Here is a 72,089-nt window from a genome sequence, read left to right on the forward strand (position 1 = left end):
AAGGTTGTGGAGGAGGAGGGGGCGAACCATCCAGCAAGCTATCAGTTGATTGCCTTTCATGCCTTTGTTTCAATTTTGTGGAGGGGAAGGAGGATAGCCGCCCAGCAAGCTATCAGTTGATTGCCTTTCATGCCTTTGTTTCAATGTTGTGCAGGGGGAAGGAGAATAGCCGCCCAGCAAGCTATCAGTTGATTGCCTTTCATGCCTCTGTGTCAACGTTGTGGAGGGGGAGGCAAGCCACCGGCGCCAAGTTAGCTATCCGTAGATTGCCTTTCATGCCTTTGTTTCAATGTTGTGGGGGGGGGAGAGAGAGAGAGAGAGAGAGAGAGAGAGAGAGAGAGAGAGAGAGAGAGAGAGAGAGAGAGAGAGAGAGAATAGCCGCCCAGCAAGCTATCAGTTGATTGCCTTTCATGCCTTTGTTTCAATGTTGTGGAGGGGGGGGGGGGGATAGCCGCCCAGCAAGCTATCAGTTGATTGCCTTTCATGCCTTTGTTTCAATGTTGCGGAGGGAGGGGGGGAGGGGAGAATAGCCGCCCAGCAAGCTATCAGTTGATGGCCTTTCATGCCTTTTTATGAGCAAAGTCTTGAATTACATTGTATATTTTCTGAGAAACACATACAAGTATTTATTATATACTTTTCGGTGATTTATTCAAATTTATCGGTGAAATAAAAATGTTATTCATTGTTTCAAACAGTGAAATAACATTTTGATATTTTTCACTGTTTTGAAATTTTAGCCCGCTCTCAATTCCAAATCAAACGGCAGCGCGCACAGGGCTGGGACACAGTTTCAACGACGTCATTCCCGGACGTAAAGTTTGCGTACAATGTTGCGCGAAAAAAAAGTCATTTGATATCCTTTTGATATATATATATATACGAGGTCTGTTTGTGGACAACATTTAAATATGGTCATGTGTTTTGATAGAGAAAATAAAATGATACAGTAAAAAATACATTTAATTCCGCACTGGTGAGGTCGGGTGTTGCCATACCATGGATTGCTGTTTAGATTCGGGTTTATATAAATAAAGTCAGGTCTCGTCTGTTTTGTATGTTAGCTGGTTTAGGTAAACAACTAACTCCAGTTAGAAGACAACATTTTATTAGTTCTTAACAGCATGGATGCTACAAGCAGAGTGCATACATGTATGAATGGTCAAGTGTATTCTGAGCAGAGAGACTGCTATTGGCTAGTGGGCGATACACCTTTACTACAGTGGGTTGGGCTTATCAGTAATTGGCAGCTAGTCCAATTATGTAACATCTCTCTTTCTTTGAAGTAGGGTTCTCACAGTCAGTACTGGAGTTCACAGCTTGTAGTAATTTGCTAAGTTCCTATGTCAATAAATGCACAGCTTGACTTATCCATTTTATGACTGCATAGTTTATATTACATGTCTTGTGGTTTTCTGCTAATGTAAGAACACTCTCTATTATATCTAAAATCTAACAAGAATTAAACATATAAACATGAAAAAGTAGTTCCTGAAAACATTATTTACATAGTCAATACAGCATGTATTTACAATGAAAGTTTCTGAGGCATTTTGACATTCCGACCCGATCTCGTTGTATAATAAACCCTATCATCAGATGTCTGATAATGGCTATCTGAAATGGTCTGTGCTTGTGAGTTGACAGGTATTTCAACTGAAGGGGAATTAAATGTTTCCTCTGATACTTGTGGCTGTACTGTATTACCTAGAGAAGATGACTTTTCTGTAGCAGGACAAGGTATTGGGCTAGGATTTAGATCAGAGGTGAATGGATTTGACTGATAAGATTGACCATTGGTGGGAAAAGGTTTCTCATTAGTTTTTAAAAGATGTTGCCTGTTTCTTCTGTATAATCCTTCGTTCTCTGTTTTGACAACATATGACCTATTGTTAACCCTTTTTTCTACTACAGCAGGTAACCAACGTTTTCCTTGCCTTACCCTTACACTTTCACCTATTTCAAGAGATCTGAGTGGCTTAGCAGACTGGTCATGATAAAACTTTGACTTTTGTTTGGAAATATGCATTTTGTCTTTAACAGTCTGCATATCATGTACTCGTGGCTTAAGCTGTTTGTCTACTAATGGCAGTGTTGACCTTAACTGTCTGCTCATTAAGAGCTGTGCAGGGGATTGACCACATTGTAATGGGGCATTGCGATACTCTAACAGTGCTAGGTATGGGTCATTTCCTGCCTGTTTTGTTTTTGTGAACAGAGACTTAATTGTCTTGACGGTAATTTCAGCAAGTCCATTACCCGAGGAGTGACCTGGGGAAGATGTTATGTGTTTGAAATCGTACTGTTCTGCAAATTTGTTGAACTCTAAAGAGTCATAGCATGGTCCATTATCAGATCGTAAAACTTCTGGGATGCCGTGACGGCTGAAGTAACCTTTCAATTTATCAATCACTGTGACTGACCTTGAGTTTGGGAGCATGCTAACCTCAAAATATCTGCTGTATGCATCCACCAGCAAGACATAATCAGAATTGTTCCAGTGGAACAGATCTGTGGCACAGATTTGCCATGGTCTATCGGGCACTTTGCTAGGTTGCAGGGGTTCCTTTTGATTTGAACACCTGTGTTCTAGGCAAATTGGGCAATTTAGCACTAGTGATTTTATCTCTGAAGACATATTTGGCCAAAACAGAACCTCGCGTGCGCGTTGTGTGCATTTTTCTACACCAAAGTGACCTTCATGAATCTTTTCCAACATTAAGGGTCTGATTTCCTTGGGAATAAGGATTTTGTTTCCTTTCAGTATAATGCCATCAACTACTGACAATTCATCCCTAAAGTTCCAAAATTCAAGAAGCGTGCTGGGGCATTGTGGTCTGTCATTTGACCATCCTTCAAGAATAACCTTTGCAAGTAATTGCATTTGAGAATCTGACTCTGTGGCAGTCCTTATCAGCTCCATTTTCTGATCACTTACAGGTAAATTTGACATGACAGCGTGTACATGCACGTCTAAACCTTCTGCAATTTCTGGGTATGTGTCAGGTAAATATTTGCGAGACAGCGTGTCTGCTAGAGGAATTTGTTTACCTGGGACAAATATCAATTCTACATCGTATTTCTGCAACTGTAACAGCAAACGTTGCCAAGTTGGGGGTGCACAATGCAAGCCTTTTTTCCAAATTGCCAACAGTGGTTTATGATCGCTCTGACATTTGATTCGTTTACCATATACGTACTGGTGAAACCTTTTGCAACCAAAGAAAATGGCATATAGCTCTTTCGTTATCTGAGCATAGTTAACCTCTGTTTTAGTGAGAGATTTCGAAGCAAAACTGACTGGTTTCTCATCTTGCATGAGAACTGCAGCAAGGCCATATTTGGAAGCATCAACCTGTAGAGTTATTTCCTTTTTGGGGTCAAAGTAAGCTAATACAGGACCTGGACTCTGAGTTATGACATTCTTGACTTTCTGAAATGCTTCCTGTTGGGGCATATCCCATACAAATTCTACATCCTTAGAAAGTAGTTGCCTTAAGGGCAGTGTGATTTCAGAGAGTTTGGGTGCAAACCTTTGAAGGTATGTGACCATTCCCAAAACAGTTTGTAGTTCTGATTTTGAATTTGGTGGTGGCATGTCCTGTATGGCCTTGACTTTTGCAGGATCCATTTTTAGTCCCTCAGAGCTGAGAATGTGACCAAAGAAGGGGATTTCGCTCTTGCCTATATCGGTCTTATCTGCATTAAGTTTTATACCCATTTCACGACATCTCGTCATGAGCATGTCAAAATTGCGGTCGTGATCTGCATGATCCTTACCAAAAACGACAATATCGTCAACAATTGTCCTAACACCTGGCAAATTTTCAAGACAATGGTCCATTTTTTCTTGGAACAAATCATTTGCGTTATTCAGGCCAAATGGTAACCGCAAGAAACGATACCTGCCAAAGGGGCTGTTGAATGTTGTCAGGTATGAAGCCTTTTCTGTGAGCTTAATTGACCAATAACCACTGCGAGCATCAAGCTTTGAGAAAATGGTTGCATTTGACAACTCTGGCAATATGTCATCAAGCGTCTTGTTTGGATAGTGTGGTCTTTTGATTGCTTCATTGAGGTCTTTTGGATCTAAGCATATCCTTAAAGAACCGTTTGCTTTTTCTACAGTGACCAAACTGTTTACCCAGTCTGTAGGTTCAGTGACTTTGCAAGTGACATTTAGATGTTCCATGCGATCAAGTTCTACCTTGAGTTTGTCTTTAATTGCGACAGGGACTTTGCGAGGTGGGTGAACTACAGGTAAGACGTTTTCATGCAAGTGAATTTCACATTCACCTGGCAACTGACCAATACCTTCGAAAACGTCTGCGTATTTCGAGAGGACTTTATCCTTTGTGAGAGGTGTGTGATTTACATTATCTTTGCTTGGGGTACTAGAATTCATTGCAAGTACAAGATTTATCAGATTCATTCTCAAACATGTCTGTAAGCCTAATATGGGGCTTGAACCTGATTTAACTATGTAAAACTCTTCATTGTAAGTTTGACCATTGTACTTACAAGGTATGGTTATGTAACCTTCCACGCATAGTGGTTTGCCATCATAAGCAGTGAGGCGTTTCTGAGCTTGTCGTAATGGACCCTTTAAGCTTAGTTTCAAGTACAGTGACTTTGGGAGGACATTAACTTGCGCACCTGTGTCAATTTTCATGTCTATTATGGATGTGCCTACTTTTACTTTGGCAAATGCTTGGTTTGACAATGAGTCATGTTCAATGCTATTTACAAAGAAATCATTCTGAGAGTAACAATCGAGATCAGATCTTATATCAAAATTGTTTACCTCATTGACCTTCTTGCTGTCATTGTCCTTCTTGCGACACATTTTTGCGAAGTGGTTCAGTCTATTGCAGTAAAGACACACTTTTCCCTTGGCAGGGCAGTAGTCTTTCCTTTGGTGTTTGTTACCACAATTGTCACATATTTGAATGTTAGTCCTTGCACTTTGTCCATATTTGGAACTCCGGGCTTCACTATGTCCATATTTGGAGTTCTGGGCTTCAGGCTGTCTGTGGAACGTCTCCCTCTGTGGCGGCTTGGTCCTGCCTGGTTTCCGACTCCCGACTGCATTTACAAATTGTCCATTTGCAGTGATATCCTTCACTTGGGACTGGCTGAGCTCATGGGTGCGAGCTAGGTCTATACACTTTGTCAGTGTGAGCTCTGATCCTTCATTGATTAGCTTTTCACGGATTTTGTTTGATTTAATCCCAAACACAATGTGATCTCGGATCATCTCGTCTTGAATCCCGACTGGGTAACCACAGTCCTTTATAAGAATTTTCAGCTGCGTGACGAACGACTCGAATGGTTCTCCATCTTCCTGTGCGCGTGACTTAAACTTGTAACGGCTGAAGATGTGATTTGACTTCGGGGCACAGTAGCTCTCAAATCCGTCATAGTAATTCTTAAGTGTCTTGTTGTCATCGTCACTTAAGTTCCATGTGGAGAAAATTTGTCTTCCTTTTTCTCCAACCCATAGCATTAAGTAATTGCACTGGGCTTCCTCAGACTTTTTGTTTAGAGGTCCTCCAAACATAAAGTTTGCGTGCTCCTTGAACTTTCTAAAAGCACTTGGCAAGTCCTTTGACTCCCAATCCATTCTAGGATTGTTTTGTGAATCCATCTTCTTAAAATGGCATAAAACACAAAGACAATTGTCCACAGAATGTAGTGAACTTCGTTAATCCGAATTATACGTCATTGTCACTTTTCTTCTGACACCATGTTTTGTATGTTAGCTGGTTTAGGTAAACAACTAACTCCAGTTAGAAGACAACATTTTATTAGTTCTTAACAGCATGGATGCTACAAGCAGAGTGCATACATGTATGAATGGTCAAGTGTATTCTGAGCAGAGAGACTGCTATTGGCTAGTGGGCGATACACCTTTACTACAGTGGGTTGGGCTTATCAGTAATTGGCAGCTAGTCCAATTATGTAACATCGTCCATTGTTACTATACGTTTCAGGGAAGCGTCACCCTGGCGTAGAAAACGGTCTAAAAGGCACTGATTTTTTTCTGCTCATCGTTGATGATTTAATAACATGATACCACTGGTCAACGCACTTTACAAACAGCCATCGTATAAATATATATATATATATATATATATATATATATATATATATATATATATATATATATATCTACTTAGGGCATTAAGGAGACCGTATATATTTTACGGCATTTAGGAGACAATTTGTATATTTTTTGTTTTATACTTTATTTTGCTTTTTTGTTGATAATTTAGTATTGAAATGATCATTTATTATGTGTACAAGATTTAGGCTTCTTAAATTTATTAACAAAAAATATACGTAATTTGCGGTCTGCTTAATAATTTGTAAGTATGTTGCAGGTTTTAAGGGGACAAGTATATATGTCGAAGGGTTTATGGAGACCAGTGTATATATTATATTATTTTTGAGGCATTAAGGGGACCATCCATATTTTATGGCATTAGGGGACAAATTATATATATCTTACTTTTGACAGTGAAGTCTCCCATAACCTTAAGAGACAACTCTGTAATAGTATTTTTTTTTTAGAATTGTGTGTAATAAATCCACAAACGATGACCAGTCGAAACGGGAGGACTGCAAATTTCTTAGGATATTCATTGGAAATCTTTTACAGACCATCTCATTCATTAAATGAAATTCAGCTTCAGTCACTTGGTATGGGTATCATTTGATAAACAAAATATATAATGGCCAGGGGCGGATCCAGGAATTGTCTTTAGAAGGGGGCGTTACTTAGGGGCGTTTGCAGGAAGATTGAGGGTTACTCAATCAAGAAATTTTTAACAATTTGTAGTCGGAAATGATGCATTATGTGCGTATTTTATTATTTTCTTCTCATATATTGACACAAAAAGTAAACTTGGACGATTTAAAGGGAGCGCACGCCGACTGCGCCCCCTTCTCAATCCGCTAGTGAATAGTGACTTAATATTTGATATATTATGGTTAAATTGAACTTTCAGTTGAATTATATAGAAACTGTAAATGCTAAATACAAGTTCTGTGCTTGTAAAAACAATAAAAGTTTCGTCTGCACACGAATGTGTCTGTTAACGCTTGAACAGTTAGCTCATGATTAAAGAACATTGTTCATTGGGTTCATTGTGACCCATGGAAGTTTTTTTTTATTAAAATCCCAACTTCCCCTTAAATTTCACTTGCCTAAAACTTTAACCTAAGTCAATCAGGGGCCATAACTTGTATTAAGGATATGGAGTTATGTAACCTCATTGGCTGATGGTCCTGAACAATTGTGTGAAGTATTAAGTCAATTGAATGAAGGGTATAGAACGCCTTAACAAATAGGCTACGGAGACGGTTTTAATACATGTACTCAATTGCAGATTCAGGGGGTGGGGGGGGATTGGTCCCAGCGCGCGCGCCATCCCCCACCCCTTTGAATCGTCCGTTTATAATACGTACTCAGTCAATATCGGGGAAAAATACATTATTACGATAAAAATGCACTATTTCGGACTATAAATTAGGGGAGTCTAACCCCCACCCCGGTCCAACATTTTAAGCCATTCAATTTCTGTTCTGAGGGAGAGGCGGATGTGGAAAGATTAAGCCCATGAGTTTCACGTACCCCTTCTTAAGTCAATTCCTGGATCTGCCACTGATATCTATAATCAGATTTGTTGTTTCATAATGTTTTAGTTCCTTTAAACAGTTTAAACCTTTTATGACATCGAAATAAACAGACGCATGTTCAGTAAAAACATACTCTGTATACAACGTTCTCGTACTCCAGAGAGATGATGCTATGCATTATATTAATCATCATCTGACTGACTTATTTCTCGTAATGCATCTGAAAACACTTACATGTATACTTATTTTACTCCTTGGTTCCGAAATTGCAGAAATAATAGTAACCAGGTTGATTTTCTTTTATACTTCAATTGCATTTTTAAAAAACGATTGAAGTATTAAAAATTAATCTTGTTAAAGTTGGAAGCAAGCACATGGGGTATAGATAGCACATAGAATAAAAAACGGATCGTTTATCCACTCGCCCACAGGGACTCATACTAAGGTGTTGAATATTTTAACCTTAATGTAAGTTATTGGTTTATCACGTAATTATGTCAATGTCACGTAACCGTCGTTACGTATCAACTTTAAAGTGTTACGTAACATAAAAGTTACGTATGAAACACTTTAAAGTAATTACCAAAAATCAATAATAGAATTCAAAATTTATTTGTATCAAAAAGTAAATACTCCATATTTGTATCAAAAAGCAAATACTCCATCATGGGATCAAAATGTAGATACACTTAGATGCTGACAGTTCGTGATAGCCGCTGGCTATTAGACCAATTAGCGTGACAGTTCATGACTATAGAATACATCCCTTCGTCTGTAATAAGATATTAGATATGCATACCTGTCACAAACTGGACGAGATCAGCAGTATATATGAACGCATGTTACCCATGTTAGTTAGATTAGATTTTGGGCGTGGACTAGACATATGGCCCGTATGATACTTTATTATATACTGATTATTATACTTAGAAAGAACGTTGAACAATAAAGACTTAGAACACTTGAACAGTTGTTGGTTGGTTACTGAACGAACTATCACGAAAGTTAAGTGAACAGTAGCGTTACGTGACACGTAAAAGTTTGGCGCCTGCTGACCAAGGATAAGAGCAAGGTTGACGTGGAACACAACGGCGAAGTACTAAACCACCTGAAACGAAAAAGGGGTGAGTGACAATTTCGGTTTTATTGGATAACATAGAGAAATGGCAGAACCAGATATTAGTAGAATTTTTCAAAATTTAGGGGAACAATTACAAAATGTTTCGGCTGTAGTAGGCACTCAGAGTATAGCACAAGTAGTACCATATTTTGACGGGGATACGAAACAATTCAAATATTGGATAAAAAATATTGAAAAATACGGCGTTCTTACGGGTCTAGATAGCGAAAGGTTAAAAATGGTAGCTTATCAGTCTAGCAAAAATGCAGTTAGTGATTTTATACAAAGATATCTAAAAAGTAACCCTGATGATAACTGGGAAACACTAAAGGGGGAATTAAAATCAAGATTTTCGGAAGTACAAGATCCACAACATGCTTTCTGTCTATTAAGGGCAATAAAACAGACACCAGGGGAAAATGTTCAAATATATGCAGAACGACTTTTAACGATGGCGGAAGAAGCTTTTGTAGGTCATAACGGCGACCTAATAGTTATTGAAAGGCAACTAATAGGGTTCTTTATTGATGGTTTGGCACATGATTTCCTAAAAATGAAAGTAATGCGAGAAAATCCAGATACTCTTCAAGCCGCGGTGCGTAGTGCAACAAATGAACAAAATCTTAGAACTAGATTTAATCTTCGAATAGGTAATGCGCCGAGTCAAAATAGCAGGCATGATATTAGCATCAATGATAGGCATGAACCTATGGAAATTGATCATTTAAGACCAAATAAATACTGCATATACTGTAGACGACCCGGTCATAACATAAAAGATTGTAAATCAAGAAAACGCGAAATAAATGCCATAGGTCAAGAATTTCAAGTTCAAAATAACCAAATTAGTGATAGGCCAAATAACGATTGGAAATCAAAGATTGAATGTTGGAATTGTGGGAAAATGGGTCATTTTCAAAGGGAATGTCGAAATGGCAGGAGACCATATTACGCCTCACGTAATCAAAAAAACTAGGAGTCTCTTATCATAAAGAAGTCGGTGATAGGAGAAAACATATGTCAACATTCACTATAGCAATTTGTGGGAATCCAAATTCATGTCTGATAAAAATAGGAAACATTTCTTTTAGAAGTTTAGTAGACACAGGTGCTGAAGTTAGTTTAATTAGTCGAAAGGCCCTTAGGTTATTACAAAACAAACCTAAACTCTCAAATAAACGCGCCCATTTACAATCAGTTAACGGCAATTCGCTACAAGTTGATGGCTCAGTACAATTAAAATTTAAAATCGGCCGAGTTCACAAAGTGCACGAATTTTATGTTGTCCCAAACATAAATAGAAATATCATTTTAGGCAGGGATTTTTTATCAAAAAATGGGGTAAGACTCTATTTTGATTTAGAATGTATGCGCATAGATGACAGTTATGTACCTTTGGAAGAAGATTTACATATTGCATCAATTGTGAGACTTCAAAAATGTACTGTCTTGAAACCACAAACAAAGTACTTATTAAATGGTAAGGTAAAATCAAATCCCAATATAGATACAAAAAAATGTTATGAGATTAAAAACATAAACAATTCATTTTTAGATTCTGAACCAGGCCTTGTAATTGTTAATTCCGTGGTTAAATTTCAAAGCAAACGTACATTTCCAATTGCAATTATAAATAACACTCATAAAACAATTAAGTTAAGGAAAGGCAGTGCTATAGGCAAAATTGAAAAATTAGAGGCTCAAGAGATTGCTTCTGTTCAAAATACTTCGGTTAAAGGTAATCCAATGACTGATGATGAAATTTTGACAGACTTACGAGTACCCAAAGATCATGCTGAAACGATCTTACCAATTATAATGCAAAATCGAAAACGTTTCGCTAAAAACGACTCCGATCTTACTCAAACTGACACCGTTACCATGACAATCGAGACAGGAGATCACCCCCCAATTAAATTACGACCATACCGCACACCTTTGAATAATAGGAAAATTATTGACAAGGCAATTGACGAAATGCTTGAGGCAAAGGTAATTAGGAAGTCACATAGTCCTTGGAGTTTCCCCATTGTAATAGTAGATAAAAAAGATGGCACTAAACGATTTTGCGTAGATTTCAGACAATTAAACAAAATTACAAAACCCACATCTTATCCTTTACCTCTCATAGATGACATATTGGCTATTTTAGGTAAAAGTTCATGGTTTAGTTCGCTTGATCTTAAATCAGGGTATTTCCAAATGAAACTTGCAGAACAAGATAAAGAAAAGACTGCTTTTACGACCGGATTCCGAGGTCTTTATGAGTTTAATTCTTGTCCTTTCGGACTCTGTGGAACTCCTGGACGATTCCAAGAATTACTTAACCAAGTATTAGAAGGCTGTGAAAGTTTTGCCATTGCGTATTTAGACGATATCTTAATATTTTCAAAAACAAAGGAAGAACATTTGGTACATCTCCAAAAAGTATTCCAACAACTTGAAAAACATAAACTCAAATTAAAACTAAAGAAATGTCAATTCATGCAAGAAGAAACGCAGTACTTAGGTTTTGTTATTGACAAATTAGGAATCAGACCAGACCCTAAGAAAGTAGAAGCAATTAGACAAATTCCAACTCCTAAATGTGTAAGAGATGTTAGGTCAGTCTTGGGAGCTGCCGGCTTTTACCGCCGATTTTGTCCAAAGTATTCCGAAATGGTTGAGCCATTGATTAACTTAACTAGGAAAACAGTCAAATTCTTTTGGTCACCAGACTGTGAACGAAGTTTTCAACTACTTAAAGACAATCTGACGAAAATTCCCTACTTATCTTATCCGGACATAAACAAGCCTTACATTTTATATACAGACGCTTCAGATAAAAATATCGGAGCATGCCTCACACAAAAATGTGAAGAAAATGAGATTGGGGATTATGCTAATGAAAAACCAATTTATCTGCTTTCACATAAATTGTCCGATACGCAAACTCGGTGGAGTACCGTGGAAAAGGAAGCATTTGCCATACATTACGCATTACAAAAATTAGACCATTATTTGCACAATGCTGAGTTTGTTATTAGGACCGACCATAAACCCTTAAAATATCTTTTAGAGTCTCCCATGCAAAACAAGAAAATTCAACTTTGGGCGTTAGGCATAGCTGGTTATAATTGTAAAATCGAATATATACCCGGAAAAACTAATATCATAGCAGATTTCTTGAGTCGCCCCCCATCGTCCGATACTATCCAAATTGACCCACCCACGGATTACGAACCGGATATAAGTGATAACACCTTTCAAATTTCCGAAAATTATGTTCCAGAGAATATTAAGCAAGTCAACGCCATTAATTCCCATTATCTAAATAAAAAACAGGTTGTTGATAAAGAATATGAGGAACAAGATTCTTTCGTAGAACCAGTGAAACAATTTGAAAGTATGTCAATGGCTAATGAACAAGATCTTGATGCCAATATTTTACAATTAAAGATGAAACTGCGACATGGTCAGCCTAGCAAAACGGAGCAGAATAAATATATTGAAATAGACCGCATTCTGTATTACTTATCAAACGCCGATGAGGAGCCAAATTTAAGATTAGTAATTCCCAGCCATTTAACACCTTTAGTCATTACGCAATATCATGATAATAACGGGCACCCGGGTAGCCAAAGGTTATTTGCAACCATTAAACAAAAATACTTTTGGCCTGGACTGTTTAAAGAATTACACGCATATGTTGAAAAATGCGTTACCTGTCAAAGTCGGAATTTAACCAAAATAAAAGCTCCCATGCAAGACCGTCTCAACATGGCACCATACCCATTCTCAGTAGTGTCTGTGGATGTCCAGGGGCCTCTACCCCAAACGCTAAGTCGGAATTGTTACATAATTTGCTTCTTAGATATGTATTCAGGCTTTGTAGAGGCTTTTCCAGCACCTGACAAAAGTTCAGATACCTTAATACACTTACTGGTAGAAGAAATCTGTTGTAGATACTCAACTCCCCTTCGTTTAATCTCCGACAATGGTAGCGAAGTAACTAGCGGTGCTTTCCAGGCCGTTCTGAAAGAATTAAACATAGATCATGTAAAAACTTCCACCTACCACCCTCAGGCGAACGGTCAAAATGAAAGATCTCATGCAACTATCAATAACATTTTATCAAAACTAGTAGAGGGTAATGTCCGACAATGGGATGTACATCTTAACATGACCTTGGCCGCAATGAGATTTTCAACATCAGAGAGCTCTAAACATTCACCCTATTTCCTTCTTTTTAATCGAGACCCGGTTCTTCCAATCGATAATCTACTTAAGCCCAGAATGAAATACCATGGAGAACAGTACTATCAAATTATGCTTAATGCGCAACATAAGGCATTTGTAGAAGTCCGCAGACAGCTTAAAAAATCTAAACGAAAACGAGCAGAGTATGCAAATAGGAATGCCAAAGACATACGCTTTAATTTAAATGACCCTGTCTATTATAAGAACTTTCAAAGACATAATAAATTGGATGCTAAATGGAAACCGTATTATCGGATAATCGAACAGAAATCACCACTAACCTACCTAATAAAAAACCAACTTGATAACTCTATTGTTAAAGTGCACGCTGAACAAATACGACATGCAAAAATTGACGAATGGCCAATTCCCAAAACAACTAATAAACGACCTATACGAAGAGCAAACTATGTTGTCCCACCAAGTGATTTATCAAGTTCTGATTCAAATGATTCTGAGCCCATTGATTCAGAACCCCATCAAGTTAATTTACCTCCTATAACAAAAAGAGTTAAGCAAGAACTTGGCACCGATTCTGATAGTGAAAATGAAATACCCCTCGCAGAACTCCAAAAGATTCTACGAAATAAATCTAAAGTCACAGAGATGCCAACAGAGGTGACAAATGATACTCTAAGCAGTTCTGATTCTGAATCTCTTATGAGCGGCATCAATCTAAATAACCCACCCGCAGATACAAATCATATTGATTCTGATAATCTGATAACCCCTGAGTCTAGCGACGATGAAGCAATGAATATTGAGGCTGTTTCAGCTCCCCCACTTAACGTCAAAAAACATAAGAAGGATTCCCTTTTGTTGAATCGTGTTAGTAACACATTTCAAAAATTTGGACTTCAAAGACTATATTTTAGCACATATCAGCATTTATTGAAGGGTTTCAGCCATCAATAGCTTAGCTTTAATACTTCGTTTGATTCGCCATACTTTATTTCGTAATAACAATCTATAAAATCCAAGTAAAAGATGCATTTTCAAAACCCTTAACGCTTCGCTTATATTCACTCAAAAACTCATGTTCGAAAGATTTAAAAAAGTATGTCAAAATCATATCCTCTTTAGCGGCTGAGTTTCTTAATATATAAATCTCTTATAAATTTGCCAAATAAAATTCAACATGGGTAAACAATTATAACAAATAACGTATTTTATATATTGCAGCGTATTTATAAAAAGATTGAATCAAATGAACATTTTCAATGTACTTTCTTTCTCGCGGAAAGTGGACATTTCATCTTACTTCAACAAGTGTGGGTATGGTTGATTCTCTTCGTGACTGAAATCAACTTTTTTTAAACACTTGGTGCATTTCAAATCTAGTCCATATAAACAGCTCCTTCAGATTCTTTGACGATTGCATTTCCATGGGAGATCACTCCGTAGGATAAACATACAAGTGTTGTTTGCCACACTGTGGTTTCAATTATGTCAGAGGCGTAGCTACCCCTCTATTCATGTGGATTCATAAATGTGCTGGGGGGTTCGGGGGCATGCCCCCTCAGAAAATTTTGAAAACCATGGTGCAATCTAGTGCATTCTGGGCGTTCCGATGTACATTATTTAGTACTGGAAAATAACCAGTTTTAGATTCATGTAGTCAAGTTCGCATACTGCAACTCTGGTTGATTTTTTTGTCAGAATCATGTGGATTCAGCCGCGTATTCACGTATAGGCGGCTATACGCCTGTATGATGTGCATATGAATGTATAATTTGGTTTAAATGATGTATCCTTGATGTAACACCTCCTTGCTGCTACACCAATAGAAACTTCATGGGATGTTAATAGTAAAAGAACTAGCACTAACGTTCCCATTTTTGTCTGGGTCATTTAAATAATAGAAAACAAATTACAAGATAAACAAATTTGTTTTGACTTCTTTAATGAATTATATAAAAACATTGTACAAAGATATCATGACACTTTTAAACAATAAGTATGGTTGTCAATTAAACAGTATGCTAGCTTTAAAGATTTAGGCAAACCATTGGAATTTTACAGCGGTCTTAAAAGGTGTATTTAAAGCTGCAATCTCACCGATTGATCGTTTTGACTACCGGTACTCTTTTATTGTTCGTCTATAAAAGGAGTATTTTTTTGCAGAAATGTCTAGACCCAATTTTAAGTGATATAAGACTGCTGAAAACAGATCTGATTGCAGTTTATCATATTTATGTTAAATAAAAATGATGTTTTATGGCTAAAAGCATTACGAACAATTTAATGTAAATGAACTTTTCGGCAGTTTTACCAAACATTTTTGATTGGTTCTATTGTGAATTATCTAATATGACTGAATTAAAGGAATGATAACCAAATCAGCCGATTTTGAGACAATTTTGTGTCTAAGCTGACAATCTGTAAGAGTGCAGCTTTAAGTGCTGACCGAAAGCTTCATCTACACATTGTTATATTGTCAATAACTGTTTAAAAGGTCTCATGTACTAAACAAGATAATAATGTTCATACAATATCTAAAATTGATTAAAATAAATAAAGTACCATTATACCTATTTCTTAATAGTGAATTTATTTTTAACTTTCAACTTTTCTATAGCATATGCAACAAAATATACCAAAAATACAAGACATGAACAATATGATTGTTCAACTTGCATTATCTTTGACCTTTTGGTATGACCATTTTCCAGTTTTGTCTATTTGTAAGTTGTGCCCTGAGGAATAAAGTATGACTGTATGAATCACAAAAAAGCAATAAAAACACTACAAATATGCCCCAACCCCTGTAATTTCTAATACAGTAGTAAAATCAAGCAATAAAAATATTTAGAGCTGCACTCTCACAGATATACTGTTATCACAATTTTTTTGTCTTGGAATGAGCAAGTTTCTGCATAATTATCTTCAACCCAATGATAAAAGATTGCTGACAAAAGATCAGATCGCAGATTTCATATTTCCGTTCGAAAATTAATGTTACTAACGGTCTAAGAAAAGTGCATAAAACATCAATGTTTTAACTTAAATAGAAAAATCTGCGATTTAATTTTTCGCAAAAATTGGATGGTTCCAATCCAAGACATAAAATGAAAAAAGTTGTCAAAACGTCCAAAGTGTGAGAGTGCAGCTTTAACGTTTGAAAGTAATTCTGTGTGCCTCGTGCCCCTAAACAGGGTTTAATTATATTATATGCCCAGTGGGCTTGTCCCTGTATATTTGATTGTATAATTGCAGTAATGGATACTGGTCTAATTATCTTCTGACAATTTTTTCAACAATTTTAAAGAAACAGAAAACACATATTAAGCTCATATACAATACATGTACAATTTAATCTCATTCATTAGGTTGAGAAAAATTCCCTAAAAATCATACATGCCATATTTTTTGGAGACCATTCCATGAGATTTGGTCAAAAGGCTTAAAATTTAGGGGGATTTGGAAAGTATTCCGGGGGATTTTATATCGAAAGTATAAGTTCACGAAATATCAATTTTTTGTATTTTATTCACATAATTATATAAAAATATTCATTCAATATTGCAATGACAACTGAACTAACATCAATTCATAATATATTATGCATATAACACTTCAATGTATTTATATAAAATGTTAAATAATAAAAAAAGTAAATTTTTACAAAAAGCACTACTAAAAAAAATGAATTTTTAGGCACTTCACAGAACTAAGTAAGCACTACTAAAAAAATTCATTTTTAGGCACTTCACAGCACTAGGTCCACATGACAATCAGGATAGCAAACACATGCACAATTAATTGCATGAATTGGTTGATTTATATAGCATGTCCTTGGAAGGAACAATTAAATGAGCTGCAAATGTTATGTTCATTAAACTTTACACTCAGCAGATTGTGAATTGTTTCTGAAGTCAATCTTGACCTTGAGTCTGTCTGAATTTTTCTCAATATGCTGAAACAACGCTCAGCTCAGCGTTTCAGTTTGATGGTGACTGTACTGATATGAATTTAGAATAATCCATCATTATCAGAAACACTACAGTATACCGTAACATTTTCACACGTCGGAAAATTGTCCAATAGTTGCGTGTTAACATCTTCATTTGTAATTTAATGTCAACACCCTTACAGGGTAAAAAACAAACAAACAATTAGTGACACCTGTACAAATTTATTGCGACCTTTCGATCGTATAACGCAGAGATCAAAGGCGCTATTATGGCACACTGTGTAACAATCAAAACATGTACCCTACTGATTGGCAGTTTGTGCAAGGCTGTATACACACCATCAATCGATAATCCAGATGCAAAATACAGCGCATCAAATTCCTTACCGTAAACACGCGGATCAAATCTCGGGTAATAAAACCAGTGACAACACGCTCGTAAGCGGAGGTTTAAAAAAAAATCTTTTTTTTTTTGGAAATTCCGGGGGATTTGCATCTCCCGCCAAGAGACCGGGTGATGGACTGAAATTCCGGGGGATTTTTTCCCCCTCCGGGGGATATGGCATGTATGCTAAAAATATTATTGTGTAAACATATACATTATACTACTAACAGGATTATCATACCTCTTTTCAACCAAAAACCCAAGGATATTTCATGGATTTGAAACAGTATCATTTTATTACACTATAAGTATCTTCTATGGCCAAGAGTGCAAGATAGGGTCATCCCGACCCGAGCGTAGGGTGTTTTGCGGAAACGAGGTTTACCGAGTTTCCGCAAAACACCCTGCGCGAGGGTCAGAATGAACCTCGGGATGAACCTATCTTACACGAGCGGCTATGGTTGATGCTTTTTCTCCCACCTGGTGTGAGACCATAGTTATTTTTACTATTTGTTTCATATAGACAGTAACCTGGCTTTTCACTTTAAAACAGTCCCAATTGAAAAACAAGTAACTGGCTGCTGTAGAACAGTCCAAGACACAAAATTTAATTACAAGAAAACATAGGGTTGACCATTGCGTTGTCTCACAAAATTGAGTAGTCATACATGACCCTGAGGTCAAGACGGACTAAGGCTACAAACAACCAATTTACATAGTTCCACAGGCAATTATTTTTCCAATTTATTCCCGGAAATCTATCAGTTTTTGCAATACAGTGTCAAATTATGTTAAGCTCTATGCAAAAAGGCCACCTGTTTCTTCTCTTTTATTCAACTTTAATAAAGTATTGATACTTGAACACAAGCACTCTTTTTTTCTGTATTCACATCCGGATCTTTAACACTAAATGAATGAGACAAGTATTAGCACCTGTGGTATCTTCACAAAAAGCAGAAACAGCCATTTCTCTCAAATGGTAAGGCGCAAACCTTTGAAGAGCCATTATTTCCTTATGCATTGGAATTATTTGACCGAGTAAAGTTTTCCTTGTAGCTTTCAATGGTGTCTATAGAACAGCACAACAAAATGGCATGCCTACTCTTTTAAGATTTTTTTCTAAGCAAAATAAGGTTTTTCCACTTCATCGGTTAGTGTTTTATATAAACAAGAGCTGTCACAGAGACAGCGCGCTCGACTATTCCGTCGCTTTTCAGTGTAAGTATTGAAAAGTTTTAGCGAAACATGCATGGATCACTGTTAGATAAGATTTCAATGCAATACATGGTGTGCTGAGATATTAACATAAATGTGGTAAATTTTAATCACAATTTTTAAGGGTAATAATAAAGGGCCATTATTTGCAAAACACAGTTATCTAACTTGATTATTCAATTAGATTGGGTGGTTGAATACCATTGTATAAAGTCTCAATGCAATACATCAAGTAGTTGCTGAGATATTATCCTATGTGTGCTAACATGCAAGACCTTCACCAGAATTTCTAAGTCGCATAATAAAGGGGCAAAAATTATATAATATGAAAGATAGAGTTATCTTACTTGATTAAATAAGAAGGTTAAATGGTTGGGAGCCTGTGTGTAAAGTTTCAATGCAATACATGATGTATTTGCTAAAGCATTGACTTAAAAGTGGTTATATGCAAAACCTTAACCAGAATTTCTATGTTGAATAAAAAGGGGCCATTATTTGAATTTTATGCAAACTAGAGTTATCTTACTTGGTTATTTAAGTAGATTGGATGGTTGAGTACCATTTTATAAAGTCTCAGTGCATTCATCCAGTAGTTGCTGAGATATTAACCTATGTGTGCTTGCACTCAAAACCTTAACCAGAATTTCTAAGTCAAATAATAAAGGCCTATTATTTGCATTAAATGCAAACTAGAGTTATCTAACTTGGTTAATTAAGTAGGTTGGATGGTTCAGTACCATTGTATCAAGTCTCAATGCAATACCTCAAGTAGTTGCTGAGATATTAACCTATGTGTGCTTGCACGCAAAACCTTAACCAGAATTTCTAAGTCAAATAATAAAGGCCTATTTTTGGTATAAATGCAAAGTAGAGTTATCAATCTTGGTTAATTAAGTAGGTTGGATGGTTAAGTACTATTGTATCAAGTCTCAATGCACTACCTCAAGTAGTTGCTGAGATATTAACCTATGTGTACTTGCACGCAAAACCTTGACCAGAATTTCTAAGTCAAATAATAAAGGCATATTATTGGCATTAAATGCAAAGTAGAGTTATCAAACTTGGTTAATAAAGTAGGTTGGATGGTTCAGTACCATTGTATCAAGTCTCAATGCAATACCTCAAGTAGTTGCTGAGATATTAACCTATGTGTGCTTGCACGCAAAACCTTAACCAGAATTTCTAAGTCAAATAATAAAGGCCTATTATTGGCATTAAATGCAAAGAAGAGTTATCAAACTTGGTTAATTAAGTAGCTTGGATGGTTGAGTACCATTTTATAAAGTCTCAATGCATTACCTCAAGTAGTTGCTGAGATATTAACCTATGTGTGCTTGCACGCAAAACCTTAACCAAGGGGTGACGCCGACGCCGACGCTTGGGTGAGTAGTATAGCTCTCCTTATTCTTATATAGTCGAGCTAAAAATGACATAGAGCCAAACTGAAATGCTTCAACTTGTCAACAAAGAAAACAGAACTGTTCAATTTTACAAAAGAAATTTAGTGATCATGTGTTTATAGACAGTCTAAACAGCACTATTTGCCAAATTGTTTGCTTCCGGGACAAATTGCGCAACAAAGAAAATGGCAAAAAAACACCAAAACTGAAAGATTCATGACAACTGCTAGTGTTTTCATGTATGAGGTGGTTACATGATGTAGAAAATACAGAGATAGCATTATTATGCCCTTTTTATTTTATTTTTTTACTTTAAGTATCTGTTTTGAAGGCTAGATTTGGCATTAAATTCAGAGTACAGCACTTCACCATTGTCTATAAGATGCTTATTTACACCTGAAATGCTATAAATCTCACTCTTTGGAATAATTTACACACAAACAAGTACTACAGAGTTGACTAACATATTCATTCTTCTGAAATATTGGATTCAGAGCTGCATCTCCAGGATTCAGATTGCAGGACTACCGCCGGGGGAAAAAGCTGCAGCTAACTGGAGCATATTGGCACATCATGATCTGCAAGCAAGACACAAAAGCAATGTTTTACACTAATAAAACTGTCTGCAACTACTGTTGAAGTTTGAAAAAGGCCTGTAAACACTAATTTGAGGCATACACAACCTTTTATGTAGTCATAAATGTGATAAATATGCAGAAATGTTCATGAATTCAAAGATTTTCAGGACAAATTTTATGAAATAATGAAATATATAGTCTTTTGGACATTTTGCAATCAGTATTTAACAATTCAAAGGTTAATCTCATCTTACTGAGTACCCAGACGCATTTTGAAAGCATTAAATCTAGACATGCTTAGAATTTCTTCTTACTTGGAGACGGTATTCCTTTCTTGGAAATCCTTGCCGAGAGCCGGTATGGAAAACCACACTAGACCACATTTTGACCAGCACTGGTTCTTGTCCTTGAAAAATCCTCTGTGGCTACAGCAACCAGGCTGGCTATTGAAATAAGCAATAAATTACAGTTTTTAGGACATTTATAATGTATTAAGGTTGTTTTTTTAATGCATGAAGGGAAAAGGCTCGAATCTTTATGAAAGCTGCTCACTTTTTATTTCTTTTGCCTTGAGTAGTGTCAAGTTTTTCAATGTATATATATAAACTGAATAAATGAATGAATTTATGAATATATATGAATGATTGATAGAATGAATTAATGAAAGGTGGCATTATTTCTTTAAAATAGGGATCTCATTGTGTTGCTGTGATTGTTGAAGTAGATGTTTTCCTGTCCATAAGCTGAAAATCATATGCACACTAAATAAAACATCATTCTGCATCATATGTGTAGTAAGTTTTGTTTAATTGCTTATAGAATTTGCAATTAATGTAATGTTTGCTTAAAAGAGCTAACAAAATCTGGCAGTAGTTAAAAATGTAAAGTGATAATTGGAAATATTGTCCTGGAGTTTTTACTATATGATGAATAAATATCAGGTATAATAATTTTAATTATCTCAATGTGTGCGCACAAAATTCTGTTAGCAATCAAAAATGCAAACGAGACAAGTTTTTTACCTGTTATTGAACAAGCTGTTATGTTGGCAGGACTGTCCTCCTCAGCAATGTAAAGAACAGCAATGACTGGCTGAAACTCTGTAAACTGGCGATTTAAACATTATGCCCAATTAAAACTGTCCCATTCTAAACAATCCATCAACAAAATATATAAATGAGCTGCGCCATGTGGAAATATGTATTGGGAAGTTGACATCATTCCATGTAATGATGTCATAAAGATGAGTAGAAGACATTACTTACTATGCAGTAAAAGTTCTTACTTTAACAGTAAAGATATCTTTTTTTTGAGAAAATTAATTAAAGTTAGCTCTTTTATGTCATGTTTTTAAAGTAAGTCTTATACACATCTATGTTACATGCATAAATAATAAACAGGAATTTTCTTTTCATAAAGTCTGCAATTAACATTAAAAAAATGAGGAGTTGTGTACACACTAATTCCTCCTTATGTACTGTGTAACTCAAGAAAAACAATCCATAATTCTCGTAAATTTCTAGAATTTCCTTACTTTTCTCGCTGTACAAAAATGAATGAGGAGTTGCAAACAAGCCGGGCCATAAAACTTTTGCTTAAAACTGTACCGCAACAGCAATTTAAAGACAGTGATACTCATTGATGGAATAGGCACCTTGTTACTTATCCCTTTACCCCTTTAATTAATTTATTATTTAAAAAATGACGAAAGGAAAGCTTTAACGCAGAAGTCTGGCCGGGTATACGAGCCTGGAAATAAATACGCAAAAGCTCACCATGCTGCTAAGGAGTCTTATATTATTCCCGGCCCCAGTTCAGCTGGAGATGTTGATTCCAGACGGCTGAAAAACCGGCCCGGTGCACCCAAGCTCCACCATCGGCAGTATCTGCAAGAGGAGGGTGTAAATCTGGGAAAACGCATTTATAATCAATTTGCGAAAGTTCTCCGTCATAAGTAGTGAACATGTATGTGGCTTATAGAACATCTGAAATTAAGTTTAATGAAGGAGACAAAGTTTGGTTTGGGATCTAATCCTGGATTTTGATGCTGTAATTGTAAGTTTTGTTCAAATGAAGTATAAACTTAAAGCGAGTACAGAGATATCTTGAAGTCCAGATTTATCGCTTACCTGAAGTTCGTAGAGCTACAATTGAGAGCTTTGCTGCAAATTGCAGGAACTGTCCCCATGAGCCTTTTGTCTGTTAGGGGAATGGTGGCTTAGGTGATTGCTGGTACCACTCTGCATTTCTTATCCACACACAACACAGTGTATCTGAAAATGACAGAGAATGGCCATGCACTTATGAAAGCTATGCTAGAAATACGCTGTTATGAGTGTATCAGATGACATTTCCACACAGAAATTGTGAGGCCTCCAATACAGCAGTACTGACATCAATGACGAAAACATATATCTGTCATGGAGCAATGCTGGTTCTGTGGTGTCAAAACCACTGCAACTGGGCAATTCACTAGAAACATCTTTTCAGAAAAAAAGAACCAACCAATACTGGGTAGCCTTTGTCACCCAGTGAACACCCAGAGCATCTAGTTACTTTGAGCATCTATTTACTTAGAAGTAGCCTCATTAAGATCTAAAATTAATAAAAAAATGTATCCGAAAGCTTTCAAATACTGAACGAAGTGAAACTTTGAGGCAGGCTGCGAGCAAATATTTTCAAGGGCAGAAATCTCGCAGAAGTTTGAAAAAGATTTATGCAAAGCTCTTGCTTGATAATTTTGGCCCAATTTCAAATTGTTACTCAGTAACACGGCGGCGTAAATTTAATCAAACCTCAATATAGTTATAGTTAAGAAATAGCTTTAAACTCTCTCACATTCATGGCAGAGTGTCTGATGACGATCCAGTATGCCAACCAGGACGGAGAATATGTGAAGCATGCACATACTCAACATTTAGTAATGGTTTCACAGTTATTCTTTTACAAAAACTCACAATTAATTAATCAATCAATCAATCAATCAATCAATCAATCAATCAATGCACACTTACCTGGAAAGGTACGAAATCCTCTGGAAGAGATTAATCTTGCAGTCTGGTCGACGGTTGCTGACTTAACTTTATTGTCCCAAGCAGCAACTGCAATTAGATAATCAAAAACATGTTGATATTCGCACTAAAACAAAGCTTAGTAATGAGTAAAATTAAACATTCAGCCTGTTGGCTGGGGTAACATATCTTAATCCCCAAATGGATGATCTGATCATTAGATATGTTACCCCAGCCAACAGATCAGCGAAACACAAATTGCATTGCGTGTCCGGGGGGGGGGGGGGGGGGGGGGGTGTGTACTGAAAAATTCCAGCTTACAAAATTTTTAGAAAATTTGTTATCTGATGATCCTGTAAATTTTGTGAGGATAGACTAAATACTGTTCGAATTTGGCAAATCAAAACTAACATTTTGGGTTTATTCAGTGTAGACCCTAAAATTGATGTAGGTTTGTTCCAAAGCTCAGTACAGTTTACTTTACTTGTTAAGTTATCCAATTTCTGTAAATAAATATTACTAAACTCGACTATAAAATACTGTAGAGGGGCGTGTCAGAAAGTTAAGAAAAAAATCCAAATAATGCAACAGTCAATTGCAGCATGGGCCCCCAAGGTCCTGCTAATAGCGGGGACTTTGACTTTCGGTCCAGCCAATCCCAGGTAAAATTCCCGCTCTGCACTGACAAACAGCTGGTAAAAGCCCTGTCAAATGAATTACGGTCATTTCGTAACCGCTCATTGTTGGTCATTGCATAACCATTGTGTTAGTCAATTCGTAACCGTTAAGAAATCGAATGGTCATATCTTAACCGTTGACTCCTATAATTATGAGGAATTAATTTAATACAATTTGAATTTACAAAATAAGTTTACTGTAAATATAAAACATAAAAATAACAACATAAACAAAGTTAAATCTAGTAGTTGTATTCCTTCTTTATTCCTAATAGTGTAGTGCGATTTGCCAATAAACTCTGAAACTATGACAAATAGAAACATTCACACTAGCTATTTTTTTATGTTGCTAAAAATATAATAAGTAGGCTGAATATTAAATGTAATATTTTTTTAATTCATAGATGTTCTACCATTGAGAGGAATTGTGACCGTAAGCCAATATTTTTTAAATATATAGACCATATAACTTTAGAATTTCATTTTTTTTAAATTGCATAGAAGTATTGTAAAATGTAGTGAGTTTGCCGAATGAGAGTATGCGCTTTTTATATGCTTATTGTATTAAAAATGTGCCAATATATTTAATTTTGTATCTTGTTATTGGAAATTAATACCATAACTAATAATTTTAGGCTGTATTTTGTCGGTTTCGGATATAAAGTATGCAGAATATGGATCAATTGAGAAAAGAACAGAACAAAATTTTGTTCGTTTTAAACAATTCAAACAAATATAGTCAATGAAATAGGTCAAGAATGTCATTCATGTAAACGTAATTTTACTCAAAAATACATCGCAATCAGCCTTAAATTATCGTTTATAAGTAAGCAAAATGTAAGAAAATAATTAACATATTTTGGTAGTATAACAAATCATTTCTAATTTAGCATGATATATATATATATATATCTAATAACTATTGAGTAACATAAATTATTGGCTTGTTACTAGTGAGAATTTGAGTAATATCTCCCAATTGGTGTCTTGGTTGCTGTGCCATATATATCCAGGTTCGAACAATACACTTAACGAGGTGCTAAGTGTACTATTTATCACGTTGTTAAATGGTGGTTACCATATGAGCAATTGATTTCTTGACGGTTAAGAATTGACAAACAGAATGGTTACGAAATAACCAAGATTCAGCAATTACGAAATGGTAAGGTTACGAAATGACCAGATCCCCGTCAAATGCCCCTGGGGACATCCTAGGTTAGGCCCATTCCCTGATTTCAGCGCAAAAACAATAACACCGCATTCACTCAGCACTGCCGGTCCACCTGGAAGGTAAAAACATGGCCCATTTCCCCTGCTATCCCCGGTATAAACAAAACCTGGGGGCCATGGTTACAACTGACTGGTGCATTACTGTGGCAGAAAAAGGGAAATATTTTATTGTTGCATTTATTATCAAATATGAGAATTTAAGACACATGCAAAAAGCCACAATACGAATTGGTGATAGTGTTTGTTCTGTTCTGCTATTCAAAGGTGATGAGAATGACTAATGGCAGGACATTGACAAACAAAATGTAAGTTGTAAGTTGTAAGGCATTTGTATACTTTCGTCTTTTATTTATTAAAATCTGAGATGTTAAGGGAGCAAATCCCCTTTTAGATTGGAACATACCAAATAATAATAAGCGACGATGTAGTGGTAAACCAAGTTTGCTAGAAATCAATCGAGTTTCTCCAAAATACAAACAAAAATTACACCGGGTGTTGATACTTGTGATTTAGTTTCGGATGAACAAAATCCGGATAAATCATTTGCTTTTCATCCAAAGGGTGGACGATTTATACCGGTGCGGGGTGATACAGGAATCCAGTGGATTTCACGTGAAATCCACTCAAAACGTGAAATCCACTCAGAACTCAGTTATTTTAATTAATAATTTAATTTTTTATATACATATTAGAAAGTGCCTCCTGAAGGGTTTATATTTCAAATTTTATTGAAATTGGTCAAACAATAAAGAAGTTAGAGCAATTTTTCATTTTTTTCCAAAAATATATCGGAAATCGAGGTGAAATCCAGATTCCGATAAGTGAAATCCACTCATAACTCATTAATTTTAATAAATAATTTTCTGTTTTTGTATATTTATTAGAAAGTGCCTTATCAAGGGTTTATATTTCAAATTTTATTGAAATTGGTCAAAAAATGAAGAAGTTAGAGCAATTTTTCATTTTTTTTCCAAAAATAGATCGGAAATCGAGGTGAAATCCAGTTTTCGATAAGTGAAATCCACTCATAACTCATTAATTTTAATAAATAATTTTCTGTTTTTGTATATTTATTAGAAAGTGCCTCATAAAGGGTTTATATTTCAAATTTTATTGAAATTGGTCAAAAAATGAAGAAGTAAGAGCAATTTTTCGGAAATCGAGGTGAAATCCAGTTTTCGAGAAGTGAAATCCACTCTTAACTCAGTTTTATTAATTAGTAATTTTTATTTTTTGTATACATTTTGGAAAGTGCCTAATGAAGGGTTTATATTTCAAATTTTATTGAAATATATCAAGAAATGAAGAAGTTAGAGCAATTTTTCGGAAATCGAAGTGAAATCCACATTTTGACAAGTGAAATCCACTTTTTCAGACGTGAAATCCACTCATAACTCATTAATTTTTAACAAATTAATTTTTCTGTAGAACAGATAATTGAAAGGGCTTCATAATGGGTTTATATTTCATTTTTTTTTCAAATTGATCCAAAAATAAAAAAAGTTATAGACCTATTTTGAAAAAAGATCGGAAATCGAAGTGAAATCCACATTTTGACAAGTGAAATCCACTTTTTCAGACGTGAAATCCACTCATAACTCATTTATTTTTAACAAATTAATTTTTCTGTAGAACAGATAATTGAAAGGGCTTCATAATGGGTTTATATTTCAATTTTTTTTCAAAATGTGGATTTCACTTCGATTTCCGATCTTTTTTCAAAATAGGTCTATAACTTTTTTATTTTTGGATCAATTTGGATAAAATTTGAAATATAAACCCATTATGAAGCCCTTTCAATTATTTGTTCTACAGAAAAATTAATTTGTTAAAAATAAATGAGTTGTGAGTGGACTTCACGTCTGAAAAAGTGGATTTCACTTGTCAAAATGTGGATTTCACTTCGATTTCCGAAAAATTGCTCTAACTTCTTCATTTTTTGACCAATTTCAATAAAATTTGAAATATAAACCCTTGATGAGGCACTTTCTAATAAATATACAAAAACAGAAAATTATTTATTAAAATTAATGAGTTATGAGTGGATTTCACTTATCGGAATCTGGATTTCACCTCGATATCCGATATATTTTTGGAAAAAAATGAAAAATTGCTCTAACTTCTTCATTTTTTGACCAATTTCAATAAAATTTGAAATATAAACCATTCAGGAGGCACTTTCTAATATGTATATAAAAAAAATAAATTATTAATTAAAATAACTGAGTTCTGAGTGGATTTCACGTTTTGAGTGGATTTCACGTGAAATCCACTGGATTCCTGTATCACCCCGCACCCGATTTATACTACTGTACAAAAGTCATAAAAATAAACGAAAAAAAACGTTGATTATGTATTTTACACACTTACCAAGTTACCATTCTCTTTCCGTAAGAGATGAACGCCATACTGAATAATTGCACGGAGATACCCGAAAATTTCCGTTATATTCCGGAAAGTTAAATTTTTGTATACAGTACTTGAAAATTTGGATGCTGATGGTACACGAAATATCGAATTTCCTTATTTCTGTTTTTATGGAATCAAACTTCGGGATATTATACAATAGGCTTTAAATAAAGTAAAACAAATAAAAAATGCATAGTATATAGCTATTTTTGACCAAAATTATGATTTTTTCCCTGGTCGCCTTAATAGGGTCAATACTAAACTGCTGACCGATTAGCTGACCATATAGAAATAAAAGAGAGTTGCTGACCATATAGACAAAGAAGGAAAACACATGAAAAAAAAGTTTTGATATTTAAGATTTTTCAAGACATTATGTTAAATTTATTTTATATACTCCTTATAGTGTAAGAATAGACGGATTTTTTTTTTTTTTTTTTTTTTTTTTGGGGGGGGGGGAATTGCATTTCAATGAAATGAATTGAGTTGTTTTTTACTGGTTTGTTGAAAATATGTGAAATATATCACGGTTTTAATTACGATGTACAGTACAATTATTTGAAAGCAATATTTTTAATTGTTAATGTAGCTTTAAATGTTAGCTTCATTACCTGTGAAAAACTATCTGCACTACATCAAAGAACGATCAAAAGAATGGTGTTTGCCAAATCGGCATCGGTCATTTTAATTAAGAAATTATTTCTCTTTAATCTGTTGTATGTTCTTAGTTATTTTGTGAATAATAAGTCAACCATAGGCAAACTGTTGCTAATGAGTAAAGTTTGGTAAGTATATATTTTATTTTCTTGGTCAACAACATCACTTTCATAGTGAAAGGTTCATTGCAAAATATACTCCGAAAGATTGTCGTATTTTTCATTATTTTTCTGTAATTAGTGTGATTCCATTTGTAAATTTAAAGGATTTTGTCTAGTGCTGTTTTGCGTTCTCATATAGTTTTATAAAGTGAAATATTGTTTTTAGCTGGACTTTGTGTTTCATTATGGCTTTAATTGTTGGACATTCGCAGGCGAAATACTTAGGCAATTTAACCAAGTGTCCAGTGTTTTCATACTCTGGATTTAAAGCTCGTGATTTCCTGGATAAAAGTTTGGAATTTTATCCGTTGGTGCCAAATTAGTCGGTAAGTATCTCTGTCGGCCTCTAGCAGGTTTATCCTTTCCTTAAGAAGTTCATACATATCATGATTGTTCATAAAAACTTCTGGAATATTCTGTCGATCGTGTATTATCTTGCTTTTGTTTAACTTGCCATTAACAACACTTAACATTCTTAAAATTTGTCATAGACAAAGTCCACTGTAACACTGAATGGTCGGGAATTGTAATTCGGTCTAGTGTGTTTATACCGGTGCTTTTTTGTAAAAGATATATTGCTCTTATTACGTTAAAATGTTCATAACGGTTTAACTGTTCGTATGGGACTAGGCAATAGTCGACAACTGCGCAACCCTTTGTTGAGATGCTTGTATAATCATTTTTGATACAATTTCTGCCGTTTAAAATACATAAATTAGCACTAAGAAGAAAGTCCAGGAAAGCATCGCAATATGGCAATATGTGATAGTCAATTATATCTCTTTCCGGTATACAGTCAACTCCAGCGATGTAATCGTCATTGTTTCCGACACGAATGTTAAAGTCTCCGACGATCGAAACTAATGAGTCCCTTTGATACTCGTATACTTGTGAAAGAAGTGTTTCTAAGAATTCGTTTATTTGAATGTTGCGTGTTGAGTTTGCCGGTGGTAAGTAACACACACCGATTCGAAGTCGTTCTTTAGTTATTTTATTTGTTACTGATATCCATAAAATTCCTTCATGTTCATCATTTAACTTGTTCACAGTAAATGTATTTAAAAATGTATTCCGAATAAGAACACCGATGCCTCCACTTCCTTTTGGTGCCCTTCTGTGTAAGTTAGTTCGATTATGTCCAATCCATGTATATCCTTCGACGTTTAAAATTTCATCGTTCTTTAAATGTGTTTCTGTTATACATACAATATCAAGATTTAATTGATCAATACAATTTTTGCGTATTTGATAATTTTCCGACATTTCATTCCGACTGAAACCGTTTGTGTTCCAAAACCCGCATGAAACCTAGTATTTCTGTGACGACCTTGGTAACCTTGGTTACCGTGGGTGTAATTTCTTCGGTCCTCACCGTCATGATATCCCTGGTGGCGGCGGCTTGTTTTTTTTATATATATATATATATTTTTTTAATTCATAGATGTTCTACCATTGAGAGGAATTGTGACCGTAAGCCAATATTTTTTAAATATATAGACCATATAACTTTAGAATTTCATTTTTTTTAAATTGCATAGAAGTATTGTAAAATGTAGTGAGTTTGCCGAATGAGAGTATGCGCTTTTTATATGCTTATTGTATTAAAAATGTGCCAATATATTTAATTTTGTATCTTGTTATTGGAAATTAATACCATAACTAATAATTTTAGGCTGTATTTTGTCGGTTTCGGATATAAAGTATGCAGAATATGGATCAATTGAGAAAAGAACAGAACAAAATTTTGTTCGTTTTAAACAATTCAAACAAATATAGTCAATGAAATAGGTCAAGAATGTCATTCATGTAAACGTAATTTTACTCAAAAATACATCGCAATCAGCCTTAAATTATCGTTTATAAGTAAGCAAAATGTAAGAAAATAATTAACATATTTTGGTAGTATAACAAATCATTTCTAATTTAGCATGATATATATATATATATATATCTAATAACTATTGAGTAACATAAATTATTGGCTTGTTACTAGTGAGAATTTGAGTAATATCTCCCAATTGGTGTCTTGGTTGCTGTGCCATATATATCCAGGTTCGAACAATACACTTAACGAGGTGCTAAGTGTACTATTTATCACGTTGTTAAATGGTGGTTACCATATGAGCAATTGATTTCTTGACGGTTAAGAATTGACAAACAGAATGGTTACGAAATAACCAAGATTCAGCAATTACGAAATGGTAAGGTTACGAAATGACCAGATCCCCGTCAAATGCCCCTGGGGACATCCTAGGTTAGGCCCATTCCCTGATTTCAGCGCAAAAACAATAACACCGCATTCACTCAGCACTGCCGGTCCACCTGGAAGGTAAAAACATGGCCCATTTCCCCTGCTATCCCCGGTATAAACAAAACCTGGGGGCCATGGTTACAACTGACTGGTGCATTACTGTGGCAGAAAAAGGGAAATATTTTATTGTTGCATTTATTATCAAATATGAGAATTTAAGACACATGCAAAAAGCCACAATACGAATTGGTGATAGTGTTTGTTCTGTTCTGCTATTCAAAGGTGATGAGAATGACTAATGGCAGGACATTGACAAACAAAATGTAAGTTGTAAGTTGTAAGGCATTTGTATACTTTCGTCTTTTATTTATTAAAATCTGAGATGTTAAGGGAGCAAATCCCCTTTTAGATTGGAACATACCAAATAATAATAAGCGACGATGTAGTGGTAAACCAAGTTTGCTAGAAATCAATCGAGTTTCTCCAAAATACAAACAAAAATTACACCGGGTGTTGATACTTGTGATTTAGTTTCGGATGAACAAAATCCGGATAAATCATTTGCTTTTCATCCAAAGGGTGGACGATTTATACCGGTGCGGGGTGATACAGGAATCCAGTGGATTTCACGTGAAATCCACTCAAAACGTGAAATCCACTCAGAACTCAGTTATTTTAATTAATAATTTAATTTTTTATATACATATTAGAAAGTGCCTCCTGAAGGGTTTATATTTCAAATTTTATTGAAATTGGTCAAACAATAAAGAAGTTAGAGCAATTTTTCATTTTTTTCCAAAAATATATCGGAAATCGAGGTGAAATCCAGATTCCGATAAGTGAAATCCACTCATAACTCATTAATTTTAATAAATAATTTTCTGTTTTTGTATATTTATTAGAAAGTGCCTCATCAAGGGTTTATATTTCAAATTTTATTGAAATTGGTCAAAAAATGAAGAAGTTAGAGCAATTTTTCATTTTTTTCCAAAAATAGATCGGAAATCGAGGTGAAATCCAGTTTTCGATAAGTGAAATCCACTCATAACTCATTAATTTTAATAAATAATTTTCTGTTTTTGTATATTTATTAGAAAGTGCCTCATAAAGGGTTTATATTTCAAATTTTATTGAAATTGGTCAAAAAATGAAGAAGTAAGAGCAATTTTTCGGAAATCGAGGTGAAATCCAGTTTTCGAGAAGTGAAATCCACTCTTAACTCAGTTTTATTAATTAGTAATTTTTATTTTTTGTATACATTTTGGAAAGTGCCTAATGAAGGGTTTATATTTCAAATTTTATTGAAATATATCAAGAAATGAAGAAGTTAGAGCAATTTTTCGGAAATCGAAGTGAAATCCACATTTTGACAAGTGAAATCCACTTTTTCAGACGTGAAATCCACTCATAACTCATTAATTTTTAACAAATTAATTTTTCTGTAGAACAGATAATTGAAAGGGCTTCATAATGGGTTTATATTTCATTTTTTTTTCAAATTGATCCAAAAATAAAAAAAGTTATAGACCTATTTTGAAAAAAGATCGGAAATCGAAGTGAAATCCACATTTTGACAAGTGAAATCCACTTTTTCAGACGTGAAATCCACTCATAACTCATTTATTTTTAACAAATTAATTTTTCTGTAGAACAGATAATTGAAAGGGCTTCATAATGGGTTTATATTTCAATTTTTTTTCAAAATGTGGATTTCACTTCGATTTCCGATCTTTTTTCAAAATAGGTCTATAACTTTTTTATTTTTGGATCAATTTGGATAAAATTTGAAATATAAACCCATTATGAAGCCCTTTCAATTATTTGTTCTACAGAAAAATTAATTTGTTAAAAATAAATGAGTTGTGAGTGGACTTCACGTCTGAAAAAGTGGATTTCACTTGTCAAAATGTGGATTTCACTTCGATTTCCGAAAAATTGCTCTAACTTCTTCATTTTTTGACCAATTTCAATAAAATTTGAAATATAAACCCTTGATGAGGCACTTTCTAATAAATATACAAAAACAGAAAATTATTTATTAAAATTAATGAGTTATGAGTGGATTTCACTTATCGGAATCTGGATTTCACCTCGATATCCGATATATTTTTGGAAAAAAATGAAAAATTGCTCTAACTTCTTCATTTTTTGACCAATTTCAATAAAATTTGAAATATAAACCATTCAGGAGGCACTTTCTAATATGTATATAAAAAAAATAAATTATTAATTAAAATAACTGAGTTCTGAGTGGATTTCACGTTTTGAGTGGATTTCACGTGAAATCCACTGGATTCCTGTATCACCCCGCACCCGATTTATACTACTGTACAAAAGTCATAAAAATAAACGAAAAAAAACGTTGATTATGTATTTTACACACTTACCAAGTTACCATTCTCTTTCCGTAAGAGATGAACGCCATACTGAATAATTGCACGGAGATACCCGAAAATTTCCGTTATATTCCGGAAAGTTAAATTTTTGTATACAGTACTTGAAAATTTGGATGCTGATGGTACACGAAATATCGAATTTCCTTATTTCTGTTTTTATGGAATCAAACTTCGGGATATTATACAATAGGCTTTAAATAAAGTAAAACAAATAAAAAATGCATAGTATATAGCTATTTTTGACCAAAATTATGATTTTTTCCCTGGTCGCCTTAATAGGGTCAATACTAAACTGCTGACCGATTAGCTGACCATATAGAAATAAAAGAGAGTTGCTGACCATATAGACAAAGAAGGAAAACACATGAAAAAAAAGTTTTGATATTTAAGATTTTTCAAGACATTATGTTAAATTTATTTTATATACTCCTTATAGTGTAAGAATAGACGGATTTTTTTTTTTTTTTTTTTTTTTTTTGGGGGGGGGGGGAATTGCATTTCAATGAAATGAATTGAGTTGTTTTTTACTGGTTTGTTGAAAATATGTGAAATATATCACGGTTTTAATTACGATGTACAGTACAATTATTTGAAAGCAATATTTTTAATTGTTAATGTAGCTTTAAATGTTAGCTTCATTACCTGTGAAAAACTATCTGCACTACATCAAAGAACGATCAAAAGAATGGTGTTTGCCAAATCGGCATCGGTCATTTTAATTAAGAAATTATTTCTCTTTAATCTGTTGTATGTTCTTAGTTATTTTGTGAATAATAAGTCAACCATAGGCAAACTGTTGCTAATGAGTAAAGTTTGGTAAGTATATATTTTATTTTCTTGGTCAACAACATCACTTTCATAGTGAAAGGTTCATTGCAAAATATACTCCGAAAGATTGTCGTATTTTTCATTATTTTTCTGTAATTAGTGTGATTCCATTTGTAAATTTAAAGGATTTTGTCTAGTGCTGTTTTGCGTTCTCATATAGTTTTATAAAGTGAAATATTGTTTTTAGCTGGACTTTGTGTTTCATTATGGCTTTAATTGTTGGACATTCGCAGGCGAAATACTTAGGCAATTTAACCAAGTGTCCAGTGTTTTCATACTCTGGATTTAAAGCTCGTGATTTCCTGGATAAAAGTTTGGAATTTTATCCGTTGGTGCCAAATTAGTCGGTAAGTATCTCTGTCGGCCTCTAGCAGGTTTATCCTTTCCTTAAGAAGTTCATACATATCATGATTGTTCATAAAAACTTCTGGAATATTCTGTCGATCGTGTATTATCTTGCTTTTGTTTAACTTGCCATTAACAACACTTAACATTCTTAAAATTTGTCATAGACAAAGTCCACTGTAACACTGAATGGTCGGGAATTGTAATTCGGTCTAGTGTGTTTATACCGGTGCTTTTTTGTAAAAGATATATTGCTCTTATTACGTTAAAATGTTCATAACGGTTTAACTGTTCGTATGGGACTAGGCAATAGTCGACAACTGCGCAACCCTTTGTTGAGATGCTTGTATAATCATTTTTGATACAATTTCTGCCGTTTAAAATACATAAATTAGCACTAAGAAGAAAGTCCAGGAAAGCATCGCAATATGGCAATATGTGATAGTCAATTATATCTCTTTCCGGTATACAGTCAACTCCAGCGATGTAATCGTCATTGTTTCCGACACGAATGTTAAAGTCTCCGACGATCGAAACTAATGAGTCCCTTTGATACTCGTATACTTGTGAAAGAAGTGTTTCTAAGAATTCGTTTATTTGAATGTTGCGTGTTGAGTTTGCCGGTGGTAAGTAACACACACCGATTCGAAGTCGTTCTTTAGTTATTTTATTTGTTACTGATATCCATAAAATTCCTTCATGTTCATCATTTAACTTGTTCACAGTAAATGTATTTAAAAATGTATTCCGAATAAGAACACCGATGCCTCCACTTCCTTTTGGTGCCCTTCTGTGTAAGTTAGTTCGATTATGTCCAATCCATGTATATCCTTCGACGTTTAAAATTTCATCGTTCTTTAAATGTGTTTCTGTTATACATACAATATCAAGATTTAATTGATCAATACAATTTTTGCGTATTTGATAATTTTCCGACATTTCATTCCGACTGAAACCGTTTGTGTTCCAAAACCCGCATGAAACCTAGTATTTCTGTGACGACCTTGGTAACCTTGGTTACCGTGGGTGTAATTTCTTCGGTCCTCACCGTCATGATATCCCTGGTGGCGGCGGCTTGTATCACGTGCATGGTCGCGATGGCGCGTCTCGTGTCGGTCACGTGACGACTGATGCTCATGGCGATACGAAGTACGGTCGGTATCATGACGTCTTGTGAAGGTTTCATCTCGGCGTCTGTGATCTGACCTGCCAGATCTCGTGCGTACCTGGTGAGGGGACGTCTTTCGGCGGTGCCGCACTTCTTGCCACTCGTGAGCGTCACGCGATTCCTCATTGTGTGTTCTCTGCACTAGTCGGTTGCCTTTAACATAGTTTATCGTTACCAATAACTTTGGCAATAGTCTTCAGGTTTGCAATAGAGTTTCTTTCTTCCGGAGTTAAGTCATGTTCTATATAAATGTTTTTGTATGTAGCGTTTTGTTTGAGAGTTGCCTTACACTTCATAATTTCATATTTGTCCTCTTTTGTGTTGCACGAGACCACAACGATTCCGCATTCGGAGGATTGATTTGCACGCTTTTGCTGAACCGCTAATTTTCTTGTATTTTAGTGTCAACGTTATCGCAATAACTTGTGATTTACTCGCTTTGTTTAGAAATTCACTCTTTCGCTTTTCTTTGGGGGAATTGTTCTTGTTTTGGGGAAAACTCGCTTTGCTTGTAGAGGTTGGGGGCAGTTCAGTCAACAGTCCGTCTTAAGCCTATATAAAATATCCAACAAAGAGCACAGTTAATAGTTTATTACGAAGATGTTATTTCGTTCGGGAATCAATGTTAAGTGACTATATTGTTTGCAACACGGAGATCTTCGAGAGCTGCGCGCTGATACCAATCAACAACCAATCACCATCGATTCCCTGATCGGTCACGGGTCATGTGACCAATAGATCGATTACTATTGCACTGTGGGGTCCCTTGACCCGCGTGGATGTCACGCCTCTTGTTTAGGTAACATGCCCCTAAGGCAGCCATAAAGCTGCTAAAATCCGACTTAAAGGTATTCTATTGATAAAAGTATTTGTAGACATTAAATTACCCAAGAAGTCAAATTGAGTGATAATGCATGCCATTAAATGACAGCATGAAACGTAATTTATCTTTAAACTTAAATTGCTATCAAACCGCCTAACTACTTTATTTAAAACAAAGAAGCCATACTTTAAAAAGTACAACTTAGGCAAAATGTTAATCATATAAAAAAAATAAACAATATTAATTTAATTAAAAGAGCTACTAAAAATATAAAAAATAAACAATATTAATTTCATTAAAAAAGCTCAAAAAAAAGACTATTTTATTTATCTAAAGTAATTTATACAGAATATAACTCTATAAGAATTAATTTAATAATCTTAAAAGGCGACCATGAATTATAGCATGGTAGCACTTTCTCTCGGCATCTTTTATTTTAATATCTAATTTCAGGCCGTCTTTGATGAACGTATTTACGCTGTTGACGATATTTTCATCCCTACGTTCCGGTAAGTTCTTTAAAACCAATCCAGTAGTTTTCTTTTGATCACTTTCTTTGGGGACAGCGTTATTTACTGGTAGAGAATTCATGTCACTTTTTAATTGGTTCAGTTCCTCATTGAATTCCTTTCTAAGTTTGTTTACAACAGGAGACATGGCATTCTGGACGTGTGTCTTAATCGTTAACTCGAGATTAGTTTCAAGCTTCAATATTCTAGATGATAAACTGTCAAGACTTACTCTCATCTGCTTGGCAAGATTGTTTATTGCTGCCACCACTGATACGTTTTCATCTGTGAATATTAATGCCAGGGGGTTCCGGGGACGGTGGTTCTGGTTCGGACCGCCGCCGCTTCTTTGAAGATTTTGGTTTGGTTGGTTGCGCTTGATGTGCGCTACTGGCGTCCACTGTTGATTTTTGTTTGCTCTTTGGTGCACGTGGTGTTCTACCTTTTTTCTGGGTATTAGATACGACTGGCCCAGAGATAATGGATTGGGATTGGGATTGGGGTTCTTTCTCTGTCGATTGTGTGTTGTGGGTTTCCATGGATACCAAACCGGAAGCGCCCGTTCCGGATATAGATGCCTTGGTACCCGGTAAACTGGTTCCAGAATTGTTTGCTCCCGATATACATAACTCCGTTGGGCCCGTTTGGGTCCCAATATTCGGCGCCTGTGTCAAGTCGAGATCCCCTGCGGCTGGCGGTATGGTCATATCATCGTCAAACAAAAGATGCGTTGCTGGGATTAACGGTTCGCTATACTCGCTATTGTCCGCCATAATTGAACACCACACTGATTGAAAACTGCTGATTGTAATCCGCACTCTTTCTGCGGTGAACACTTGTCAGATTAATATCCAACAAGAAAAAAAATGAGTTTTCTGCTATTTACAGATAAGTTCCAACGAAATTTTATATAAAAATATCACAAAGCTATTCCGTGAATCAAGATCAATAAATCCATATAAATTTTATAATGTAAATCCAGATATTCACTTTGGAAAATGCCAAAAAGTATCCGTGATCAGAAACACGTCTTATCACACCTTTTCACAAAACTATAATATAGCTGACCAATGTAACTTAGAAGGAAACCCGATATTGGAAAGTTACCAAATTCTTAGCTGACCAATGTAGCGTATAAGGAAACCCGATATTGGAAAGTTACTGACCAAATTCTTAGCTGACCAATGTAGCGTATAAGGAAACCCGATATTGGAAAGTTACTGACCAAATTCTTAGCTGACCAATGTAACGTATAGGAAAACTCGATATTGGAAAGTTACTGACCAAATTCTTAGCTGACCAATGTAACGTATAGGAAAACTCGATATTGAAAAGTTACTGAAAATGGACTATGATACATTTATCATGTATTATACACATATTAGGTGACTTTTATTCAGGCAATTGCGCTTGCACTTATTCACTAGCACACTCATTCAAACAATCACTCACTATCAATAACTCTTTCACTCACACAATCAATCAATCAATCAATCACTACTCACTAGCTCATTCACAAAAAAAATAGGCCATGGTAAGAGCGCCTCCACGTGGTGTGGCCTGGATGTAGACAGTTTTCTTTCTATCTTTTACTGATAAAAAGACATCTATCTGCAACGAAACGCTCTTGGAATAACAAAAAAGAATATTCGTCAATTCAATTAATTCTTTCATATAACATTAAAACATTTAAAGCACTGAAAACAAACATAACAAACAGAAAAACTTAAAAAATAAAAATCCTTCTTTGTTTATATGGTCAGCAATTCGTCAGCAAATCTCTTCTATCCCTATATGGTCAGCTAATTGGTCAGCAGTTTAGCACGAGCCGTCCGGAATTGGTCGGTCCGGCCAGTCTTTTATTCCCAACCACTTTAACTGCACATGCGCAACTTCACTAGCAACCGTGTAAACATAAATGGCGATCATGAGAGGTTCATGAAGAAATTATACGTGAAATAACTGCGTTCTAGTGAAAAAATGACTCTCAATCCATTAGCAAATCCTAAAGGGATTAAACTTCTTTGTGAACTGTGTCAAAAACCAGCTTTTATTCAATGCACAAAATGTAGAGTGACATATTACTGGTAAGTAATATATTTTCGCGAATTTTAATAAATCCTGTTTTATTTACATGCCATATGTAGATATCGATAGCAGCTTATACATTGTTTCAAAGAAACTTCAAGCGTAAGGCCTTTTGTGTCATTGAGTGACTGACCAGGGCTCTGCACAGGCAGTAATCTATTCGGGAAGATCTATTTGTTAAATATAATTAGTTTTCCAATATAGCTATAATAAGAGCTAAGAATTAAGCCATTTCCTCAGAATGTGTGGCCAACCTGAATAAATATTGGAAGTGTACATAAATATTTTCTCTTTAATAAAATATTGATTAGTTATTATTTTGGGCTTTTTGAAGTTGGGTTACTATATTAGGAGACTGTTAACTATTTCAGTTAGGATTTTCTAAGCAAAACTTTTCTCTTTATGAGCCAGATGAAAACTCACAAGAGGAACTTGCACCAAGATTAGTCAAAGGTTGGGTGTTGGAAATCATGGGCTGTCTTAAGTCCCTTAAATGCTTGCAATGCATCCACCGTGCTGTGCAAACAATTACCAGTGCATTACTTTCCTTTCTGTTGTAAACTTTTCATCCAATCCAATTAATTACATTTTACAGTGGTGTTGAACACCAAAGAGCAGACTGGCTTGGAATCCATGAGAAGATATGTCAGAACCTCATTCCGCTCCGACAGAGTGCCCCGTTCCTCCCTTCAGAAGAGGAGAGACAAAACAGGGAAAGACAGCTAGAAACTAAAAAGGTTCAGACTGAATTTTATCAAATTTATTCAATTAACCCTTTCCTTCAACTATCTTAACCTTTTGTTCCTCAATCCATATCCTCATTGATCCACCTCTATTCATAGCCTCATAGCTGTTTTAGTTTAGGTTATATAACCACGGGATTAACTAACGGCAGCTGGTGTGGCCACTTCTCTACGAAGAAAATGTTTAATTCATGTTGTTATATCAAAGACTGTAGACATTACAATAATCAAACGACAATGCAATGATAGATGCAAAACTCAGTATTACCAGTTGAATTTTTTAAGTATATATGATTTTAAAACTCTAATTCCATTTGATTATATAATTTTAAATGATAAACGATACTGTTAAAAGTATTGATGATGACTTTTCCAAATATAGTGTATTAACAAAGGCATACTTCATGCATTATTTGAGTTTTAAATGTAACCCATATAGTTGTATGTAGAGGAGCTAAAAGTAAATAGAAGCTTCTTAGATATTTTATAACTGGTAATGCTGAGCAGAAAGAGTTTCAGAATTTAATAAGGTATCTTTTTACTTGGACATTTCAGAGGACCATGATAGACTTAACAAGAACTACAGGCCAGAAGTTATTATTTGAGGGAAAACATGACCAGGCTGTGCCAGCTGCAATGCAGTCATTGAGGTTTGCCATTGATGTACATGGCTTAGCAAGCATAGAGCTGGTTCCCTCATATTTGATACTAGGGGAGGCAAGCATAGGTAAGTTCAGATAGCGTCTAACCCTTTCGGTGCCAAATATATATAGTTATATGTACATACTATTTTATTCTATGTCGTAATAATTTGACAACAGCAGTCTCCAAGGCTATCACATGTTTTGGACTGTACAACAACGAATGGGTTAAATTTAAAAAAGGAATGTTGCTAGGTGTTAGAAGGTGGCCCCTGCCTGTCGCATTTTTGCAACTTTGTCGGCAAAAGGGTTAAAGAAGTATTTCATTGGAAATGTTGTTGTTTTAAATAATCTTTGTTTGAAATTAGTTTAACTACAGGCAAAATTCGCCTTATCAAAATTGTTGGGAAATACTTCAAGATAACAAACGGTTGATATAACCGAAATACAAAAAATGTATAACTAAACCTAAAACATTAAAAAAGTTTGACATTACCAGTACATCGAGATAACAGAGTTTGACATATATAGCGAGTTACAACTGTACAGTCCAACCTCGTTGGCTCGAACATATTGCTGTGCATATTTTTTCAAATGTGTTGGAAAGGGTTAATTGTTATAAATTACGGTGTGTTTTAAAAGACAATATGTATTAAGATACATGCATAATGGTAAACAGTGTTAACAGTTATGAAGTTTAATGTTAATGCATGTAACAAGTTAGTAACAGGACTGAAGTTTAGACATGCTGAGGTAAATGCAGTCTGTAAAATCAAAATTTGTTGCTCCTCATTTCCTGAAGAAGAAAACACATAGTGTAACAATTTATACCAATCTTGATCAATAATGGTTTGAAACACTTATACAACCTAGCCCAGGCACATTGCCATCAATTTTAAACAGGTTAGTGTTCCTAGCTGAGGCAGTTAATGGATCTGAGGTCCCCAGAATGTTCCAAGGCCATCAGCCTTAAATTGTCTTGCATTAATTTCGATGATTAGTAAGAATTTTAAAGGCTGAGGAGACAGTCAACTGTTCTACAGACTCTAGAATAATTCAATGCCGTCACCCTAATGTTTTCTTACATTATTTTCCAGGCTTAGGAAGACTTGAACAGGCTGAGGAGTACCTAGCTCAGGCACAGTGGACAGTTCTGAAGACCCCAGAATGTTCCAACGCCATCAAATCTAAACTGTACAGAAACTTAGGGCTGCTCTATGCTGCCAAGGGGGAATATGATGAAGCACTAAGGCAGCTGGCTAATGATGTAAGAAACAATATGAATTGTGGACTTATACTGTTTTCAAAGAAACTGATATTTGAAATTACTTGGACAGCTCTCAAAATCTCTGGAAAGCTTTTTATTACAGCTATGTACAAGTCATGTCCATGATTGGTTTAACTCTAAATTTTAAGAAATTATTTGTCATATAATTATGTCAATAGAATCATAAATCAGAATTCAATCTGTTTATATAACTTTGCTAATGAAATGACTCTTTGCTTATTTAGCAATCTGTAATGGAGATTGTAATACTACCGTATATGAACTCATAGTATGAAAAGCACATTTCGTCAACTTAATGCAATAACTTAATATGTGCATCTATTTTTATATGCAGTTTTTCAGTTATTGCACTAAAGCGTGATGTTTTTCTCTGGTAGAATGTATGTGTTTTTGTTGTATTTACCAACGCATAATTATCTTTTCAGATATATCACGCTAGCGAGGAGTTTGGCACGGATGATATCCGTACATCTGGCGGATATTTCCACATGGGCAATGTATTCTTCCGGCAAGGGAGAATGGACATTGCTGACACACTTTATAGACAGGTAAGTGTAACTGTGATTCTAACAATTCTTAAAGGGACATGATATAGGTTGATTCCAAAAAATCCTTTTTAAATTTTAATGCATTATCCTGTTTAACTCATTTGACTTTTATGATCAAACAAAAAAACAACATTTGATTTGTGTACTGATAAAAAAAAAATATGAGCAATATTCTGGCACTTTTTTAATTGGGTAATTTATGGCCACTTACCTATTAATGGATTTTTTTTTATAAAGACTGATATTTTTTATCTTTACACAAATCATATGGGTTTTTTCAGATTATTTTTTATGTTTGTTTGGCATCAACCTCTGTTGCAACCCTTTAAGTGTGAATGGCAGTTTTTTTTTCTTCATGAAAATGAGCAAATAATGAGTACCGGTAACATAATTATACTGTACATAATTTACTATCAGGTTGTTTTAAAACAAAAAGGATTAAGGTTTTTTTTCTGAAGGATTTTTTTCTTTCAAGGAAAAAGTTCAAAATTAGTGGCTACTTTAAGCAACGTGAAAATGAAGCATTGATTTTTGATATAAATTTGGATGCTTTCAGGTGACAGATATCTGGTACTCCCACCTATTCAACATTGTCAAGGTGCGCACGAGAACCCCACCCACTCCAAAAGGTGTGGGGCCACTTATTGTGGAAATGTTCGATGAACAAGAGGACAGCCTTGGTAGGTTCATAAAGATTTTTTTTTGTTACAAAGTTTACATTTGAATCTTATTGTACTTGTAATTATGTCTTTAAAACAAAATAATTGTTAATTTTTTATTTTTTTTAGCAACAATTTGAAGAAAAAAATGTTTTTGACATCTAATATTACTTCATTGGCAAATTTCATATGATTTCTGGTTTTATCAATATAATATTGTCATATTCCTTATGATTCGAGGTCTTGCCTTATTTAGAATTTGCCTGTAATCCTATAATCCAAGGCCTTGTTAATCATGATCTTTTACATTTTCAACCTTTTCTGATCTTTTTGTGAATTTTCCCTTGTTCATCATGGCCTAAACCATTACTATGATTTTTTTCCATGTTGATCATGGAATTTCTCATGCTCATGAACAAAGGTTTTTTTTTGGAGTTGTCCCATATAAATCATTATTATCTTTGACATTTTCCCCATATTCTTAATGGTCTATTAAAGGCTTTTTTTTTAATTTCCCCATATTCATCATGATCTGAACCCTTACCAGGATTTTTTTGTTGATCATGGAATTTTCCCATGCTCATAAACAAAGGCATTGTTATGAACATTCCCATGTTCATCATGATCTAAGGCCTTACTAGGAATTTTTCCATGTTGATCATGGAATTTTCCCATGCTCATGAACAAATGCCTTATTTGAAATTGTCCCATGTTGATCCTGATCTTATACGTAATTCCATGTTCTTGATGGTTTAAGACCTTTTGGGGGAATTTTTCTCTTTTTTATTATGGTCTAACATTATACAAGGCTTTATGATCTTATTATTTCACATTTTAATTACATTTAAATTTCAAGACCATGGTTTTGAAACTAATTACTTGTCAAATATATATTCCAATTTCAAATGTTTTTACATGAAAATAACCTTAGGCAAAGAAACACAATTATGTAGTTAGGGTTACATCTTGTCCAAAAAATGTTGGGTAGATTGCAGATTTTTTATTAGGCTTATTAGAACGTTATTGTTATCATTGAATTATCTTTATTAAAAAGCTTTTCAAACAAACAAAATAAAGTACACATTATTATTTATTTTTTTTAACCAAAAACCTATATAAAAACCCCCCAGAAAGGTCGTCGCCTTATTCCTGAATCAGAAGTATTTGTTAGCCCTGATTGTTAAAAATTCCATATTTCAGACGAGGCCCAAGAAGCGGAAGCTGTTCAGGTGCTCAACTCTATCTACGATATGCGGGAACACCAACCTAACCGTCAACCTGAAGATATGGCCAGGGTTTGCCACGGCCTTGCAATGCTGTACTTTGTACTCACAGATATTAGCAAGGTAGAAAGGGTTCATAAACTGAGGTCCATGCATAATTGTGATACAGAAATCAATTGGAAGGGCTATATGGCAAATAATTAAAGCCTGAAGATAGAGCAAGTGTTTGCTGTGTGTCTTGCTCTTGTCATACTCTTTTTTTTTCGCTGAAAGATAATCAACATACAAAGTCATTCCTTGTTTTTCCAAACCTTTTTGTGGCATGGGCTGGGGCCCTTGGACTTGCGAAAGTATAATTTATTTAATAATATAATTTATTGGCTTTTGATTGGGGCACCAGTATTTTGTTACCTGTCTTGTATTCTGGTGACATTTGTTTTTCTATGGTCAGTATATAGATAAATTACACACTCTTTCAGTTTGTACTTTTTAAAAAAAACAAAAACAATTTAATTAAAAAAAAAAATCTTTTTTGGTTTAGCAATATCTGAAATAGTGATAAAAGTCATTTACTATCTTAAAATGGATTTCATTTGCTTTAGTAATGTCAACCTAAACATGAAATTAAACATTTATTTGTTTTCTGTGTATTACAAAAAGAAAGGGCATCTTTAAGTCTAGACATTGACCCTCTGTTTCTTACATGTGTACCTCAATAATGGTTTTTTATATTTGTCCTGATGGTCAAACTGTCTGATTAGCGCAGTGATTGACACACTAGCTTCTCACCAAAGTGCCCTGGGTTGTCTGATTAGCACAGTGGTTAACTTACTCGCTTCTCACCAAGCCCCCCTGGATTGTCTGGTTAGCGCAGTGATTGACACACTCACTTTTCACCAAAGTGCCCTGGATTGTCTGATTAGCACAGTGGTTAACTTACTCGCTTCTCTCCAAGGCCCCCCGAGTTGTCTGGTTAGCACAGTGGTTAACTTACTTGCTTCTCACCAAGGCCCCCTGGGTTGTCTGGTTAGCGCAGTGGTTAACTTACTTGCTTTTCACCAAGGCCCCCCGGGTTGTCTGGTTAGCGCAGTGGTTAACTTACTTGCTTCTCACCAAGGCCCCCTGGGTTGTCTGGTTAGCGCAGTGGTTAACTTACTCGCTTCTCACCAAGGCCCCCCGGGTTGTCTGGTTAGCGTAGTGGTTAACTAACTCGCTTCTCACCAAGGCCCCAAGGGGTGGCCTGGTTAGCGCAGTGGTTAACTTACTCGCTTCTCACCAAGACCCCCCTGGGTTGTCTGGTTAGCGCAGTGGTGAACTTACTCGCTTCTCACCAAGACCCCCCCCCCCGGGTTGTCTGGTTAGCGTAGTGGTTAACTTACTCGCTTCTCACCAAGGCCCCCCCGGGTTGTCTGGTTAGCGTAGTGGTTAACTTACTCGCTTCTTACCAAGGCCCCCCGGGTTGTCTGGTTAGCGCAGTGGTTAACTTACTCGCTTCTCACCAAGGCCCCCCGGGTTGTGTGGTTAGCGCAGTGGTTAACTTACTCGCTTCTCACCATGGCCCCCCCCCGGGTTGTCTGGTTAACACAGTGGTTAACTTACTCGCTTCTCACCAAGGCCCCCCGGGTTGTCTGGTTAGCGCAGTGGTTAACTTACTCGCTTCTCACCAAGGCCCCCTGGGTGGCCTGGTTAGCGTAGTGGTTAACTTACTCGCTTCTCACCAAGGCCCCCCCCCCGGGTTGTCTGGTTAGCGCTTAACCCACAAACAAGTTTGTTTGTGGTCACTAAGCGGGACAATTTTTTAATTTAACGTTATTCATTTTCATGGTAAAATAAATAAAGTTTAAACTAAACTTAGTCGCCGATTTGTGTTTAACATTTTGTTTTCTCTTATTTTTCAGGCCAAAGAGTTTGGTCGCAAGGCAGTAGTGGCAAGTGAGAGCCACCCAGATGACTCCATGTCACGCTCCATTATTGAGTTCATGAAAAACTGTGACCGAATATCCATGCTGACTGTCTCTTAGCTTATGTAATGCTGCTGAATATCTTTGGAAAATTGATATAAAAAAACAAAACAAAACATGAAAAACTCAAAATTTCAAAATGCATTTTAGGAATGATTAATATAAATCGTTCGTATTCTCACATGCTTCGGTTATACACTGAGGGACTTTAAAAACGCAACATATGTACTTCCAACATGGCAATCCATGAAGCTAAATTTACTAGTAATTTAGTATGTCTGACATTTTTTTGTTTATCAAAAGTATTTTTTTGAAGTACATGAATTGCTTTTTTAGTCTCTAAGAATACTGATAAATGTGAGGATGATCAAAAAAATAATATAACAGTTTCTTTGAATATTTGCATATCTATGTTAAGAGGTATGATCCAAATTGATATGCCAGAATCATGGATGTATTACCTATGCACCATAAGTATTAAGGCTGACATAAGTTGTTGTGAGACAACCATTCATTGAGAAATAAATTATTGATTTTTTCCTATCTATTTTACTTATTAACGAAATAGATCGGTCTTTGAACTGTACACCAAATATTTTGAAAAAATATCATTTATAGTAAAAATATCTTTGTAACAAACCCTGTGATATTTTATGTTTACTGTATTAATGTAACTGATATTTGTGTCAGCGTATTTTCATGTTTAATATGACTTTGTTTATTTTGATGATTTTTATGTCATTAAATCAATAAAATGATGATTTGTACCTTTATGAGTGCCTAAAAATGGAGTAATCTGGGGGATGTATTCATATGACAGTGTAGTTATTTGAAACCATGATCTGCTACTTTTCATAAAATTCATATTCTTATGCATTTACTGATACTGTATTATGCAGTCCCAATTAATCGTATTTAAACTATATGCGTTTTGAGTTTGGGGGAGGGGACGCGCGTCAGCAGTAATGCAAACAACTCTCCTCTCCGGCGTTGATGCGAACAACTCTCCTCTCCAGCGTTGATGCAAACAACTCTCTTCTCCAGCGTTTATTCAAACAACTCTCGTCTCCAGCGTTGATGCTAACAACTCTCGTCTCCAGCGTTGATGCTCACAAATCTCGTCTTCAGCATTGATGCAAACAACTCACGTCTCCAGCGTTGATTCAAACAACTCTCGTCTCCAGCGTTGATGCTAACAACTCTCTTCTCCAGCGTTGATGCAAACCACTCTCTTCTCCAGCGTTTATTCAAACAACTCTCTTCTCCAGCGTTTATTCAAACAACTCTCGTCTCCAGCGTTGATGCTAACTCATCTCGTCTCCAGCAGTGGTGCAAACAACTCTCGTCTCCAGCGTTGATTCAAACAACTCTAGTCTCCAGCGTTGATGCTAACAGCTCTCGTCTCCAGCGTTGATGCTAACAGCTCTCCTCCTCGGCGTTGAGGCAAACAGCTCTCCTCCCCGGCGTTGAGGCAAACAGCTCTCCGCCCCAGCGTTGATGCTAACAACTGTCGTCTCCAGCGTTGATGCTAACAACTCTCGTCTCCAGCGTTGATGCTAACAAATCTCGTCTCCTCTCCAGAGTTGATGCAAACAACTCTAGTCTCCAGCGTTAATGCAAACAACTCTCCTCTCCTCTCCAGTGTTGATGCAAACAACTCTCCTCTCCTCTCCAGCGTTGATGCAAACAACTCTCCTCTCCAGCGTTGATGCAAACAACTCTCGTCTCCGGCGTTGATGCAAACAACTCTCCTCTTCTCTCCAGCATTGATGCAAACAACTCTCGTCTCCAGCGTTGATGCAAACAACTCACCTCTCCTCTCCATCGTTGATGCAAACAACTCTCGTCTCCAGCGTTGATGCTAACAACTCTCTTCTCCAGCGTTGATGCAAACCACTCTCTTCTCCAGCGTTTATTCAAACAACTCTCTTCTCCAGCGTTTATTCAAACAACTCTCGTCCCAGCGTTGATGCTAACTAATCTCGTCTCCAGCATTGATGCAAACAACTCTCGTCTCCAGCGTTGATTCAAACAACTCTCGTCTCCAGCGTTGATGCTAACAACTCTCGTCTCCAGCGTTGATGCTTACAACTCTCGTCTCCAGCGTTGATGCTAACAGCTCTCGTCTCCAGCGTTGATGCTAACAGCTCTCCTCCTCGGCGTTGAGGCAAACAGCTCTCCTCCCCGGCGTTGAGGCAAACAGCTCTCCGCCCCAGCGTTGATGCTAACAGCTCTCGTCTCCAGCGTTGATGCTAACAACTGTCGTCTCCAGCGTTGATGCTAACAACTCTCGTCTCCAGCGTTGATGCTAACAAATCTCGTCTCCTCTCCAGCGTTGATGCAAACAACTCTAGTCTCCAGCATTCATGCAAACAACTCTCCTCTCCTCTCCAGCGTTGATGCAAACAACTCTCCTCTCCTCTCCAGCGTTGATGCAAACAACTCTCCTCTCCTCTCCAGCGTTGATGCAAACAACTTTCGTCTCCGGCGTTGATGCAAACAACTCTCCTCTTCTCTCCAGCATTGATGCAAACAACTCTCGTCTCCAGCGTTGATGCAAACAACTATCCTCTCCTCTCCATCGTTGATGCAAACAACTCTCGTCTCCGGCGTTGATGCAAACAACTCTCCTCTCCTCTCCATCGTTGATGCAAACAACTCTCCTCTCCACTCCATCGTTGATGCAAACAACTCTCGTCTCCGGCGTTGATGCAAACAGCTATAGTTTTCGTAATTAATGATCAGTTTCAAATCATTTTTGGTTTTGATTTATTTTGGGGGGATGGTGAGGGCGTCGCAGGTCCTGTCAACATATATACGTAACTGCCGCCTTTGCGTCAGCTATGTTTAAATATATCATTAATTAAAACAGAAATCCGTGTCGGGTCAAAGGTCATAGTGACCTTAAATTCGGAAAAATTGTCCGAGTGATAACTCAACAATGTCTGGACCTATGGCCATCAAAATTGACATTGAGGTCGGGCCTGACCAGTAATAATAATAATAATAATAATAATAATAATAATAATAATAATAATATCTTTATTTAGAGAAGGTATAAACACGTTTTGACATAATTACAGGTTCAACCATAACAACATCATATTTACAATGTGGCCTTCTATGAAGAAAAACAAACAAACAAAAACAAAATGCATTTGGTAAATCATAAAACATCTGCATCGCACTTATACATTCCTATACAAGAACTTTTGATGTTTTGAATATAATTATTCTATACAAATCATGTTTAATTAACATAACAATTATTTCAATAAACTTCATGTACACGCCGACAGACACTCAATAAAACACAACAATTTATAAAACAACAGTTATTTCAATCTTTAAGATAATGAAAAGATGATATACCTTTTTGAAACTAATGATATGCACATTTCAAGATGTGCACTTTATAATTATGCTTAAATGTGTTTAACTTTTTCGCATTTCGTATTTCATCCGGAATAGTATTCCAAACCTTCATACTGTAGTACGAAAAGGAATCCATGAAATAGTTAGTTCGCGGTGTTTGTATCAAAACTAAATCTTGTTTTGAAGTTGATCTTAGAGAATAGTGTTCATTATTTGCAAAGATTAGCAATTCAGACATATAGCTCGGAGCCTTTCCATTAAGGGTATTATAGACAAGGGTTGCACAGTGATATTTACACCTGTCTGTAAACGTTAGCCACTGAAGTTCTTGTAACAATCCGTTTGAAGATGATCGTTTAGGAATTTTAAGAATGATTTTTGCAGCCCTATTTTGCAAGGATTTAACTTTATGTAAGTAACTTGAGTTTCCTTTGCCCCAAATATGACAACAATAATCTAAAATTGGAAGGATATATGCATTGTAAAACAATCGTTTCATCTCATCATTGAGGTAGAACAATAGACGTTTCAAAAGTGAGATTTTACAGTTGATTTTTTTGCAAACAATTTCTATTTGCGGACGCCATTTTAGGTTATTATCAATATATTCGTATCAAGTATTCGAATACTATCCGGATACTCGTATCAAATTGTTTCCATAATAAGTAAATTACCTATTATATGTCACCCACCTTCTGTTATTTGACATAATTGTCCACTTAATTTATAATTCGTCATATGGCAATTTCACTTTTTCATACATTCTTTTTCAGTCTTAATAACTTATAATGTATAATCAAAGCTAAACAACTCATTTTACGTCATAAAACTCATAATGAATACAACATAATCACCTCGCGAATTTGATAGTCACTTCGGCCGAGGTGGTTGCTTGGTTACTGCCACGTGCTTTCGAGTTTGTTATTTATCAGCAGGTTTCATGTTAAATGGCGCTTTGATTATTTGATAGTCGATTGTAATTTGATTTCATTACATTGTTTGATTTAATGCAATACCTACAATTTCTGCGGAGTTTTGTAATGAAGGATATAATTGCGGAAAAGATAAGACGACAAAAAGACGATCTGATTTTCCTTTATTTACATGCGTGTACGTTTTTATTTATCAATAAACTAAACATGTTTACATATCGTATGAAAATAAATTACAAGATGCAAAATGATGGAAATTTGATTGAAAAGTGAAAAGATAAACAAATTTGTTTTTGTATTTATTGTTCAGATAGCAATAATTTCTTCATGCATATTCATCAAAAATACGATTGGTCATTAATAGCTTTAATTGCACGACCCTTATCTTGTGATTGGACGATCAATTCCTACGGATTAATGATCAATCCGTTTAATATCAACTAGTGCCAATTAGTGTCAATTAAGCACATCTGAGATCATAAAAGATGATCATAAAAGATCTGAGACGGGCGGGAAAACCAGGCTGTAGAGGTTAGTTGTGTTTATTTGGCTCTTATATTTTTCCTAAATTCTACATTTATAAGACTATTTCGGCTTTAAATTTTTGTTTCAAAATTACTAACAGTATTCGTCGGTTAATTTGCGGACATTTGTTTGACATTCTGGTAATTATTCAAGACAAAATTCCAAAAAGAAGTTCAACCCTTGTTAATCTATATTGGCATTTGGACCAGTTTGTGTTCGCCATTATTGGTTTCATGTACTAAAATTAGACAATACACATTATAATACATCACTGTACACTTAGTTACGGGTGACTGAACACACCCCGTCATTGACCAAAATCGCGCATCTCGCTTGAGCAGACAGAAATTTTCTTTCGGCTAGATTTTCTTTGGTGCCATAGTTTCTATTTTCTTGTTGCTAGTTTTTCTTTGGAGTTAATTTCAAACAACGTGTATTCGGACAAATTATTATCAGATAAGTTACTTATATTTGCTATTATTTAACTGATTAAGCTCAAACAACCCACCTACATCCTGTTTGAATGTTAGTTATTAAGCTTACGTTTGAGTTCAGTCAGTGACAAAGCTCGTCTTGCTGAAGCTGCCAACAAGTACTAGAATTCTCGAGCCAAATATTCACATACTACCTAAATTAGCTAAAATTATATATGTGACTGCATCTCTGTAGTTGGCCATTTATTCATTTACTTAATCATTGTTGTTTTGCTCGGTTTCTTTGCTTGTGCAGTCTTTTTCAGATATGGATCCGGAAGAAACCACCACAAGTACAGCTACTCTCACCAGCACCCTAGGGACTTCAAGATTACCCAAGCGTCCTCGGGCAGCGATGGGGTCGGACTCCTCCGTTGATGGAGAGCTCTCATATCTGGATCTTGACACTGGGAAAGTTCAATCGACAAGAAACAAAGACTTTGTGATGTTACCTACTGAGGCCTATGACGCTATGATGGGCAAACTCACTGCCATGGAAAAAGGACTTGCTAAGCTAGACAAGCTAGAAAAACTTGACAAGATTGAATCGCAAATGTCTACACTGTCAGCCAAAGTAATTGACATCGATGAACGACTGAAGAAATCTGAAGGTACTACAGTTGAACTTACACAGTCTGTATCATTTCTCAGTGACAAATATGACCAAGTTATCCAAAACAACAACGTAGATTCTGCCAGAATATCGAAAACAGAAACTGATTTACAGCGAATGAAGGAAATAAATGAAGAACTTCGCCATACACTAAGTGACATGAGCATTATAAATAAATCCCTCAAGGAGGACTTGATTGACTTGAAATGCAGAAGCATGCGTGATAATCTCATCTTTACAAACATTCCTGAAAATGTTAAGCGCACTGCAGACGGTCGCAAGTTTGAAGACACTGAACACGAATTGAACGGGTTCCTTTCAGAACATCTGGGGATAAGAGATATTCAGTTTGAAAGAGTGCACAGACTGGCACCGCAAAAGAAAGGACATAATGGACCAAGACCAATTGTTGCCAAATTTAGTCTCTTCAAAGAGCGTGAACTTGTAAGGAAATCTTCGTACAAGTTGAAAGGGAAACAGTTTGGTATAAGGGAACAGTTTCCAGAAGAGGTCGAGGAGAAAAGGAGACAACTGTACCCCGTCCTGCGACAGTTGAAGCAGAACCACCAGAAGGCCACCCTTGTAAAGGACCGCATCTTTGTGAACGGAGTCCCAGTCCGACCCGACCAGCTGCCTGTACCAGAACCCCCGCGCCAGGAACAACACAGTACCCGCCTGTAGGATTGCCATGGTGACGACCCCTCGAATCAACAAAGACTATCATTTTCATGTTTAAATGTCTGTGGGCTCAAGCCTAAACTAGAAATTCCTGAATTGTGTTCATATTTGTCAAATTTTGATATTTTTGCCTGCACTGAAACGAAACTAGATAATTTTGATAAAATCAAGGTAGATAACTTTACATTTTTTGCCAAAAATAGAACTCAGAAAGTACATAAGAAATCTGGAGGAATCGGTGTTTTTATTAAAGATAGTATTCTGCCGAAATTCAAGTCTATTGATAATAATTGTGAATACATACAGTGGTTTAAGATAGAATGCTCTGCACTTAATACTGATGAAGATGTTTACTTTGGCATAGTCTATGTGCCTCCAGATAATTCAAAATATTTCTCTAGAGAAATATATGAAGATTTTTATCAAGAAATTGAAACTTACAGTACCACATATAATAATGTTGTATTACTTGGAGATTTCAATGCACGAACAGGGTTACAATCTGATATTACTACTGTTGATAATTTCATTTTTGAGCAAGTTGACATTAATCCTAATGAAGTATTTGATGATAATATTTCACAGTTACTAATTGCTTCCAATATGTCTGTAAGCCGCTCTTCGAAAGACTTGGTTGTTAATAGATTAGGGTCTAACCTAGTGGAATTTTGCAAAAATAATGATTTTCTAATATTGAATGGAAGAGCTTTTTCTGACAAAGATGTCGGTAGATATACCTGCAAAAATGCATCTGTAGTAGATTACGTAGTTGTCTCAAAGCACTGTTTAAAACTGTTTGATTCATTTGAAATTTCTGAATTCTGTCCGTTGCTTTCAGACGTTCACTGTGCTGTTGTTTTTCAATGTAAATCAGCTAATGTTGAAGTAGTAATTGAGGAAAATGATACTGAGAGAGTAAGACGTTGGCAAAATGAAAAATGTAATGATTTTATAGCTAATTTAGATATCCAGGAATTAGATGAAATTAGAAATATATTGAACTCAACTGACACTACATTTGACAAAGAAAAGATAAACAATATTGTTTCAAAAATTGGTTCTGTTCTTACTGTATCTGCCAAAACTACTTTTGGTGTTAAAAAGATGACCTCTAAAAAGACACCCAAGAAGTACACAAAGAAGAAATGGTTTGATAATAATTGCTGTAATGCTCGTAGAGAATTCCATAGATGTAAAAGGATGTTTAAGTCTTGTAAAACAGATGCTAATAAGCAAAGTCTATTGAATTCAAGTAAATTATATAAGAAAACTATTAGAACTGCTGTTGTTAATTATAAACGTAAATTCAAAAAAGACATTAGAAATATGTATAGTAAATCACCTAAAGATTATTGGAAATATGTGAATAGTTTGAATGATAAGTCTAAAAGCTCATGTGTTAATGAAGAAATATTTCTTAACTTTTTTGAAAATTTGAACTCTGCAAACGATGATGTTATGGAAGACCCTATTGCAGATTTCCCAGATGTTACTGTTTTACATAGTCTTGACAATGACATTACTAGAGCTGAAGTTGCAAAAGCTGTCAAGAACCTTAAAAATGATAAAGCTTGTGGTTTAGACCAGATAGCTAATGAATATATTAAATCATCATGTGACATTTTTCTTGATATCTATGTTAATTTGTTCAATGTTGTTTTACAAACTGGTATCTTACCAGAATCCTGGCTTGTTGGTGTTATATTACCAATCTATAAAAATAAAGGGGACATGCAGTCTCCGGAAAATTATAGACCGATTACAATTTTGAGTTGTCTTGGCAAAGTGTTTACTGCTATACTGAATAATAGACTGACAAATTTCCTGGAAGAAAATGAATTACTGTTAAAAAACCAAGCTGGATTTCGAAAAAATCATAGCACTATTGATAATATATTTATATTGCACTTGTTATCAGAATATTGTAAACATAAGAAATCAAAATTGTTCTGTGCCTTTGTTGATTTTAGAAAAGCTTTCGACTCTGTATGGAGAGCTGGCGTCTGGGCAAAGTTGTTAAAGTATAATATTAATGGGAAAATGTTTAATGTAATAAAAAATATGTATAGCAACATAAAATCATGCTTGTTATTAAATAATACTACCACAAAATATTTCCAATGCTGTAACGGTGTTAGACAGGGTGAGAATCTATCACCGATACTATTTTCCTTGTTTTTAAATGACCTAGAAAACTATATGTTGAACAAAAGCACACCATGTATTGACATTACTGATGTTGACTTAGATATATACCTAAAATTAATAGTTCTATTGTATGCTGATGATACTGTAATATTTGCAAAATCTGAGCAAGAGTTGATATGTACATTAAAGAATTTTGATGACTATTGTAATATATGGAAACTAGATATTAATGTTCAAAAAACAAAAGTAATGGTGTTTTGAGATAAACCAAGACGAAATAGAAATATTATTATAAATAATAAGCAGTTTGAGGTCGTAGATACATTTAAATACCTGGGTGTTACATTCTCTAAAAATAGACATTTAGTTAATTGTAAAAAGCATGTTGTAGAACAAGCTAGAAAAGCCTTATACTGTTTGTATGTTAAGATAAGAAATTTATGTTTGCCTATAGACTGTCAACTTAAACTATTTGACAATACTGTTGTACCAATATTACTTTATTCATGTGAAGTGTGGGGCTACGGTGATCTAAACCTTATAGAAAAAGTCCATACAGACTTTTTGAAGCATATTTTGAATGTTAAAAAAAGTACACCACACATTATGTTATATGGTGATCTTGGTCGATACCCATTAAGCATTATGTTAAAAAAACGTATAATAGGTTTTTGGTATAAACTAACTCATTACAATTACAATTTGTCATCTGTTTTGTATAAATACTTGTACAAAGATTTCTCTGTTAATGGCCATCAGTATGGATGGTTTAGCAATGTTAAATCGATACTTGATGCTTGTGGTCTGAGTTATATATGGCAAAGTCAATACTTTCCAGGATCTAAATATGCTTTGTTAAACTTAGTTGAAACTTCATTAAAAGACCAGTACAGACAGAACTGGAACAGTGATATTGTTAGTTCATCCAAATGTATTAATTATAGAATATATAAGTCTGAATTTAGGCTTGAAAATTGTTATATTAATGTACATGATAACCTCATGCAACCTCTTGTAGATTTCAGACTATGTAACAACCACCTGCCAATTGAAAAGGGTAGATGGCTTGGCATTGATAGAAATGATAGAAAATGTAATTTATGCACTTGTAATGAAATTGGCGATGAATTCCATTATCTTCTTCGTTGTCCTTATTTTATGAATGCTAGAAAAATGTACTTGCCTACTATAAATATGCAAAATGTGAATATACTTACATTCAAGAATATTATGTGTGAAAATGATCCTCATAAGATAGATAACCTTAGCAAATACCTAAAAATTGTTTGTAAAACTTTCAAAAACCCACCTGGCAATAATATCTAATATTTAATAGCTTACTAGTCGTAATGATTAACACTGTACTTATGCTGTTTTGTTGTCTATACATGTAGTCTATATTTATTTGTACTTAGTACACTTGTTTTGTTAGTTTAACTTCTAACCATACAGCCTGGTTACTTATAGAAACTGTTTTGTTATACAACACATGTTTAGATACATATTGTATTATACATGTCACCTCAAAACACATACTTGTAATATGTGATGAGAGTAAAATAAAACTGTAAACTGTAAAACAACACTTGTCATTGTAAACAAGGTCATAGAACTATACAGGGTGCTGCACAAGGACACAATATCACGCCTTGTGCAAACACCCAATTAGCAGACGATTTGTGACACATACCCGCTTCGCGACAGACACTGTTGATCACCTGAAATATTTCATCTGAAAAGTTTTATAACAATTGCTATGTCTCTGCTAAGCTATTTCATTGAAATTTTATTACGAATATTCGAATACCCATTTTGGTATCCGAATACTTGCGTGGGATGTCTCTTTTCGGGAGCAATTTCGCTCCAGGATTATTTCTAATTTACCTGTTTTCAATAATATTTTTCATAATGTTGATTGCTCAAACAGAGACGCAGTTAACAATATGCTACATTCCTTCACAAACACTATTCAGAGTGTAGCTGAACCATTGTTTTCAAAAGAATGTTTTTATTCAGATCATGTATATTTTGAGAATTATACCCATAACAATAAGAATTGGTTCGATCATGATTGTACTGTAGCACGTGATTTGTATTTAGATGCTCTTAGAATTTTTAATACTGATAGGTCAGATGCAAATAGATTGTTATTATGTAATGCGAAAAAACAGTACAAGAATATAGTTCGTAAGAGAAAGAATATTGATTATAGAAAGAGAATGGAAGATATTGAAAATTTGAGAAAGAGTAAGCCTAGAGAATTCTGGAAATATTTTAAGTCTAAAACTACAAACAATTCAAATAAAATTCCACTCGATAATTTTCGAGAATATTTCGCAAATCTTAGTACCTCTGTCTTTGGCAGCCTTAATCATGACGCAGAGGATTTTAATATTAATTATGATTTTAATGCACCAAATAATAGTTTTCCAGAACTTGACGAGGCAATATCTGTACAAGAAATAATAAATGCTACTAAGGCATTAAAACGTTGTAAAGCCTATGGTACTGATAATATGTTGAATGAATATTTTATTGAAACTATAGACATTTTAGCATCACATCTATGTGATTTGTTTAACAATATATTAAATTCGGGTTATTTTCCCGAACAATGGACTGAAGGGATTATAATCCCCTTACATAAAAAAGGATCATATTCTGATGTAAATAATTATAGGGGAATTACTTTAGTTAGTTGTTTATCGAAATTATTTACCACTGTTATAAATAAGCGTGTTGAAAAGTTTTGTGAACAACATGATATTATTTCGGATGCCCAATTCGGATTCAGAAAAGGGCGCTCTACCACTGATGCTATATTTATATTGTTATCTCTTATTCAAAATTATTTGTTTGAAAACAAAAGGCTTTATGTTATATATGTTGATATGATGAAATGTTTTGATACTATTTATAGAAATGCCCTATGGCTGAAAATGTATAAATGTGGAATACAGGGAAAAATACTTAGAATCACTAGGCTGTGGTAAGTTTTTCGGTTTTTACCATATATGGAATATTAAAATAGTCACGTGGTGTGGGCATGCGCGGTGCTACACTACCGTGATGCTGACTGTAACAAAAATGGCTGCCTAGAAGAAGGAAATGTGTTGCCGGTAACGAGACTTACGCATACTTGGTTGCATGTTTGTATGAAATCATGAGAAGATAAGTGGTGTTAAATGTGTGTAATTTAAATACTTTGTTCAATTGAGTTTAGCGTCGTAGCCAACGGTGAAAATGGCATCGATCCAATTCCAAAATAATAATTGATGTTTTTTATTTCAATATTTGTTAGTTCTTTTTATGTTTTTACTTTGACTACATATAGGCTAAGGATACAAATCCGTACACTTTTTAAGTGTTTTTTCACACTTATCTTTTTTGTTGTAAGTTAAAACTTCGTATGAAACATCTTTGGTTAATGTGACAACAGATTCCCGTCCTAATATTTTTTTATGTAAAAAAATCGTTCATATTATGGAAAGAAAAACACCATTAAAATTATGCTATGGAGGGCACATATACTGTTTCCTTGCATGGTAATACAATTATAAATATTACCGATGCTATTTTGAATAAACACTACTGTAATGCACCAGTCAATTGTAACCACGGCCCCCCTAGGTCCGGGGGTGTGGGTGGGGTATATACCAGGGATAGCTGGGGAAGTGGGCCATGTTTTTACCTTTCAGGTGGCCCCACAGTGCCGGGTGAATGAGGTGGTTTTGTCTTCGCTTTAAATATACCTAGGGTCCCTGGCGGACAGGGGCATTTGGCGGGGATCTTACCATCTGTTTGTGCCCGCAGGGCGGGGATTTTAGCTGGGGTTGGCTGGGCTGAAAGTCAAAATCCCCGCTATCCCCCAGAAAGGGAGGGGGGGGGGCATGGTTACAATTGACTGGTGCATAAGCCTCACTCAAGTTATTTATTGTTTCAAATGTTTTTTGGAACAATTGCAATTCAAATGTTAAGATTATTTATATTTATAAATATCTTGAAGTTAACATAACCACAAAACCTCAAAAATGCACATGAATCTTCTGAGGTCATTCCCGCGTGTGCTACATTATGATTTTTAAGCGTATTTACATTAAATGGCATTTTTTTTTTAAAAAGTACTCAACAAACAAGATGAAATTAATGAACTGTATTCATCAAATAATGCACCAGTCAATTGTAACCACGGTTCCCCCAGGTCTTTGGGTATACCGGGGAAAAGGGCCGTGTTTTTACTTTCCAGGTGACCCCGCAGGGCCAGGTGACCGTGGTGGTTTTGTCATAGGGCCATATTAAGCCGAGATTGGGCGTTATTTAGAGTCTCTGGGGTGCGGGGGCATTTGGCCGGGGTTTAAACATCAGTTTGTCCCCGCAGGGCGGGGATTTTACCCGGGGTTGGCTGGACCGAAAGTCAGACCTGGGGGGGGGGGGGGGGGGGGGGCTGGTTACAATTAGTAGGTGATCAGTATTTGTGCCCTGTTTGGAAATATACCACGTATGGTCAACCAGTAATGTCATAATTATTCTTTAAGCTGCCCTGCTATAACTCCTGTTTGAATTCTTTTCATCTCAGTAAGTTATTGTGGGGCTATTAGAACAGGTTATATGAAAGTTGACGTCACGGTATGTGAATTTCATCACCAACATCAGAATCTTCTATTTAGAAGTAAGAGCCACATTGTTGGTTGCTTGTCATGTAATGGGACAAAATAAAATTTATCATGAGGAAATAGTTGTCAAACATTTAAAATGCTCCAAAAAACTGATGTTTACAACCATGTACACAGGAGTTAAGAAATGAAAAAGACATGTTTGTGAATTGTCACAGTAAATAAATACTGCCGGTAGATATCTATAACTGTCTCCGATGCCCAGTTGTAAAGTTGTCCGCCTAAGGAGTTGGAGGTCAGGGTTCAAACTCCCAAGCCACTTCTTACTGAAATACTTTAAAAGTTGGTACAAGTACATGTAGCTCCCTTGTCTGGTGCCTGGCAGTGTAGTGCTTGAAAAAGTAGTGTATTCAGTACTGGTTTAGTCTAGGTAAGTTGCACCCTGTGTATCAGTGCTTCACACCTAGCCCGTGAAGGAACTAAGGGGTCTCTTTGTAAAAGAGCTAGGGTATTGCACCTGGACTCTTGTTTACCACATCTGCCTTTTGCTACATCTTTTTCTATTTTTTTCTATTTTATAAGGTGGTTGTCTCAAGGTGTTCATGTTAAATAAAGCATTCAGGGTTGTTTATCTTCCAAGTCTAATTTCAACATGTAAACATGACGGTATTTTTCATGGTCTCTGCACAATTGCCTCCGAATATGACAATTCTGTCTCATGGAAGTGGCATGCAATGCACCAGTTATTGGTTTCCCCCCCCAGACCTGGGAATTTGTTGTTACAATTGACTGGTGCAATTTAACTTGTGTGATCATCTTTTTCAAAAATTTAATATTGTCACTCTTCAGACAGTTTGAGGGACGTATTTCTCATAGTATACTATACATGACAAACAGAATACTTGAAAAAAATGTCTGTTTTTCAGCCTGTCTGTGAATTTGTTAAAATTCACAGCCGAAAAATGACAGGCGTGAGCCTTGCATACGAGAAAGGCTAAATACCCTCTAGGGTTATAACATTGAAAAGTCAAAAGATAGTAATAGTAATCTTTTCTTTTTTAAAAAAAATGTCCACACACACTTCAAACATGAATAATATTGATATCAAGTCATAGGGTACCTATATATTGCTTTTAGTGAAACAATGTTTATACTCCTTTTCACTAGCTAACGACCAAACTAGTTTGTTCAAACAGTTGGAGAAATCCATCAAAACAGACACATATTTAGTAAACAAAAACACTATTTTATACACCTAAATCACACATTTTGGTGTCAGTGGTATTCATTATATGACAGTACTGTTTTATTAACAGCGTTGATACAAATCCAATACCTAAAAGAATTAAGTACTCTTACTGGAGCATGATTTAGATATGAAACTATTAATCTTTTAAAGGGACACCGCATAATACAATTGCACACAATTAAAAATATTGTCTAGAATTTACATAACTTTTATATATTGTTGTGAAAAAAAAATGAATTACAGATCAATACATACCCTGCTGTAAAAGTCAATAAAGTGGTCCAGTGAACTCATGGTTCCAATACCCAATTATGGGAACTATTATTGCTTTGTCTTTGGGTACAATTAGGTTTGGTGTTTCTATACAGTGTCAGCAGGTGCTCTAAAATGGCAGCCAAAGGAATGCTTTTCATCTATATAATTTGCATATATTATATATATAAATATCACAGATTTGGTTAGTATACTGAAAGGCTAGTCACGACATAGACACAGTGAAGGTCAACTCTGCTGAAAGTCACAGCAAATAGTTGTAGCCCGGAATTATAGCTATTCTGGTTTACCCAACCTAATCCTCCGGTACAAACAAAATTAAACCGTTGTAATATATACACGTTACTTTGGAAACAATAGAGTCATTGGACTGTTACATGCATTTCAATAGCTTGAAATTCACCTTTTATTTGTACCGGCATGGGAAAACTCAGTTATGTTAATTCCGGGCTATATGTATTGCTACAATGCTTTAAAGTTGAGTTTAAGATATGAAATGATCACATGACTTGCACGGTCATATCATTCCATGCTTTTTTTTAACTGGGAACCCATTATGTGCTATTTCTAAACAGGTAAACTGTGCTTGTGTCAGTGATGTGACATAATTGTTGGGTTTATCTTCATTATAAATGGTCTGCCTCATGGTAGCTCACAAGGAAATTTCTATGCTGTTTTTGAGAAGTTACTGGGTTTTTTGACCATCTGATGTCTGGACAATTATCGAATAGAATGTGTAACGCTTTGATATAAAAAAAAATGTGTAGGAGACTGGGTTCAAACCCGCGTGGCCAAATTTGAAACCCAGCATCTTACTTTTCTTACGTGAGAAAGCCCCTTGAAAGCCAAAGTTTAAGCCACTTTCACTGATACTCAGTACCTTGATAGTTTGTAAATTGACTTAAAGCTGCACTCTCACAGATTGAACGTTTTGACAACTTTTTTATTTTTGTCTTGGAACGAGCAGTTTTTGGCGTAAATATCAGAAAACCAGTAATAAAAGACTGATGACAAAAGATCAGATGGCAGATTTTCATATTTCCTCTCCAAAATTGATGTTTATGCATTTTTTTAAATCGTCTAAGCCATAAAACATTAAATTTGGAATGGAAATATGAAAATCTGCGATGTGACATTTTGCCAACGGTCTTTCATCACTGGTTTGCAGATATTGACACAAAAGTTTGCTAATTCCAAGACAAATAATAAAAAAGTTGTAAAAACGGTAAATTTGTGAGAGTGCAGCTTTAAGTTGTAATATTTTTGAATTTGTAACTCCAGTCCACGGACATTGAATGATGATTGTTAAAAAGTTTCTGATTTTATTCCCCCGCAACAGAGTGGGGAGAGGATTATAGGAATGCATTTCGTCTGTCTGTCCATAACATTTCGTGTCCGGGCTTTAACTTACTTATGCATTAATGGATTACCATTTTCCTTTGTACAAATGTTGTCCTTATTGAGACGATGTGCAGTGAACTTGATCAGGGTCCATATTTCAAATGCATTGATGGGTACCATATAACTTTTTACAAATGTTGTCATTGAGATGATGTGGAGTGACCTTGACCCAGGTCCAAACCTCAATGTTCAAGGTCACATCTGACATTTAAAGGCCATAGTACACATGCTCGTGTCTGGAGTATAACTTGCAGGAATGGATTACCATATTACCTGGTAGAAATGTGTCCTCATTGGGATGATTTGCAGTGACCTTGACCTGTGTCCATAACTCAATGGTCAAGGTCACATCTAACATTTAAAGGTCCTACACTTAGTACACACAATATGAATAACAAATATCGTTATGTTCAGATATCCGAGAATGTTATTTGCAGGGGATATAGCTGTCCTTTGGATTGCCTTGTTGTACATTCAGGCACTGATTTAATTGTGTCTTTGAACAGATCTTGAAATGATGCCCCACCCCAATTTAATATTATAGTTGTAAAATTTTGTTTTGAATTGTTACAGGCCCATTGTCCGCATTTCCAGAATGGTGAAAGCCAAAGTATGTTCAGGATGGAACATCACAGGAAAGATCCAGGGATATGCTCACAAAGGCAAGGTTGATTTTTACAGAAGATTACATTTGGAGCCAATTATCAATATGAGTTCTTTTCAATTGATTATTTACTTGTTTAGGTACTTACTTTTGTGTTAAGGCAATGACTTATTTGCATCTATGATAACAATAAATATTTGACATGGAAAGCCAAAATATTGAAAGCAATTCAATGGTATAGTTTCAAAACTATTTTATCCCATCAAGCCTTAAGTGAAAATGAATGGACACTGCAATTTTGTGAAGAATATGAGTTTCAAAATGACTTTCAAAATACAAACAATTTTTCTATGGTCATATAAATATTATTTATTTTCTCTTAATTGTGCTGAAATTGGCCCGTTTCAAGCCATGTTTCATGTAGTTAGTGATAACAATGATAAATAGACATGTATCATTCCTGTATACAGTGCATCAGAAGGGACAGTACACACCATCTTTCATTCCCACCATTCTTTGTGAAGAGGAATCCAAATGTTCTTTGGCCTGATCGAGTTCTTATGGGTAAGTTAAAGTAAAACCAATTTATCTCACTGATTTCTGAGGTGTATTTTTTATGCCCCCGAGAGTGAAAAAAATTAAAATCGCACTGTCCTTTCCTGTGTCTAGCTCAACTTCTCGTTTACAGTTATGTTCAAAGCTATCTGAAAGTGAGATTTCTATATTTGATTTGACAAAATCAAAGATGGTTGCTAACTTTATTGAATCACTCCTATGCATTTATATTCCTTGATGAGCATTGTCTCTTGTGAGGATAGTAACTGGCTTACTGCTATCCTAAGAATGCTTATCATTTATGTAAAGTACTTGTATGTTTTTCTCTTAAGTTTGCTTGTAAACTTTTGAAAAAAAATCTGCATGATAAACTAGGCACACTCTTTCTCCCGAATAAGATTTATCACAATTGGTACAATTGTTTTTATATACCAAATGTATGAAAAAATGTTTAAATCTATGGTTTTCATGTATAAAGTACCAAGTTTAATTAACAGAAAGGTGCAGAAATCACAGTATTTCAATGAGACCATAGTAGATCACAGTTAATCTTTAGCATTCACCATAAATGCATTATTTAGAAAGAAGATAAAGATTTATCACTTAGACTTTATTTTTGTTTATACATGCGTTTGTATTGATTTTGAATAAGAGTGTTACTTTAAACATTAAAATATATAGTAGTAACAGAATTAATCTCCATAGAATTTGAACTTAAATGGCTTGCATTAATTCAATCTTTCTTTTTTCATTTTTTGATGAATTGATCAGATTGTTGGATCAAAGAAGACAAAAATAAAAACCTAAAATTCTGATACAAACAATAATTGCACTCAGATGTAGTGCAAATCAACTGTTATTGACTGACCAACATATTTGCAAAATAGTACTGGTATATTGCCCTCAGTATACGATCAATGTATACAAGAGGATGTTTTCCGATGGGATTTAGATGCATTTGTAAAAACGTGGGAAATACAAGGGATTATGAATGAGATTCATACCACACAAAATTGAAAATGGTTTTACAGTAGGTGAAAATTATAACCTGTCAAAGCTGATAATATATTTGATTATTACTGGTAGCAAAAATGTTACAAGTAAACCACATGTATCTATTTAACAGCTAGAGTAGATGTGTCAAGCTAATTCAAATATTTTGTAATGATGTGTAATGTGCACTTAATTTTATTTTAAACTTTGTTGCATAAAGAAGAAAAGGAAAAAAAAGTTAATGACTGTTCTCAGCTTAAAGTCAAGAAGAGGTACTAGTATATAACACTGGCTGATCTTTAGGGGATGGGGTATAACTGGAGTTGCTTGAAATATAGCATATATTTTATCATTCTCGTACACTAGTGATAATGCAATGTTTAACATTGTCTTAGATTTATAATTATCAATCCTCTGATGAAAAAGAAGGTATTTCATTAAACAACAGTTAAGTATTTTGTATTTTTTCACAAGCAACAAGAAAAATCCCACCTGTTGTCTGATTGACAGAGTATTTTTATTCCATACATTTGTTTATTTCATTAATTGACAATGAGACTCTAACCAATGTGTCCAAATATTGCCAAATTAACTTTGTCTGCTTACAAACTTGAGGATTTCTTATCAAATCCTTAAGTTTCAGGTTGCCTTGTTTATGTGCTTTATATGGATAAATATATGTTGGAAGATCTTTAAAGATAAACCTAATGTTTATCATAAAACTATGGTATTATATCTGGTCCAAATAGTGAGATAAAAAAAGAGTGTATAAACCAATGTTTTATATGAATGCATATTCTATCTGACAAGTATTGTTTCTCTGCAGGTGCCTTGAGCCATCCTAGGAGGCATCCCAAGTAACAACATTAAGAACGTATAAATGTTTGAACTGTGCAGACTTCTTGTTGTGAGAAAAAAAGGTACACATACATGTAATGACTTACAAATATTTTTCAATTAGAATTGTGATTATCATTTTTGTCCTTTGAAGAGAACCTTTCATCAAAAGTAATAGAAGAACATTGGATAGTATACTGTCATAACTGCATATAATAATAACTGAAGTTAATATTAATTCATTCCACCTTCTGCCAAGTGGCTATGATGTGCTAAGCAGACTAAAAAATTTCAGCCTGCAGCCAATGAGATAGAAATGGAGAGAAGGGCAATAGCAGCTTGCACACGTCAAGGATCTGCAGCGCATGAAACCCCTTAAACTGAAGATGATGGTGGGTCCCTGATGCAATGTAAATTATATGGAATGTTTTGTATATAACCAGTTATTCAATCATCATCAGTGCTGTACACAGAGTATTAAGTATATAACATTTCGATTTCTGTATCTTTCTTTTTCTGATTTATATGAACCCGAGCCGATTTCATTGAAGTAGAAGTTACTTATAATTGCAACCTCCTTAAATGTATCGTATATTAGTTTAAAAACAAAAGTACAGGTCACAGCCTTTTCCCACATGCCTGAAAAATGTGTTGTTTACCAAATGATATGCATTGCGTGATTCTGGGCCTTGCAAAAGAATTACCGGTACTACAAATGAAATAATCATGTTTTTTCTATGTATATAAATTTCTTCCAAACTTCTTTCTTTTAAAGGATTGTCATAGGCACACAATTTTTTGAATGATTTATGTCCCATTACTTTTCTCATGTTTTCAATGCAACTACATACTTCAACCCTACATAATTTGACTACATTCATTGTAAGAAAGAACACTGGATTAAAAATTCAAAATGTATGAACACTACTTTCTTAATTTCTTTTTCATAAAGAACATGAAGAATCTGTGGTAGGAAAACAAGTAGTATTATAAACTTGTTGTAATGTTGATATGATAATTCTGTATGTCATTTCATTGATGTGTTCAATCATTTACTTACAAAAGGAAATTTTTTTTTATTCAAAATGCCTTATACATGGCGCCGCTTGTAAACATGTATCTTGAACAAAAATGTGCGATGCACCTTTTGCATTGATATTGGGTGTGCTCCAAACAAGAACTGAAACAGGAATGTAGGGCATAGTTTTATTTTATTACATGGCATATGTGTTCAGTACATAATCTAGTCAAAATCTGATTACAATTTTTGTAATACAGTTAACTTCAGAAAGAACAAATATTATGTGCCCATTTTTCATGATGAATTCTACAAATGTGCAGATTAATGAAATTTGGACAGTCTCTCATATATATGCTTATTTATAGTATTTGTTTTTGCTGTCATGCTTATACTTTAAAAGCAATGAAATTATGTTTTTTTTAAAAATCATTAATGGGAAAAAACATAAATATACAAGAAGAATTAATTTCAATAAATTTTCTGAATCAGTTCCTTTATCATCCATTGCTCCATTAACCTCATCCACCTGGTCAACACAATTCAAACATACCAGGTAATGGTAAATTTAGAAATGGGCTGAATTGACCATTTGAACATGTTGCGTCATTTAATTTGAATAACAAACGTTACCGCAATTAAACCCAAAGAATAATATGTTTATTAACTGGATATTTAATTCCTAACAAGTTTAACATGTTAAACAACCATGAGCTTGTGCAATACATTAAATGTTGACTGAACATTACAAATCATATAATTTAATTATTCAACTAATGGACTGGTTTATTGTTTAGTCATTTAGTCTTATGCGATGGTAGTGTGTACGTAGTATGTGCCTCCGTGCGTCTGTAAACAATTCCTCTTTAACATGATACAGCCTTCAGTTTTGATTGTATCTTGATGAAACTTGTACAGTATTTACATATCCATAAGAGCTCAGTTCCTTTTGAAAACCAGCCAGATCCGCCCATGCATGCCTAGATTATGGGCCTTGATAGTATAAAAAATCAGTGTGTCAGTAAGCAGTTGCTCGTTAACATGATACAGCCTTCAGTTTTGATTGTATCTCGATGGAACTTGAACAGTATCTACATATCCATAAGAGCTTGGTTCCTTTTGAAAACCAGCCAGATCCGCCCATGCATGCCTAGATTATGGGCCTTGATAGTAAAAAAATCAGTGTGTCAGTAAGCAGTTGCTGGTTAACAAGATACAGTCTTCAGTTTTGATTGTATCTTGATGAAACTTGTACAGTATTTTGATATCCATTAGAGCTTGGTTCCTTTCAAAAAACCTTGAAATGATAAGATTATGGGCCTTTATGAAAAAATGAGTATTCAGAATCCATAAGGGGTTGGTTCTTTTCGAAAACAGTGATGTTGACCACACAAACCCAGCCAGTAGAACATAGGCCTCTAGTTTATTATAAGTGCATGTTTGTCTTCATAGCATCATTATATATTTCTTTATTACATGAAGCTAATTTGTATGTGAAGCTTTGATTTTATGCACTCTTTTCAGATACAGACTCAGTTAAAACAGATATGGGTGCAAGTCATGACACTTTTACAGGTAATGTTTATTAGACATTCAGTATTTATATATATATATATATATTTAAAAAAGATGTCAATTGTAAAAGGATAGTATAATGTAGATGGATTAGATGCAATGAAGATGACAGAAGTCAAAATCATCTTTATAATAATTTGATATTATTTGTACTATTATTTAATTGCCATAATGATGAAATACATAAAACTGAAAATGGAAATAATTTCTATGAAGGTCTTCTTTCTATTTCCAATAGATTAAAGATGTCCGAGATTCACGATGAATGCTGTTTGAAGAAGAATGAACAGAATCACATTTTAATTTAATCTCACTGCCAATGTGGACTTAAAGAGGACGGGCTCTGTTATGACAACTGTATTTTTAAGTAACAGAGATAAGGGTGTTATTGGAATCATTTCAATAAAATATGGGAGTACCGGTACATACCAGTTTGATATCTTGATTAGACTGGGACTTAAACTTAAACAAAAACGATAGATATTGGACCTCTCTAATACACATTATAAACATCTCATGTCTTAAGTCAATAACAAAGCTGTAATAAGGCGATATTTAGTGTAATTAACACTTAGGGCTATTCTCCTAAAACATATAACCACCGGGTTTGGCAGATTTTTAATAATATATGGTTGGGCTTTTTTGCTAATTTGCACCCCAAAAGGCACATTTGCTTTTGTATGGGGTTGGCATAAAAACTTAATAAATGCCTTCCCTCCAGTGGTTATATTTTTAAATGGACAAAATATCAAACTGGTATGTACCTTATCAACATTTTTAGCTGGACTATTTGAATAATAAGGAGGGTTATACCACTCGCCTCAGCATCTGCTTTGGCTTTAGCGTCCGGTTAAAGTTTAAGACCAAGTTGGGATTTTCACTCATAACTGCAAAACCCTTCATTAAAGTCACTTAATACTCCATACAGTTGTTCAGGGTCATTACATAATGAGGTTAATACTTCAATAGCCTTCATTCAATGGACTTAATACCTTGCACAATTAATGATGAACATCTTACAATAAGGTGACATAACTCCATTTTAACTAAATACAAATTATTGCCCTTTTTTCATTTTTATTTCTTATGTCAGGCACATTTATATATTCTTAACAGGGTTTTTGAAAGCTAATTGTTTGGGCGGGCTGGTGGAAGGGTCTTCAAAGTCACCTTATGTGTAAAATAATTTTAGCTAGGTTTGACATATAGTGACCAAACTTCGTATGTAGGAAGCCTTTATGAAGACCTTTCATGAGATTGCGTTTTAGGCTTCTGGGATCAATATAAAGGTCAAAGTTACTATTAAAAGCAAAAGAACTGGTATTGATTAACTTAAAGGTCGACATATTGTGACCAAACTTGGTTTATATGAAAGTTCATACAGACTTTTTATGCCCCCGAAGGTGGGCATATTAAAATTGCACCGTCCGTCCGTCCGGCTCTGTAACTTTCCCTTGTATGGACAGATTTTAAAATAACTTGCCAAATGTGTTCCACATACCAAGACGACGTGTGGCGTGCAAGACCCGTGTCCCTACCTCAAAGGTCAAGGTCACACTTAGTGTTTATTCACAATGGAGTGCTGCATATAAGGACATAGAGTATAGGTTGTCGTGTCCGGGCTGTAACTTTCTCTTGTATGGACAGATTTTAAAATAACTTGCCACATGTGTACCACATACCAAGACGACGTGTCGCGTGCAAAACCCGTGTCCCTACCTCAAAGGACAAGGTCACACTTAGTGTTTATTCACCATAGAGTGCTGCATATAAGCATAGAGTATAGGTTGTCGTGTCCGGGCTGTAACTTTCCCTTGTAAAGACAGATTTTAAAATAACTTGCTACATGTGTTCCACATACGAAGACGACGTGTCCTGTGCAAGACCCATGTCCCTACCTCTAAGGTGAAAGATACACTAAGTGTTTATTCACAAGGGAATTCTGAATATAAGGACATAACAGTGTAGGTTGTCAAGTATGGGTGGTATTTTTTTATGTTCAGAGGAAATTTAAAATAACTTGCCATATGTATTTGACACATAAAGGCAAGATCAACTTTTCATGTACTGGCCTTGTTCGTAGGTCAATGTCACATTCGGGGGCATTCGTCACATACTGTGACAGCTCTTGTTTATTGTGTTTTGGGTTATGATCTAGGTCAAAGTCAGTATTGCTGAAAAGTACAATTATAGTTTGTACTGAATAAGTAAGGGGTGACAATGTGTGACCAAACTTGGTATATATGACAAGTTAATGGAGAGCTTTCATTCGAATGCCTTGGGCCCCTTAGGGTCAATGTCACTGTTACTAAAAAAATATTACTTTTTGGTACTGAATACCATAAGTTATGGTTGATATACTGTGACCAAACTTGATATATAGGAAGAGTTTATTGAGAACTTTCATGAGATTGTGTTTTGGGCGCATAGGATCTAGGTCACTGTTATAAAAATAGAAGACAGCAGTTGAAACTGAACTTCTTCTGCCAATCCTTAACAAAACAATTATTGTCACATCACGATTCTTGTTTACTTTTTAAATTGATTTTTCTATTGCTTTTGACAAGCACATATTACATCATAATGTAAGAAGATACATTGTTAAAAAAAACAGAAAATGTTAATTTGAATAAGAGTGTCACTTCTTTTAAATTTGTAGCTGTTTACTTACCATGAATTTATCTTTAAATACAACTTGTACTTTTTATGTGTAGGGTACGAGTTGGACCATATTGAGAGATTGTTTTAAATAGCATATGCTAAAACATACTGTGACTGTTGTTGCTGCCTTTTAATTTTATGAAAAGTATTGCTTTATTATTTTTTTAAATTCCATATTTTTAAGCTCCTAATTCTTGTCAGGTAATTTTTAAATCAAATTAATTGTTAAAGTGACACTCTTATTCAAAATCAATGCATACATATGTATAACAAACATATGTTTTGAGTGATAAACCTTTAACTACTTACTAAATAATGCATTGATGGAACATATTTATTACTGGTAGCAAGTTTGTAACCCTGTATTTAATAACAGAAAACGCAAAAATATTTAATGATTGATGAATGCTAAAAGATTTACTGTGATCTACTTTAATAGTCTCATAAGGTAGATACACCATGTTTTATGCACATTTCTTTCAAATCAAAATCGGTATCCTTCATGAGAACCATTGCTTTCAACATTCATTAATTCTTTTCACAATATTAAAACAATAGTATTAGTAGTGGTAAACCTTTTTGGGAGTAAGAGTGCATCTTTAAAAAATGTGTTTAATGTGGATATATTATGATCTATGTGTCTTTGCACGTATGCACTTGCTAGTATTGCCTAAGAATTTGACCTCTGATATTTTATGTAGTAGTTAGATGATATGAAGTAAATTCTGTCAGAGTTAGTGGAACTAATGATCCATTCTTAATCATTGAAATGTACTAACAAGGCATCTCACAGTCTTATGTCTTTGTATGCCTTTGAGGTTATGTCTCCACAAATCTTTATCATGGCCTGACAGTCTGCTTTTCTTTAATTTGTGTCTTTGTATTAAAAATATGTATTATTTTTAATACATATTTTATTTATAGTACTGCATTTATCTCCTATCGATTTTCATGTTTTATGTAACTTGAAACTTTCATTAAGTTGTAAAAACATTAAATCTGTGAGAGTGTAGCTTAAGAGAAACATTAGTGATTTTAGCATCAAACTTGTTTTATATGTTCTTTTTAAGTTCTAGGTTATTCTGTAATCATTAACCATCATTGTGCCATAGATAGACCTGTGAAAAATTATTATAATGTACTATGTTATATTATTGAATAAAATACTGAACATGTTACGGTATGTTTGAATTTGGCTGATCATTGAGTAGTTGAGGGATTTTTATAGTCATATTTAGATTCCCACTGAACCTGAAAAGGTATACCATGAGGTTTTTTCATATCTACATTGTATATAACAGCGAGTGCTTTCCAATGCTTTAAAAAGATATTTCCATGAAATAAAACAGATATCTGATCATCTCAAACAGTGCACATATAAAAGATAATTTTTTCGAAAATTTTCCTGTTCTCGCATTATATTGAACTTTAGTATGTACAGGGCTGGACACAATATCAT

The 72,089-nt window shown here is 34.9% G+C and overlaps 2 protein-coding genes and 2 long non-coding RNA genes across 5 annotated transcripts; 2 read left to right on the top strand and 2 right to left on the bottom strand.

Annotated features, from left to right (window-relative positions):
* Positions 1-1,236: 1,236 nt before the first annotated feature.
* Positions 1,237-5,623, bottom strand: LOC128246104 (uncharacterized protein K02A2.6-like). Its single transcript, XM_052964307.1, has 2 exons — positions 1,943-5,623; positions 1,237-1,341 (listed from the first exon to the last, which is right to left on the bottom strand). The coding sequence occupies exons 1-2, from the start codon at positions 5,621-5,623 to the stop codon at positions 1,237-1,239; spliced, it is 3,786 nt and encodes a 1,261-aa protein (XP_052820267.1).
* Positions 5,624-16,399: 10,776 nt separating this feature from the next.
* Positions 16,400-25,944, bottom strand: LOC128203296 (uncharacterized). Its single transcript, XR_008255915.1, has 7 exons — positions 25,813-25,944; positions 23,506-23,592; positions 22,621-22,764; positions 22,267-22,377; positions 21,514-21,591; positions 20,806-20,934; positions 16,400-20,491 (listed from the first exon to the last, which is right to left on the bottom strand). It is a non-coding gene; the product is annotated as an uncharacterized LOC128203296 (long non-coding RNA).
* Positions 25,945-38,863: 12,919 nt separating this feature from the next.
* Positions 38,864-46,865, top strand: LOC128203287 (zinc finger MYND domain-containing protein 12-like). The gene is made up of 8 exons (XM_052904637.1): positions 38,864-39,043; positions 39,640-39,781; positions 40,343-40,514; positions 41,526-41,695; positions 42,142-42,264; positions 42,821-42,944; positions 44,124-44,269; positions 46,045-46,865. The coding sequence occupies exons 1-8, from the start codon at positions 38,937-38,939 to the stop codon at positions 46,165-46,167; spliced, it is 1,107 nt and encodes a 368-aa protein (XP_052760597.1). The 5' UTR covers positions 38,864-38,936; the 3' UTR covers positions 46,168-46,865.
* A 16,594-nt stretch (positions 46,866-63,459) lies between these two features.
* Positions 63,460-71,483, top strand: LOC128203294 (uncharacterized). 2 transcript variants are annotated; one of them, XR_008255912.1, is made up of 5 exons: positions 63,460-63,555; positions 65,366-65,459; positions 65,672-65,768; positions 67,919-67,969; positions 68,208-71,483. It is a non-coding gene; the product is annotated as an uncharacterized LOC128203294 (long non-coding RNA). The 2 variants fall into 2 exon arrangements; XR_008255913.1 differs by lacking the exons at positions 63,460-63,555; positions 65,366-65,459; positions 65,672-65,768 and adding an exon at positions 66,890-66,950.
* The last annotated feature ends 606 nt before the right edge of the window (positions 71,484-72,089 follow it).

The sequence above is a fragment of the Mya arenaria genome, chromosome 9 (genome assembly GCF_026914265.1).
Source record: "Mya arenaria isolate MELC-2E11 chromosome 9, ASM2691426v1".
In the NCBI taxonomy this organism is placed as follows: Eukaryota; Metazoa; Mollusca; class Bivalvia; order Myida; family Myidae; genus Mya; species Mya arenaria.

Coding starts and splice junctions, on each gene's coding strand:
- LOC128246104 (XM_052964307.1), bottom strand. CDS start 5,623: ATGGATTGGGAGTCAAAGGACTTGCCAAGTGCTTTTAGAAAGTTCAAG. Junction 1,342..1,942: donor AAATAGGTGAAAGTGTAAGG/GTAAGGCAAGGA, acceptor TTATTGACATAG/GAACTTAGCAAATTACTACA.
- LOC128203287 (XM_052904637.1), top strand. CDS start 38,937: ATGACTCTCAATCCATTAGCAAATCCTAAAGGGATTAAACTTCTTTGT. Junction 41,696..42,141: donor TAAGGCAGCTGGCTAATGAT/GTAAGAAACAAT, acceptor TTATCTTTTCAG/ATATATCACGCTAGCGAGGA. Junction 42,265..42,820: donor CTGACACACTTTATAGACAG/GTAAGTGTAACT, acceptor GGATGCTTTCAG/GTGACAGATATCTGGTACTC.